The sequence below is a fragment of the Artibeus jamaicensis genome, unplaced genomic scaffold, assembly GCF_021234435.1.
Source record: "Artibeus jamaicensis isolate MK-2021 breed Jamaican fruit bat unplaced genomic scaffold, CSHL_Jam_final contig_76, whole genome shotgun sequence".
NCBI lineage: Eukaryota > Metazoa > Chordata > Mammalia > Chiroptera > Phyllostomidae > Artibeus > Artibeus jamaicensis.
The window spans coordinates 19,154,715-19,226,803 of record NW_026521954.1 but is presented as its reverse complement, the minus strand read 5'-3'; positions in this window follow the sequence as shown (position 1 = coordinate 19,226,803).

Here is a 72,089-nt window from a genome sequence, read left to right as displayed (position 1 = left end):
GTGGCTGCCCTGGAATTGGGCGCTTGAAACCAGACAATACAACTCAAAACCTTCCTCTATGAAGATACCATATTTTTAGTAATTAATTCATATATTGAAGGTTCTGTTACATTTTCTCGTATCTACATCCCAAAGTGCTATAAAATTATTTGAAGACCTCTGCTGTAGCAGGAAATGTAAGGCTTTGTAGCCAGAATGTCCTGGGTTTAAACTGCCTCTTGTGTTCACTGCCCACGTGACCATGAGCAAGGTATACGAATCCTCTCAGCTTCAGTTCCCCCATCCATAAAGCAGGTCCTCCAGAGGTCCCCAAGACCGCCCTCAGGTTTAATGACTCACATGAAGGATTTACAGAACTCAGAAAAGCTGTTACACTCAAGGTTATGGTTTATTACAGGGAAAAGATGCAGATTCAAATCACCAGAGAGAAGGGGTGGCTTGGCCAGGGGTCCAGAAGACACAGTGCCGGGTTTTGGTCGCCCTCTCCCAGTGGACTCATGGACAGCACTGAAATGTCCCAGCAGTGAGGTGTGACAACCAGTACAAACTATCCCAACCAGGGAAGCTCAGCCAGCTCTTGGTGTCCAGGTTTTTTCTTGGGGAATCATTCACTAGATGCCTGTGTGACTGCATATAATCAGTCTTCAGGACCCCCAGAGATCACACTAATACAGGATAGGCCCAGGAGAACAAACCAGGTTTCACCATAAATTGCATAGTTAATATAAGCTATCTATACTAGCCAATATGGCCCCAGGGCCAGGTGCCACAAAAACACTCTTATGGAGAAGGGTATTCCAAGGATTCAGAGATCATTTATCAGGAGCCAGCAGGGGATCAGTCCTTCCTTGGGAAGGTGCAGAATTTGCACACACCGACTCTGCTGAGCTAACCCTTTACCACATACAGGGATAATACCCTTCACCTTGTAAGAGATAGTTTTTTGTATTCTAACACATAACAGGCAATGAATATAAGAAAGCTTTCATTATTCCCTCAATGAAATATGCCCATGTCCACATATTTCTATATGATTCCAAAGCTTCATAAATTTTCCTCTCCTTATGCAAATGCAGCTCTTGCCCATTGGCAATTGCTCTCTTCAAAGCCCTTCTGAGAAACCTTCCTTCCCGACCAATCCCACCATCATCTCCTTTCTTGCTCATTCTGGCAGCCTCTTGCAAACGATCTCTCATGGTGTTACATAACAGAGGTCCAAAGGGGGGGAGCAATACTTGGCCCACCCAGGGATGCCAAAAACTGTTGCAGAACAACAGGGCCCCCCTCCCCGCCAAGGACAGTATACTAATACTGTCCGGGCCACCTACTGGGCTCGACTGTCCACCACCAGAGGAAAGACATCTCTCGGTGCCAGAGATTTGTGAAAAGGAAAGGAAAGGCTTATTTAAAGCCATACAGACTTAAAGTAGTGACCCAATGTCCTCATTAAAATATCAAAGTCCTTTAGGATAACCACAGATGCACACAGCCCTTCCTTCTCCCTGCCCTAATTCAGGGTACAGTAGCTCAGGAAAAGAGCACACATCCATGTTTCAGGCTGCTGGCACCGTCAGCTGTGTCGCTGTCCAGGCAGGATCTCTAATCCAAAGCCATGTGGCACCTTCTCATGACCTACTGGCAAAGAGTTCTTTCACCCTTCTTCCAAGCAAAGTCTCTCCTGCTTCCCAGGCCACATGGCCAAGGGGAGCACCCCAAAGCTGCATGGTCCTCTTCTACCAGAGCTGCAGGGGTCTGCACTCTGGTCAAAACCACATGGTTCTCTCTTCCACCAGAGCTGTGGAGAGGGTAGGGTCGCCACTCCGGCAAAGCCTAGTGGGGATTCTCTGCTAAAACCGAGTGATCATTCTCTCTACCCCCAGCTGCAGGGGTCCCCACTCTGTCCAAAAGCACGTGGCTCTCTCTCTGTACTGCCACGGCCATGTGGTTCACTCTCCTTTAATGTCTGGGTTTAAATCCCTGTGCCAGTTCTCCTTTGCAGCCCCATTTCCAACTCCTCCTACAATTGGGTCCACCTGCCAGCATTCCTGTATTATTCCAAGTTTGAATAATCTGCCATCGCGAGTATGGACAGGTGTGGCTCCATGTTGTGGAGCCAATCAGCTCCAAGCTCTCACACAGGCACTGTAACTCAGGGGACCTGCCCCCCTAGTTACACCTTGGGAAGAGTGACTTCCATTACCCTGGCTCAGAACAGGTCCCCTGCATTAAATAGCTCAGAGCTATTTAACATATCTATGAAGCCAGTTAAAGGTTATAGATATGTTAAATGACCATGCCAGAGGTTAGCTGCAAAGCCTTTGCTGTACCAAACAGCTCTCAATGGCCCTGCTCCATTTGTCCCTTCCCCAACTCACACCTGTGGTGGGGAAGGGGTAAGGACATCTTAATATTTCCTAGATACCTTGAGTTCGGACCCCATTCCAAATCCCTTTTTGGGACCCCCTCTCGGCTGCACCCTGTTAAAATCATTACTTAAAAAAAAGAAACTTGCTATTATTTTTTGTAAAAGTAATATGTGCTTGTGAATTCAAGCAATGCAGAGAACTACAAAAAAATATCACATCAAATCACATAACCCAAAATTAACTATCAATATTTTAGGTGAATATTGTTCCATAGGTTTCCCTATATATAACCATAGAGAGATAATAGATTAATGAATGTTTTTCTAAAAATAAAATGATGCTATAAGCACTATTTTTTATTAGAGCACTATTAAAAGTGCTCAGTGTTATTTGAATTTACCCAAAGAAATTAAAATGAAATAGGAGGAATTGCTAATCTTGAAATGAATCTTTATCATACTAGATTTTTAAAATACTGTGTGTGATGTTGAGAAATAAAATTGTGAAGATCCTAATTAGAAGCATTGGGTGTTTTTAAACTCTTAGTTCCAATTTTAGGCAGCACTGATTGACTCCCCTAAGTGATGAAGCATTAGCACTCACACTTCCTCCCACCATCCCTCCACCACCTCCTGATTTTTGTTAGTTAGAACATCATTTTTATACTGTCAAGGTTTGTAGTATTTGCATTCTGCTTTGTAAGAATCATTCCCAGCATTATTTGATATCGGGTCTATATATAAATTGACTCAATGCTCACTCTTACCACATCCTCCATTGCTGATTTCTGTGCTTTGATTCATCTCTTATATGTCTTGATTTCATTTTCAAGTATTTTCAGTGAGAGCTCAGGGGTGCAATATTTCTTGAGTTATGTGAGTTATTTAAGAATATATGCCTGTTACTCTGTTCTTGAACAACATCTTGGTTATATCTGATATTCTCAAATCACACTTTCCTCCAGAAAATGTAGACATTGGTCTATTACCTTCTTCAACTATTGAATAATGCTGTGGTCAGCCTTCTGTCTCCTTCCTCTGTGACTTACTACTCCTTCCTGGATGCCTGAAAAGCTCTCTTTATCCTTGAACTTCAGCAACTGAACCAGGATGTCTCTGCATTGCATACTTTCTGCTTAGGTGCTCTGCATCAAATTTTCTTCAAGCAGAGCAAGTTCCCCTAGTCTGCAGAGTCATGGATTTTTTATTCCATTATATCCTTGAATAATTTTTCTGTTCTATTTGTTGTGTGCTTCATTCACCTCAAGGACTTTAACTCTGCACTGACAACTCACACACTTATATCTTCAAGCCAGACCTCTTCTTGGAATCCCAGAACTATACCCCCAACCACCTCCTTGTATCATCCCCTCTTGAATTAAGAGACAAATTTAACACGTCCAAAACCAAACTCTGATTCCCACCGCAAATCTGCTTCTCCACAGTCTTCCTAACCTCCTAGATGGGAACTGTATACTTGTAGATGTTCAGACCAAAAAAAAAAAACCTTGGAAATCTCATTGGCTCCTCTCTTGTTTCCATACCCTTTATCTAATCCTTCTATAAATCCTATTATCTCTACCTCTGATATATTCAGAATCTGACCACTTCTTCCAATCACCAACTGTAATCTGGTTTCATCCCACCATCATCTTTTGCTTCAAACACTGCAGTAGCCTGAGCTTGTTTCCCTGATTCTACCCTCACTCTGCAATAGTCTATTGTGAGCAAAGCAGCCAGAATGAATCTGTCCCACCTCTGTTCAAAAAACAATCTACAGAATACATGCCCGAGCGCCTCTGATGGCCTATACAGTAAAGCACATCTGAATTCCCTGGCCTCATCTCCTACCATCCTCCCCACTGATGACTTTTTTTCAGTCCCCCCAGCCCTTTGCTGCTCCCCAAACCTATCAGGCCTGTTCCTACCCCATGGCCTTTACACTGTGTGTCCTCTCCCTGGAAGTCCCATCCTCTAAACATTGTTGGGGCTAGCCTTCACCCTTCATTCAGGTCTCATCCCCAGGGTCACCCTGTCCCAGAGGCTTCTTCTGACCATTCTTTATAAAATATCAACACCTCCAGCACCACACTCACTATCCCTTTACCTCACTTTCTGTGTCTCCTTAGCACCCATCAGCATCTAACCTACTGATTTTTTATTTATTTAATGTCTGTAAGGGCATTGAAGACAGAGACTGCCCACATAAATGTACTCCATAATATTTGTTAAGCAAATATAAGTAAACACTACATTTCTCTTTCTCTGCCCACCCTATCTAGTAGTATCTATCTGATTGCTTTCTTTGCCCTCTGTGATCTGCTTTCATTGTGTTATTTTCAAGTATTTTCACATTTTCAGTAATTGAATTTTCAGCGATGTCTTTTCCCTTCCTTACTTTTTAAAATTTTACTTTTTAGTTCTGTAATGAAAGTATTTTATTCAACCATTTTTCTTCCTTAGGGCTGCAATGTCCCTTTTCATCATGTTCTATAGCTTTATTATCTCATCTTTGAGCACCGGTTTGTATTGAATTCAAACTCTCATTAGGTGGCTCAATAACTAGAAATGTTGTTGGGGAATTGCCGTCTGTTTCTTGGGTTATTTTTTCTTCTAGACTTGGTTCTCTGCCTGTATTTTGTGTGCATTTTTCCTTCTCTTTATTTTTTCTGTAGTTTGTAGATGTCATAATCTTTGGTTTATTTGTTTGTTTGTTCGTGTTCTTCATCTTGCTCTTGATGACTTGCTCTAGACAGAACTTCTCTTAGTCCTGATATTTTACTGGGGACTTTCAATTCTTTTCCTCCGGGGTATCCTCTGAGAATCACTGTTAAACGTTCCTGTTGGTGTATCTTTTCAGGAGCCTGAGGTCTCGATGGTGCTGGGCAGGGATGAAAGTCAGGGTTAGTGAAGGAGGGAGCTAAGCTCACCCACTTGGAAACTTCTGTTAGTCATTTCTAGAATTCCTGGGGGCTGCTCACACTTCTGAGTTTGTGTTAAACATCTTCTTCTTGTGTTTCCTTACTTGAAGGGGAGGACAGGGTAAGCTACCCCAGGGAGGCAGAACATACCTTTGGCTTCACTGATCTGATTCAGCACGGAGCCCTGGAGTTTCACTCCATAAAGCACATTTCTCTCCCTGACTCCTTTATTTCCCATGGCTGACAAGTCCCATCCTACAAGCTATTTTCCACTAAGTTCTAATTAGAAGACAGAAAGTATAAGGTTAAGTTTGCTTCTCCCTAGAATTCATTGGTCTATATAAGACTTCTTGGTTGTGAGGGCTACCATAATAAAATCCCACAGTCTAGGTGACTTAAACAGCAGATATGTATTTTCTTGTGATTCTGGAGGCTAGAAGTCCAAAATCAAGGTGCCTTCAGGGTTGGTGTCTTGTGAGGGCTCTCTCCTTGGCTTGCAGAAAGTTGTCTTTTTGCTCTTCTGTGTGCAGGAGCGTCTCTGAGGCCTCTTCCTCTTCTTTCTAGGACACCAGTCAGATTGAATTAGGGCCCCACCCTAAAGGTGTCCTTTTAACTTAACCACTTCTTTAAAGACCTTACCACCAAGTGAGGTGACATTCTGAGATACTGAGGGTTAGGGTTTCACCATGTAATTAAAGAGCAGAGGTGGGGTACAGCAGGGATACACAGTTCAGCTTGCTACAATTCTCAAGATTCTGTTGACTTGGCCATTACAGGTGTTGTGGTAAAAGCCCAGCTACCTACCTCACCACAATGCTCCCCCAACACGGCTTCCCTCCTGAACTTGTTTCTTTCCTGCGCTCACGTCATTAGGATGCGGTTGAACTACTTTAACAATTTGTTTATTTTGTTAGGAACCCATGATGTGTGCAAAGGAAGATGGGCATTGTGAGTTTTGATTCGAGATTTATTTTCTGTTCCCAATATGCACTGAGCATGCACGAGGAGCAGGTCCTGTGCGGTTTTGCCAGGTGCTGGACCATAGCACGAAGAAGACCAACATGGTGCGACCCTTACCACCCACATTTTTTGCCTGACACCTTTCTCCAATCTGATCATGACCTATTAAATGGAAGTTTTCATAGCTACCTCTTATCCACTTCCACTTCCATGCCTAGCCCAGATCTTTGCTTGAAGTTATGGGTATTCAATAAAAATCATTTAGAAAAAAATGCATGTGAAAACTTTAAAAGGTACTGTCACAATGTCATTTGCTCTTAGACCTAAAGAAAGGGGGAAAAAAGACTTTCCCAATTTTTTTTCTGATTTCGTAGGAGGAATGAAGGGAAAAAAAGACTCACCTCTGGCCAAGTTCTAGCTCTGAACACTTTGCATAATCCGTTAGAAACCCTTTGTTAGTGGGCCAGAGGGCTGCTGCACCCCAAAAGAAAAGAAAATACGTGGGCAAAGGCAGATGAAGGGAGGAGTTAGAAATTCCTCTCTGAAGAGAAAGGACTTCGTCTGGAGCTGCCCTGTAGGTGTGGTTAATAGTGGCCATTGGTTTCCTAGCAACTAAACCCTTTCTCTTTCAGTATTTTTGCACTGTCTTCAAATGTTCTCCATAGACACTGGAGGATACCAGTCAGCACCCACACTGCCTTTCAGAGGGATTGGAAAAGCCCAGACAAATGGGAAGGGGGGGGGGAGATGGGCCTGCCCTCCTACTCTGGTTTACCTGATGCCACTGATGCTGCCACATGTGGGACCAGCCCTCACTCATCAGGTCATGGAGTCTTGCCCTGGATTTCCTCTTGACACATAAAGAGTTTTTAGGGCAAATCAAGGAGACTTCTATACCTATAATCCAGAATATACTCTAATTGCAGTTGTTCAACTTTCAACATTTCTCTCTTGCATTACTACAACCACCTCCTCCCTCATTTCCTGCCTCTAAGTCTTTTCTTCTTCAGTTTATCCTGCTCATTGCAAACAGTCATCTTTGGGAAAAAAAATTCTAGCTGAGTCTGTCCATGTTGACTCATTTCTATCCCATGGGATTTTGTGAGCCGGTTCTTGCTGAACTCAGCAGTCCCTTCCACATGCGGGACACAGATAAGTCTTCCCCCTGCAGTCTTTACTTTGGACGCACCAGCCGATTTTAGTTCCAGGCCACACCAGACTATTTCACACTTCATGCTGTGCCTTAGGACATGTTTTTTCTTCTGCAGATTATCCTCTAACCTCACTTAAAATTGTGCAACGTTGTAATTCCTCTTTGTCCCTCAAGATTCAGCTCATATGTACAGTAAGTCCTCACTTAGCACTGTTGACAGGTTCTTGGAACTTCAGCAAAATAATATATAGCAAAACCAATTTTACCAAAGGCTGACTGATATAGACAAGAGTTAGGTTCCTACAGCATCGCATGTAAGTTATAATGAAATGACGATGAATGCAACGATGTTATTTAAGGACCTGCGGTGGTTTCTTCTGGGAAACTTTCTGTCCCTGTGTCACTTTGTCTGCTTCCCCTGTACACTTTGGGCTTTCAACTGTCTTAACACTACATAAAATATGCCTGAATTGTTGATTTACTTATCTCGGTCCACATCCAGATGTGAAATCTTCAAGGACAAAGCGCTGTGTTTGGCTCCTTCCCATAGTCTCTATACCCACCACAAGACCCGGCACAGAGTAGATACGAAGTAATTGTGCAGTAAATGAATGAGTAAATAGTGAAGCAGACAGTATGACTTGGCACCTGCCTTAGGTTTCCTTTATCTATTTCCAGTTCCTTTCTAGACTGGCATTCCATTTTTATAAGACATCTGCAGAATAGTATGTTAGGGAGTAAATAGAGTGGCTTATAGCTTCAAGTATGTCCACCCAGAGAACTGTACTCTAACTCCCCTGGGTCTTTGGTCTGGAAAGGATTCATCAACAAGAAAATAACTAAAAAATTCTAGAATCTGATTGTTCAAGAAATCTAAGATATCTTACACAGTCTCTCACCTAGAAGGAGAGTGAGTTCTTTATACATGATCCCAAAGGTGAGTTTAAATACCTTCCATATCCATGAGTACAGGACCCATGAAGGAAACACATTTTATCACTGAGCATGCTTAAGTAGGGTCTGACCCAAATAATTTAGATCTTTATTATAAAATCCAATTTATTCATGTGCGTTACCACACTGGCTGCTCTTTGAGGGTAAGCTTCTTCTTCCCTTTGGCTAAAATTCGCTTTGATATGTCTTCCTCATATTGGTTGGAACTGTGTGTTTTGTAGCAGTCCAGGCAAAGGCTGCTCTTTCTTCTATTTTGTTCTTCACCATGTAGAAGACCATTGCATGCGCTCTTGGCTTTTTGTTCTCCAGCCTGGACTCTTTGGGTCCCTTTGATTGCTCTTCATGAGATGTGGTTTTCAGATACTTCATCATCCTGGTCACCATCTTTTATATAGCTAATCATATAGATGCTGCCTAATCAACAAGAATGTACCAAATGCCAATTGTCGAAACTATAAAGATGAGAGATTTTACACTCTTTGCAAGTAAGTAAGTTAGCCTACTATAGTTTCATGGATGCTGGCAAAAGACCTGAAACTTCTGAGTCAGAGACAGGGACAACAATAGCCATGACTACAGTACCAACGTTTTATGTACCAGTTTCCCAAACCCCAGTTTCCCCAGAGAGATACTTCTTGTGCCTCATATTTAACACTGAGCTCCTTGAGGCGAGGAAATCTTGTACTTCATATCCACATTTCCAGTTCTTAACACGGCATGTTCCTCATGGTAGATGCCCAATAATATTCTTGGCAGAATAGATCAATGAATGAATGCATGAATATGTTACATTTGAAGACTCTCTCTATTAGCAGGAAGCATTTGGTTCCTCTCCTCCAGACCTCTGAGCAGCTGCTCTAATCATACTATACTGAGCACACTTACTTTCAAGGTGCTCAGAATGTAATTCAATAAATTCTTTTAAATTTATAATGCATTAATCACCCACATTTCAAAAATTTCCTACTGTTACTAGCCTCTAACAATCTCAGTATCACTGGAAATCATCTTCCTGGCTCTCTTTTTCTAGGAATTAAACCCACTACTGTTATTCCAGGAACGATTGTGTATTTCATGGCCTGAGAACCCCACTTAAGAGAGGTAAGCAAACCCTGAAACCCCTAGAGAAATATAACCCTTCCTTAGGTAGAAATCATTCTTAGGCTACTTTATAGAGAACATAGCTCTTTGATGTTTGTGCTCTCATTTATACGTAGAATATTCTGTTTTAAAAAGCTGAAACCAGTAATAAGAGTAGAATGGTTGTTATCAGAGGCTGGGGCATGAGGGAAAAGGGAGATTTAAAAAAGTAGAATGGGGTTTGCCAGGGATTAGGGGAGAGGACCACGAAAGTTCTTTTTTAATGGGGACAGAGTTTCAGTTGTATAAGAGGAAAAGAGTTCTGGAGACGAATGTGGTGATAGTTGCACAATGTGAATGTATTTTATGCCACTGAACTATTGACTTAAAATGGTTAGGGTAGTACATTTTATGTGATATCTATTTTGTCACAGTGAAACAATACTGGTCAAGGTCCTTGACCAGTATAGCTCACAGTAGAGTGTGTTACAGGGTTACATGGAATAGCCCTGAGTTAACGCTGCTCAAACAATGTGTAATGCTTCTTTTACTTCTGGTAAGTTCAGAAGCAGACCCTGAGACCAGAATTCAAGTGAGGCACTTTGTTTGGGATGTGCTGGGAATCCCAGTAGGGGAGCAGGAAAAATAACACAGGGAAAAGAAGGTGGCTGACAAAGATCGTGCAATGAAGCCAGCTACCCTGGTGGGTGAGTGGAGCATCACCCCATGGGAAACTCTGAGAAATGACTCAGAACATACCTGCCACAAATATTTTCTGCTCAAGAAGTGAGGGAGCTGAGGTATTGATACAGCCACACCCATGATTCATTGATTGAAAGTTGCTCTAGACTGTTAATTTCTGGGCAGTGCACGATTGCCTCTCACTCTGAGTTAAGAGCTGCACCTGGGAGAAGAAAGACAAAGGTCCCAGGCACAGAGAAAGACGCAGACAATGTCAGGCAGGTAGATGGAGAGGGATACAGGCAGGGCATCGACAATGTCTCCTATAGTACTATTATTCAGCACGCATCTTTCCTGACTCTGAACAATACAGGGTTTGTTCTCATCTTCCAGCTCGAGGAGCTCTGGTACTCAACAAGTGAGAATAAGTGCCCGCCTGCTTCTGCCCCACATGGCAGTGAGCTTGGGACCCCGCACTCGGGTTATGAGAGAGGGGGCTGCAACACCAAGCAAGCAAAAAAAAAAAAAAAAAAGCCTTCCCCAGAGTTAATAAGAAAAGCAGGCACCCAGAATTTTTACAGAGCATATCAAAGGCAAGGAAAACTGCAATAAAAATAATTGATAAAGGCTTTGCTTAAAGTGAGCAGTGATTAACCACAGAAGTTATGACTAAGAATAAAATCAGTGGGACAAGGTGGTATAGAGCACACATCTGCAGCAAAACTGGAGGAGAGGAAAAAGCAGAGAAAGGAATCTAGGCCAGGCCTGCATAAGAGATGCTATCTTGGTCCCAATGGATCAGGTTTGCCTGTAGTTCCTTACAGAGGAAGACCTGCATGTTGATATTAGAATATCATTGTACTAATGACTATTGTAATTATTTCTGTCTAACCATCCATACTTGGTTTTCTATCCAGAGTAAAGAATTAGACTCACTCACCAAACCCTTGCATCATCTTTATAAAGTCCCAGCAGAAACAACCTATCCAGGTACTGCTGTATTCAGCTATCAGCCTGGGAGGACCCTGTGTGAGTTCTGCTGGGTCAAGAGTCCAGCACGCAGAAGGTATAAGCCATGAAATCACACTACCCCTACACACACGTGGATCTTTGCCGGCTGTGCTGGGTGCATGTCACAAAATGTCTTCTGAACAGCAGGAATTTCAAATAAACCAAGAGAAATCTAATTTGGCCTAAATTGGCTTGTAATAAAAGGTGTTAAAAGGAAAGGAAATTGTTCTGCAATATGGATGATTGTCGAAGGGACAGGCTCACCCCATTGACGATGGTAATGAAAAGTGATGTTAAAAATATGAAGCCGGCCCTGGCTGGTGTAGCTCAGTGGATTGAGCATGGGTCTGTGAACCAAGGGGTTGCCGGTTCATTTCCCAGTCAGGGCACATGCCTGGGTTGTGGGCCAGGTCCCCGGTTGGGGGCACAAGAGGGGCAACCACACATTGATGTTTCTCTCCCTCTCTTTCTCTTTCTCTTCCCTTCTCTCTAAAATAATTAAATAGATAGATAGATAGATAGATAGATAGATAGATAGATAGATAGATAATATGGAGCCTGCTGAAGAAAGAGGAAAGCATGAAAATGCTCATCTCTGATATTCTGATTATAGAAGGAAATTTACTACAAACATTCACTCCTGAAACTGATTGCATTAAAGGCATAACAAATACTGCAAGTTGATCCCTGATAACCCTGGAAGAAAAGAAGATGAGAGACGAATGTAAACCACTATAACTTGTATAGCCTGGAAGAGAAAGTGCAAGAGTAATCCAGCGTGGAGAGTGAGAATGATAAATACCATCTTCCTTCTTTCATCCAAGCAGTAGAATTTATTAGATGGAGAAGAGAACCTTTGATAACTGGAATGAAAGGATGACCAAGCAGAATTTCAAAGGTCTAGCAAAAGGATAAGAGGATGAGAAATTTGGGTATACCAACAATGGGTTTGCGGTTGTGCACCATGAAATCTAGACTGGACAGGGAAGAAAGGGGAACATTGGGAAAGGGGAAAATGATGCTGTATCAAAGGGAAGTTTGGGAGATAGTGGTTCTAAATAATGCTGTATCAAAGAGAAGTTTGGGGGATAGTGGTCCTGAGGTGTGAAGAATCAGAAGCATTATAAAGAAGAAAGTTAGCTGGAAGGAGTGAAATTTAGGTCATTGTGGGATACAGAAGTTTACATCTTACTGATGGAGGATTCTTGGCAATAACCATGGGAGTGGGTGGTTGAAGGGGAATAAGTGTGATGGGTAGTCACAGAGAAAAGGAATTCCAAGGGCTGTTGGGTGGTTCATCTACATAGATGTTGCCCATGACAATTGGAGGAATTGGGGTGGAGAAGAAAATAGCTCTGCAATTGCCAAAGTCTTCAATGTAGAAGGGAAGAGGTCAGGAGTTAAGTAAATAAAAGCAATGAAAAGTAGTCAGGAGTAGGATGGATGAAAGTATTAGCCTCAAAGGAAGAAGGCTTTTATTACCATGCCGACCAGAAAGCAATGGCATGGAAGCAGCTAAGAGAACTTCCTTCAAGACTGCATCTCCATGAGATGTGAAGTGTGGGAGAAAACATAGCCTCCAGACAAAGGGGAAGTAAGTATCTTCTCAGGTCCAGCTGTTATTTAGGTAAAACCATATCCCCTGCACAACAATAGCTTCCCTAGATGTTCAAGATGCTCAACCAGATAATGCCAAATAAAAGATTTCATAATCAGATAAGTTTGAGATATACTGCATGATATACCCTCCACCAAAAGAATCATGTTAGCACCTTAAAAAAGTGAGGAAATCCTGTGGAGTAGAAATGTGTTTTATCCTAATGTTTTCATAAGTATTTATATGTAGAATATTCTCTTTTAAAAAGTTGAAATCAGTAATAAGGCTGAAACCAGTAATAAGGCTGAAACCAATAATAACCACTGAACGATTGCCCTGAGTGCATTCCTAGTAACATTTCACAAAATAGGTGTTTTATGCAGAGGGGGAATCTGAGTTAAGGAAGAAAGAGGCTTCAGTGGAAAGGTAAAGAGGTTAAACATATAAATATAGAATATGGAATCCGAAGTCAGCCTGCCTGGTTTTGAATCTCAGCTCAGGCATTTCCCAGATCTATTACCTGGGCAAACTACTTGCTGTCTATGCCTCAGTTTCTTTATCTAGAGGAGAAAAAGATGGAGGAAGAGAAGGAGAAAGAGGAGACCTACACTGCAGGGCAGTAGTAATGGTTAAATTAACATAGGAATGCTTAGAGAAATGTCTGGTATGTGGTGTGTACCCTCCAAGTGAGAGCTGTTATTACTGCAGAGTTCATTCACAATGAAAGAAGGGTTCCAAGTGATGAACCAGTTCCAAACAGTGGGAATTAGCAGAGGAGGGTAATCCCAAAAGGAGAAGGTAGGAAGGATACCTCTCAGATGAATCCAAATAAATAGAAATGTGGGTCCCAAGAGCACTTCCCCAGAAACATTCTTGAATATCCTACCTACCTGCACAGCTTAAGAGCTTACAGTATCACTATTTCATGCCCACAGCTGTGTGGACTACTTAAGATAAGATGAACACTTTCTACTGTGTTTGCTACTTAAATTTCCTCTGACATGACTTTTTCATTCATTTCCTTTGCCCATTTACACATCAAGATCTTAAATAATGTTTTTCTCCAAATGTAAACACAGGTAGTCCTCCCCAACTTCCTTCTCTGCCTCTTTCTTTTTGCCTGACTCTCAGAAGAACCCTGAGCTGATTCCATTCCTATTAGGCATGCCAATGACACTTTCATTGAGAATAAGAAAAGGCACAATCAATTCATTTTTAATAAGGAAAATGGGTAAGAAAGGCAATAGTCTTTCTGATCAGAGCCTTTGCAACCATTTTCTTCCATTTTCACTCAATATCTTTTCAAATTGCTAACCCAAGACTTCAGTACTCTCTTTTTAGCTGACAGTTTTGAATCAGGAATATTGAACTGTGTCCACATCTCTGAAATCTAATAAGATAGAACATGTTTTTCCTGCTCTGTGAGTATGCAGGGAGGTGCGTGGAGGAGAATGCTCCAGGCCACCATAAAAAAGCCCAGCCTCCTTCAGACATCCTCCCTGGAGGAGAGGACAAGGATATTAGCTTATTATTCAGGACATAGCCTGAGAAAGCATGGAGAACCATATGGGACCAAAAAAGCAAACTCAAACCGCCAAAAGATTTCTTGCTGGTGCCTCAGACCCATGCAGAACCCTACTGTTTACAAAACCCTGTCATCTTCCCATCAGTGCTCTCAACATTCCTGTCCCCATGGGCAGCTAGCTCTATGTTGATGAGGCAACACCTGGATTTGGTATTTCCAAATATGTGAAAACACCTGAAATGGAATCACATACATCTTGAGAAATATTCTAGGAATGTTACCCTGTGTTGGCCATCTGTCCTTCATCTAAGGTCAGTATGGGAGCCCCTTTAAAATGGGAGTAGGGGGAAACCATAATGAGCAGGAAGGAGGATGCAGAAGAGATTTGGGAGGTGGAGCAGAAGAGAAGGAAGATGTATAGGCCAATTCCTAGACTTCTAGAAATGACATCCCCAGTTTATGCCTCTCCTTCCTACACATAAAGCCAGATCGACTCTTTTAAGCCTATATCTCATCCCCAGGGATATTTTTTTTAAACCAGGACACTCTATCAGTTTTTCTTCTTCTTTACAGATACCTCAATTGTAGACCCTGGACCTTTGTCACATCACACCACACTTGAAGACAAAGGAGAAGGGACAGCCGAGACCCTGTCTCACACTAAAGTGGAAAGTACAGCAGCATTAATGCCAATGTCTTTGCATGGTCTTTTCACCTCCATTTTGCAAACGATTCTCTGTTTTGGAAGTGAGCTTGCGTAAGGTCACCAGAGTTAAAGTGACATGACCAAGATCTTCATCTGCCAAGACTTTGAGAAGTTCCATGCCAGTTCCCCTGCCTCCTGGACAACTGTCACTCAGTGAACAGAGGACAGAGAGATGGAAAGTGAACCCTTCTGGGACCCCTCCCCTATCTCCGGCAGAGAAGCTCAGCTACAACCTATAATATCTACCAGGATTCTATAATATTGTATTGCCAATAGGGTTCCATGGCTGAAATCAAAGTTTGAAAATCATGGCACTAGCTTAGGCTCAGAATACAAAAGCAAAAAATATGCCCCCTCTCTGGAAAGTCACGGTCACGGGAAATCAATTGCCATCACCATTAGAATCAAACTTACCTGAGCTCTTGTTCTTTTAAGACTCCATGGAGACACAATGGCTCCATAACTAAGGAGCTAACAATTTCATTAATATTAAGGAATTTTTTTAAATATTATGGTAATATGTGCACTAAAAATTGGTATATTCCATAAGTGTGATGGCTACACAGAGTTTATTGTGGGGGGAATGTCCTTTTAGAAGGGATGGGATATATAGAAGTTACAATTTAAAAATAGAGGTCCTTTAGGATTTCCAAACTAGACATGGAGTATGATGAGGAATATCTGCAGCTAAACAAACACCATCATTCACACGCAGAAAGAACACAGTGAATCCCTGCCCAATGATCATGCAACAGAAAAGATATTTCAGTAATGGCCACCTTTATGGTGCTAAGCGTTGTATATGAATGGTCTTATTTGATCCTCACTGTAACTCAGTGCTATAGGTATTATCTTCTCATTTTAGATATGAGGAAACTCATGTTTAGGGAGTAAAGTAACAATGCAAGCACTGGCACCTCTCAAATCGCACTGAATCTAAAGAACAGGGGTGAGCCAAGCACGGCTCTGGAGAGAATGTACATGTTTAGGCCAGCCAGAACACAGGATGGACAAACTAGAGAAGCACAAGAGGCAGAGAGTAAAGAGCATGTGCTCTGGAAAGCATAGCCCGCCTGCATCAGTGGTGGGCTGATACCAGCAAGCAAAGGGGAGTGAGGCACCTTGCTTATTCTTTCACTCTCAGCTCCTTAGCCAACAAATTGCTTGGGGACACTTGCACTGAAACAGAAAACTAAGTGGCTGGCATTTGTCCCTTTAATGAGTCTCCATTTAAGAAGGTAAAATCCCCAGCCTTCAAAGCCCAAGGAAAAGGTCAATAGATGAAGATTTTGGAGCACCATGTCAGGTCATCTCACATCTTCCTCGATGGGTAATATCGGCTCTAAGGTGACTCATCAGGAAAGTTCTTAGGGGTTCAGAAGCTGACCCTGAGCTGGTAAGCACAATAACAGCCAGCTGTTGTGGAGCGTGAGTTTTGTGACAGAGCTTCCTGCCAGGTGTTTTTCCCCCATCATTTCATTTTACCTTCTCAGCAGTCCTACAAGTAAACGTTACTGCCATCTCTGCAAGGAAGCAAAGCTTTTAGAGAGATGAAGCAACTTCCTTATTTCATCTATTTTCTTGACTAGAAATGATTGAGGCTAGATTTGCACCTACGGTCATCTAAATCCAAAGCCCATTCTCATGAATACTTCACAGAATAAGGAGTGAAGGGAGGAAGGTCACACAGAATAAGGAGTGACGGGAGGAAGGTCACACCTGAAGAGTGGCACAGCAGCCGGCTTCATCAGAGCAGCCCTTCAGTTTAAGGGTCTTAGAGATGGGACCTCATCCTTCGGTGGCTGAGACGGATTAGGAAACCCAGTGTTAAATGCACAACTGGAGTGGTGATCAGTACTGATCAATGGCTTGAACTAGGAGCCAGATCAAAAAGCGCACATAGTCAGACATCAGTCCAGCCTCGAGATGACTTAAAAGCAGCCTACAGAGTAAGTTAGTCAAGACAGACAGGTTTTGCTGTGGTAATAACCCCCAGATGTGAGTGGCTTAACACTACAAAGTTGCATGTCTCACTGGAGCGAATTCACCTGCTGGCTCCAGTATCTCTCCAGGGCAACCATTCTCCATGGGGTGACCTCAGACTCCAGGATGCTGGAGATGCCACCAGGCTGTGCAGTTGTCTTGGTTGATTCAGCAGGGGAAGCAAGAATAGATAATTACATAGGGTCCTTTTACTGCTTCCACCCAGAAGTGACGTCTTTCATTCCACTCATCCTTCAGTGGCCCAAAATAATCACATGGCCTTGACTACCTGCATGGTTGTTGATGGATGCAGTACTCCCTGAACCAGGAATAGGAAGAGAATAGAATACAAGTAGACACTGGTATGCTTACCATGGGAGCCTCTGCAGAGTTCTCCGTAACATGCCTCTCTGCATAGTGATTTACTAGACAATCCACCATCACCCTTCCCTGTAAACTGCCTCACACCATCCTCTGAACGGTATCAGCTGATACAATTGAATTCAGTACACTCTCCTAAGGTCTCTGACTTTGGGGCATGGGGTCCTAATTTCCCTGATTCTCTCTCAGAATTATAACACAGACGTGGGGTGTTTTTGTATGTATCCTTAAAGTAAATCCCACTTTTCTGTTTAAGTGAGCTTAAGTTTTTTCTGTTTCTTCATGGCCTCTATATTGAAAAATGGAAACAGCTCAGATGGACAAACTGACAGGTGCTGACATTGAGTAAATTAAACAGGGCCTGGTATTTTAAATATTCAGAAAAAAAATTAATAAAGTCAAGATTCACTGTAGACAGATTAGCAACATTCTCCAGGAGCAAATGAGAGGCAAGCTTCTAGACTGTAAAGTCTCCTCCTACATCTCCAAATCAGAAAGAGAGTGAGAATCTCATCAGAACCTGGGGAAGTCCAAATGTATCTCTCTAAAGAGTCAGGTTTATACATATAAGCAAGCAGTCCTGTGTGTAGGCTGGTCTGGATGCGTGCCAGAGAGCCGGTCATCTAGGGCAGATTCAACCCATTAATCTCAATGTTACACCACAGGCACCATGACTGCATGGTGTGGAGCAATGCTACAGGCTCAGGGAAGTAGCCAACGGCCTCTGAAGGGGCCCTGCTCCGCTGGAGTCCCAGCACATCTGAGTCAAGCAGGACTTGCATCCCCACCAACACAGGCACTTGAATTCTACAGAGCAAGAATGGAGTAGAAACCAGGGTTACATTTTAAACTTCAAATTCTTTGCTAAGCAAAATGAGGTCAGGTCCTATGATAATCAAAATGCACAAAGTTCTTTTCCTTTTCTCTCCCCCCCCCTTTAAGAACACTTGTGGTTGAGAACAAAAGAGAAAAGGTCATATCTTAAATCTCTTTGGTGACAATTGCTCACATACCTTCAGAACACACTGAACTCCATCTGTCCTTTCCTATGTCTCCTCAAGAGGAATAATGCTGCTGTAATCATATTTCAATCACATGAGTCAAGCACTATCTTATTGGAATGGGCTGGAAATTAAAGCCTATCACTCAAACAAAAGTTAAACAATTTCTTCTGTCTAAGGACCTGAGCAAAGGAGTACAAAAAGAGAAAGAAATAATCAAAAATGGCAAAGGGTAAAATTTAAACAACTTTGCTTTCTTAAAAGACTCAAAAATCTGGGCTTCAGTGATAGATGTATAATGTACATTTACCAAGGAAAAAATATATTCAAGACATTATTGTTACTTTTTTAATGCTATAACTTGATTTTTTATAATCACATTTGCTCATCACAGAAAATTTTTTAAATGCAGATAAGAGGAGGAAAAATAAAAATCAGTCACAGTCTTGCCATCCCGAGAGCCTCTCTATGGACTCTACATATGCATATATACATCCGCCTATATCTATGGGAACACACACACACAATTTTGCAAATCGTATTGTCATTTTAAACTCATAACACTACATCTGCATGGGAAGCAATACCATTATTCATTTATAGCCAGTCCCCTCTACTCCATGCCCACTGCATGACTGATGTCTCTGTCTTTGAAGATTGGATGTGACCACTGACCTTGGCAAATAAAATGTGAGTTGAAGTGACCTACATCACTTTGGGGTGGAAGCATTCTATCTTTCTCTGCTGTGGCATGGAAGCGTCACAAGATGAACACGTGCTGAAATGCAAAGCCAACACATAGAGTAGAGCTGCCTTCAAGAGTCACCAGTTCTCTCTGAGCCTTTGTGTAAGACAGTGAACACTCCGGGGCTGTTACTGCAGTGCAGTCTAGTTTTCTCTCAGTATGGTTCTGACCTTAAACGTTTTCCTAAAAAATCATTAAAAGCCTGAAGTATGTGTGATCATAATTTATTCGGCCAATCTCCTGTTATGTTTAAATCACTTCCAATTTATAAGCGATAGTGTAAAGAACACACTGTCAGTTAAATTTTTGCTCATATTTATGGTTGTGTCCTCAAGGTAAAACCATAGAAGGAAAAGTCATCTCAAGGGTTATACAATGATATATAAAACCATATGTTTTAAAAAATATAGTGCCCAAAACATTCTACAAAAAGTCTGTTGACAGAATCATCAGTGGCATAAAAGGTAGATAATTTCTCTATTTAATATAAACATTTTATTTATCTTTTAAAGGTGAAAATGGTGCCTCACAGTTTTTAACTGCAATTCTAGAAGTTAAACATTTTTTCATGGTTACATAGGTTATTTGCATTTCTTCTTTTGTGTTATTTTTCATGATATTTTCTTATTGATTTCTCAATGTCCCACTATTTGTTAAATATGTAATAATTGGTATTAATGAAATAATGATAAGTTCATTAAAAATTAACCTTTGTCGGACTTCCAGCCAAGATGGAGGTGTAGGTAGACACACTTTGCCTCCTTGCACAACCAAAATTAAAGACAACAAAAATTTAGACACAAAAAACAACCAGAGCTGATATAAAATTGAACTGTACGGAAGTCCGACAACCATTCATCCAGACCAGTAAGAGGAGTGGAGTTGGCGGCCGGCAGACCCTGGGCATGGGGTAGTAATGGGCAAATCCAGTGAGGCATGCAAGGCAGCTGGCTAACAGCAGTCACACATTTGCACACAGATAAACCAGGTGAAAATGGGCAGTGAGACAGACCTTGCAACCCAGGGCCCCAGCGATAGAAAATAAAGCCTAAAAGCACCAATTGAAAAAAACTTGTGAGGGTTGAGGTGCTGGGACTCTCAGCTCCACAGGAGAATTCATTGGGGAGACCCACAGGTTCCTAGAATGTACACAAGCCCACCCACCCAGGAACCAGCACCAGAAGAGCCCAATTTGCTTGTGGGAAGCAACAGAGGGAACTGAAATCCGAGAGAGAGCAGAACAAACACCATTTCTCCTTCTCTGACCCTGCCCCCAATCACAACCCAGTCACTGGGTTGCCCTGCCCTGGTGAACACCTCAGCCTCTGCCCCTCATACATAACAGGTGCGAACAGACCAAAAAAATGGCTCAAACTGAAGAACAGATCAAAGCCCCAGAGACAATACATCTGAGCAACCAAGAGATAGCCAACCTATCAGAAGCACAGTTGAAAGCACTGTTGATCAGGATGCTCACAGAATTGGTTAATTTTGGTTGCAAATCAGATGAAAAAATGAAGGCTACCACTAAGTGAAATGAAGGAAAATGCAAGGAAACCAATAGTGATAGAAAAAAACTGGGACTCAAATCAATGAAGTGAGCCAGAAGGAAGAAAGAAGCAACCAAACAGAAAAGAATGAAGAAACAAGAATTCAAAACAAATGAGGAGAGGCTTAGGAACCTCCAGGACATCTTTAAATGTTCCAACATCCAAATTATAGGGGAGGGGTACCAGAAGGGGAAGAGGAAGAGCAATAAGTGAAAAACTTATTTGAACAAATAATAAAGGAAAACTTCCCCAATCTGGCAAAGGAAATAGACTTCCAGGAAATCCAGGAAGCTCAGAGAGTCCCAAAGAACTTGGACCCAAGAAGGAACACACCAAGGCACATCATCATTACATTAGCCAAGATAAAAATGAAGGAGAGAATCCTAGAAGCAGCAAGAGAAAATGAGACGGTTAACTACAAAGGAGTTCCCATCAGACTGTCAGGTGATTTCTCAAAAGAGACCCTGCAGGCAAGAAGGGGCTGGAAAGAAGTATTCCAAGTCATGAAAGGCAAGGACCTACATCCAAGATTGCTCTATCCAGCAAAGCTTTCATTCAGAATGGAAGGGCAGATAAAGTGCTTCTCAGATAAGGTCAAGTTCAAGGAGTTCATCATCACCAAGCCCTTATTGTATGAAATGTTAAAGGGACTTATCTAAGAAAAAGAAGATTAAAAATATGAACAATGAGAGGACAGCAAACTCACAGTTATTAACAACCACACCTAAAACAAAGGCAAACTAAGCAAACAACTAGAACAGGAACAGAACCACAGAAATGGAGATCACATGGAGGGTTAGCAACAGGGGAGTGGGAGAAGGAGAAGGGGGGAGAAGGTACAGAGAATAAGTAGCATAGGTGGTAGGGAGAAAATAGACAGGGGGAAGGCAAGAGTAGTGTGGGAAATGTAGAAGCTAAAGAACTTATGACACATGGACATGAACTAAAGGGGGTAAATGTAGGTGGGAGGGGGTGTGCAGGTTGGAGGGGAATGAAGGGAGAGAAACGGGATAACTGTAATAGCATAATCAATAAAATATATTTTTTAAAAACCCTTAAAGCAAAAAAATTAACCCTTGTCATATTCATGGCATATGTTTTTTCCACCCATTAATTTGGTTGGAAGCAATCCACTGTTATTTATATTTTTTAATATACAGGTGAGTTATTTTTTTTGTTTTTCAGGTTATCTAATCTATTAATATTTTTCTTCAAGCTTTTTGCCACTAGGAGCATGTTAGAAATATCTTCTTCATCCCCCAAATATAAATACTCAAATTTTGTTTTTATATTTAAATCTTTGCTCCATATGGCGTGTAAGTTGTATATGACATAAAGTTCATATCTATTTTTCCCCAGATGGCTTGATTTTCCAACACTGCTTATTGAATAATCCTTTTCATGCAAATGTTAAATGCTATGTTTATCTGTACACCAAGTTCTCAAAAATTCTTGAGATAGGACTTCCATTCTGCTTGGCTGGCCAATCTGCCAGTGTCCAAACTAGCATATCAGACTTTTTAAATTATTATATCTTTATACTCTTCAATGCCTTATATCATATATTGCTATTCTCTCTCTTTCTCTCTCTCTCTCTCTCTCTCTCTCTCTTTGGCATTTTTCTTATCTATTTTTAAGTATTTATTTTTCAAGTTGAACTTCAAAAAATTCCCATGGGATTTTTATCTTTCCCATAAACATTCTTTGAGTTTTATTCAATGACCTTTCTTTCCTTCTCTCATCAAATATTAAGCATTCACTGTAAGCCAGGAATCACTCTAGGTATTGGGGACGCACTAGATAATAATGAGAATTCCTTGCCCTCATGGAACCTAGAGTCTAAGGAGAGAAAAGAAATACAATGAAGAAGATTAATAAGCACAACCGAGCTTGTTAAGAAGTAGTAAGAGCTAAACAGATAAAATAAAGCTGGAAAGGGGGGTGTGAAATATCACTGTTGGTGGCTTTCAAATCAGATGCCTCTTGAAGCAACTGCTAAGAGACTCAGGTGTGTGAGAGATTTGTTGGGAAGACAGCAAGTGAAGAGGAATGGAGGAGGAAAAAACTAAAAGCACCGTCAGACACTTAAAAGTCTGACACCCACAAGATGAGAGAAAAAGACGGAGAAATGGACAAGGGGCAGGGAACAAGTAAAAAGAGCTTCTGACTGTGCAGCTTTGAGAATGTGGCTGTGGTGGCAATGCAAGGACTGCACTTGAGAGAGCCGTGGCTCTGTCATGCCTGCTCATTGGCTGGGACCAGGCGTGGAAGTGTGGCTTGTGTGTGGCCACTGCAGGCGTCAGGTTCTAAGTTGCTGAGGAAGAGGTGAGTGGCGAGTCTCTACAGCTGGAAGGTATTAACATTTGCAATAGGTTGGCTTTCAAGTATAGTGCATTTACCCAGTACACTTCTTATTTATCCATAACTATTCTGTAATTCCAGTTGATATGAATTAGGGGTTTATTTTCAGGTTGTTTGAAAATTAACTATTGCTAGCATGCAAAAATCTAATTTTTGGATATTTATTTTTGTAATCTACCACCTTGCTGACTGCCCATTTGATTTGGTTCTTATGCTGAAACACCTACATTGTTCAGAACATCATCACAAAGAGTTTTGTCTCCTCTGAAAATTCTGCTTCATTTCTTCTTATTGCCAAATCAAGTCCTAAATACCATGACAATAATGAATAGATTCATGTTCTTGGGACTGTTTTTAGGCTGTATCCTTAAGGACTGCTCTAGATGATCTATGCCAAGACACATGAAAGAAAATATTTCTGGATCTGTTTTCTAAGAAAATCTAAATTATCAAAATTAACTTAGGAAGTTGATCTAGGCACGTTGTTTTCGCATCTTACAACACAACTGCACATCATGTGCTCTTGCACATTTTCTGCCTCGCACCATCCGTGATTATATCTTTGATCATTCTTAGGATTTGTGGTTATACTTTTATTTTTTCTTTTTTTCCATTGGGCTTCAAGAAGTTTTCTTTTTTCTATGGGTCTTTTCAAATAACCAGCTCTTAAAGTATCTATTCTATCTGCATCTTTTTCTATTATAATTTATTAATTTCTACTTTTATCTTCAGGATTCCTTGATTCATTCCTTGCTTAATTTTATGTGTTGTTCATAGGCTTTTAAAAGAGAAAAAGGTGGTATCTGTTTGCACCTTTTGGTGTGACAACATTAACCATCACAGGCAACATGGGATCGTGACCAAAGATGGAGACTCTGGTCTGGTGCCAACTGTTTGGGCTCGTATCCCAGCTGCACCTTCGCCAGCTGTGTGATACAAACACGCATCCCCACATTTGTAAAATTAGGATTGCAATTACAATAAGATGTACTATACAGGGTTAGTGTGAAGATTACTGGAGCTAATACCTGAAAAGCTGTTGAAACAGGGCTTGGCTCATGGTAACTGCTATGTAATATATGAATAAATTACATTTATGCAATATTTTATCACTTTAAGTATATTTTATTGATCATGCTAGTACAGTTGACCCCTATTTTTCTCCCCTTTATCCTTCTCCACCCTGCACTCCCCTTCCAGGATCCACCCCAGTTCATGTCCATGGGTTGTACATGTAAGTTCTTTGGCTTCACCATTTCCTATACTATTCTTAATCTCCCCCTGTCTATTTTGTACCTACCAGTTATGCTTCTTACTCCCTGTACCTTTACCCCCATTTCCTCTCCCCCTCCCTACTTATAACCCTCCATGTGTTCCCCATACTGTGATTCTGTTCCTGTTTTAGTTGTTTGTTTTTATTTTTGTTTTTTTAGGTTCAGTTGTTCATAGTTGTGAGTTTGTTGTCATTTTACTGTTCATAGTTTTGATCATCTTCTTTTTCTTAGATAAGTCCCTTTAACGTTTCTTTTTATATAATATATTTTATAGATTATGCCATTACAGTTGTCCCATTTTCCCCCTTCACTCCCCTCCAACCTGCACACCCCCTCCTACATTTACCCCCTTTAGTTCATGTCCATGTGTCATAAGTTCTTTAGCTTCTATATTTCCCACACTACTCTTGCCTTCCCCCTGTCTATTTTCTCCCCACTGTCTATGCTACTTATTCTCTGTACTTTCTCCCCCTCTATCCTACTCCCACTCCCCTGTTGCTAACCCTCCATGTGATCTCCATTTCTGTGGTTCTGTTCCTGTTCTAGTTGTTTGCTTAGTTTGCCTTTGTTTTAGGTGTGGTTGTTAATAACTGTGAGTTTGCTGTCCTCTCATTGTTCATATTTTTAATCTTCTTTTTCTTAGATAAGTCCCTTTAACATTTCATACAATAAGGGCTTGGTGATGATGAACTCCTTGAACTTGACCTTATCTGAGAAGCACTTTATCTGCCCTTCCATTCTGAATGAAAGCTTTGCTGGATAGAGCAATCTTGGATGTAGGTCCTTGACTTTCATGATTTTGAATCTTTCTTTCCAGCCCCTTCTTGCCTACAAGGTCTCTTTTGAGAAATTAGTTGATAGTCTTAGAACTCCTTTGAAGGTAACTATCTTCTTTTCTCTTGTTGCTTTTAAAATTCTCTCTTTATCTTTAATCTTGGGTAATTTAATTGTGATGTGCCCGGGTGTGTTTCTCCTTGGATCCAACATCTTTGGGACTCTCTGAACTTCCTGGATTTTCATGTCTAATTCCTTTGGCAGATTGGGGAATTTTTCCTTATTTTTTCAAATAAGATTTCAGTTTCTTGCTCTTTCTCTTCTTCTTCTGGCACCTCTGTGATTTGGTTATTGGAAGATTTAAAGTTGTCCCAGAGGTCCTAAACCTCTCTTCATTTTTTAAATTCTTGTTTCTTTATTCCATTCTGATTGAATGTTTATTTATTCCTTCTGCTCCAAATCATTGATTTGTGTCCTGGTTTCCTTCCCTTCATTGTTGGTTCCCTGTATATTTTCCTTTATTTCAATTCATATAGACTTCACATCTTACTTTATTTTGTTTCCATACTCAATCATCTCTGTGAGCATCTTGATTACCAGTGTTTTAACTATGCATCTGATAGATTGGCTATCTCCTTGTCATTTAGTTCTTTTTCTGGAGTTTTGATTGGTTTTATTATTTTGGGCCATATTTCTCTGTCTCAGTATACCTGTTCCATTGTAAGGGGCGGAGACTTAGGCAGGGTAACCTGCATCTCTACATTGTGGCACTGTATGTAGGAAAGGGGTGCAAGAGGGAACAATGCCACTTGCTCAGCTCTCACCCTGCTTTCAGTCACTTCCTCTGCTACCCACAAGTGAACTGGGCCCTTCCAGTGCTGATTCCCAAGTGGGTGGGCTTGTGTATGTTCTAGGACTCCATGGGTCCTTCCAACAGAGACTGGGAGTTTCTCCCACTGCCACAACCCCCACAGGTTTCTACAGCCAGAGGTTTTGAGGCTTTATTTCCCCGTGCTGGAACCCAGGTTTGTGCAGTCTGTCTCACTCCCCAGTTACTTTTTCAGGTTTATCACATGCAAATGTGGGACTGTTGGGTCTGCCAGCCACTGCCTTACCAAGTGTCCTCTCCACCCCGGCTTCCCATCTCTGCCCCTCCTACCAGTCTGGATATCTATTTCTTCTGTAACTCCTTGGTTGTCAGACTTCCATATAGTTTTATTTTCTGGCAGTTCTGGTTGTTCTGTTTTTAAATTGGTTGTTCTTCTTTTGGTTGTGCAAGGAAGTAAAGTGTATGTACCTGTGCCTCCATCTTGGCTGGAAATATAATTCTCTATCCTTTACAAGCAAAGCATTCTCATGTTAATTTTCTCCCTAAATTATCACAACAATCCTGCAAGAGAAACAATTGTCATCCCTACGTTATATATAATAACACTGTAATGCCAACAAGCTGACTTACAGGAGACAAGTTAGTGAATGAAAGAGCCAGGTCTCATGATCGTGTGATCAGGGTGTGGCTAAAAGCTCAAGTGACCTCTTTTGTTCAGGGATCTTGGGTGGACACAGGCAGAAAAGTCCATGTTTGGTCCAGTTTTAGGGCACTGATAGCATTTGAGACCTTTGACTAGATGGCAAATTTTCCAAGACTGGGACCAGCAGTTCAGTCCATTGTTAAGAAGCACTTTGGGGCTTCCAGCTCCGGGGCTTCCAAGTGCTGCCTCCAGTAGCAGGTAGAAGACAAACAAGACATGGTATAGGTGCAGAATATGTGGCTTCTAGTCCTGATCCTGCCCTGTCTTAGTCATAAGCATAAGCAACATAGTTTGCTCTGCTGTGCCTTGATTTTCTCAAATACTAAGTAGGAGAAAGAGAAAGGAAGGAAGGAAGGAAGGAAGGAAGGAAGGAAGGAAGGAAGGAAGGAAGGAAGGAAGGAAGGAAGGAAGGAAGGAAGGAAGGAAGGAAGGAAGGAAGGAAGGAAGGAAGGAAGGAAGGAAGGAAGGGAGGGAGGGAGGGAGGGAGGGAGGGAGGGAGGGAGGGAGGGAGGGAGGAAAGAAAGAAAGAAAGAAAGAAAGAAAGAAAGAAAGAAAGAAAGAAAGAAAGAAAGAAAGAAAGAAAGAAAGAAAGAAAGAAAGAAGGGAGGGAGGGAGGGAGGGAGGGAGGGAGGGAGGGAGGGAGGGAGGGAGGAAGGAAGGAAGGAAGGAAGAAAGAAAGAAAGAAAGAAAGAAAGAAAGAAAGAAAGAAAGAAAGAAAGAAAGAAAGAAAGAAAGAAAGAAAGAAAGAAAGAGAGAAAGAAAGAAAGAGAGAAAGAAAGAAAGAAAGATTTGTTTATGATAGCCATCCTGACTGGTGTAAAGTGGTACCTCATTGTGGTTTTAATTTGCATCTCTCTGATAGCTAACGATATTGAGCATCTCTTCATGTGTCTCTGAATGTTCTGTATGTCCTCCTTGGAGAAGTGTTTGTTCAAGTCCTTTTCCCATTTTCTAATTGGGTTGGGTGTCTTCTTAGAGTGGAGTCATGTAAGTTCTTTGTATATTTTGGAGATTAAACCTTTGTCTGAGGTATCATTGGCAAATATGTTTCACCTTTAACAGGAAGCTAAACAACAAAACAAATAAGCAAGCAGAAAAAAAAAAAAAAAAAACAAAGACACCGAAATAGAGAACAAGGGGATAGTGACCAGAGGGGAGAAGGAAGGGAAGTTAAGGGGAAAAAGGGGGAGGGATTTGGAGGAACAAATAGGAAGGACACAGGGACGAGAACTGAGGGGGGTAGAAATGGGAGGGAGGTGGGGAGCAAGGGGCGGGGGAGGCTGGGATGGGAAAAATAGACAAAAAACTGTACTTGAAAAATAACTAAATAAAATTAAAAAAGAAAAAGAAAAAAAGAAGGAAGGAAGGAAAGAAGGAAGGACGGAAGGAAGGAAGGAAGGAAGGAAGGAAGGAAGGAAGGAAGGAAGGAAGGAAGGAAGGAAAGAAAGAAAGGAAGAAAGTCTGCCAAGCTTGCTTCCTATGGTCACTGTAGAGTTTCAAAATATGTGCATGGCAGTGAAACATTTTTAAATCTCATGAAGTTTTCCATGCATGCAAGGGTTTGTGCATGTTAAAGGTCTCTACCCCACCATTGTCTTTGCTTTCACCACTGGTAAGTGAAAAGCAGATGTGGAAGCAGCTCCCAGACTTGGAGCCAGCCCCAAGTTCTTAGGCCCAGGAAACACCCTCCCCCTCTTCCTCCACCAAGAACATCATTACTTTTTTGCACTGGACAGGAAGTAAAGTCCATATATATATATATGGACATAAGTCTAATTTCCAAATGTCTTCTTTTGAAGTGATGCTTGGGCAACAGAACACAACAGAATTTTCCACAGGCACTGTTTTCCATGGCACACCCAAAACCAAGCAGAAAGAGAGGGAACCAAAAACTTCCCTTGGCATTTAGCTCTTCCTTCTGCTGTAAGAGTGTGGGCCACCTGGGGAAAATAATCATATGAGGAAGGGAGGAAGCAAATCCAATTCTAGGTCACATTACCAGAACTGTTTCTATAAATATATATTTCTCCAGAATCTAGGAACTGTTCATTGACATCTTTAGACATGTTAATTCGTTGTATTTTGGTTTCATTTTTTTCCAACAAGAACTGAATCTCTTTGTTAACTATGCAGTCTTTTCTCGATGAAAGCTACTTTTGATTTTCCTAAAGCGCACAAGGATGGAAATTGGAAGGAGATGTGTAAATCACAACTACAAGATGGGCAGGTGAATGTGGGAGACTGCAACTCTGCCATGTTCCAAATCGAACCCCTTGAAGCTCACCAGGGAGATGTGAGCAGCTAGATTTTAGAGTCCTTCCTCCTTCTGCAAGTGTGGGAGACAGAAGCTGTTTTCGGTGTCTCATTCCTCCCTTGCTGTGTGTGGGGGGGGGAGGAGAGAGGGGTTAGGAGAGGGAGACACAGAGAAATCAATTTCCAGTGCATGTCCAGAAGAGGACCCAGCTGGACTCAGAGTTTGAGTGCAGGGTAGCAACTGCCTTTGGCTACCCTTGGGTGTCAATGAGGCCCCACTTAAGCTTATGCCTATGCTTAGGCTACTCTTAACCAAGTTTAGTTTATCTTCAGGATTCCTTGATTCATTCCTTGTTTGATTTAATTTTCTTTTTCACAGGTTCCCTAATGAGGAAGGTTATATCATGCCAACTTCTCTGCCCTGATCCGACCACAGTGGAACACACATAGACCTGAGGGCCAGCATGGAGTGAGAGGGAACTAATAATTACTGGGTAGACCTGGCTGGTGTGGCCCAGTGGACTGAGCACTGGCCTGCGAATCAGAGGGTGGCTGGTACAATTTCCAGTCAGAGCACATGCCTGGGTTGCGAGCCAGGTCCCCAGTTAGGGCCGCGCAAGAGGCAACCACACATTCATGTGTCTCTCCCTCTCTTTCTCCCTCCCTCCCCCTCTCTAAAAATAAGTACATAATTTTTTTTAATTTAAAGTATTGGGTGTTACTACATATCAGACACTTATTCGTGGAGATTCACACACAAATCTCATTTAAGTGACTAGAAAGTTCCATGAGAGTGAAGATTTTTGCCTGATTTGTTCAATGTTACATGCCCACTCCCTTGCACATGGCAAGTACACCAGAAAGGGAGGAAGGAATCTTTACAATTTGGTGGGAATGAAATAACGATGAGTTTTGTTTTAAGAAGAGGAAGCTGTGCTTCCAGGATACTAAAGAGCAGAAGAGGTGGGATTCAGACCCAGGTATGCCTGGAGCCCACAGCTGATGTCCTTCAGGACCCCATGTTGCCCTCACATGACGAACCAGAACGTCTACTTGGAAAAGGCAGACAGGGAACCAGAAATCACATTCTACACAGAACCACTGAGGAACAGAAGCACTCATCTGAGCAAAGGCGCACCTCAAGACAACAAGCTACAGGAACCCCCGCCCCTTTCTGGGCTTCTCTTCTTCACCGGCAAGATGAAGGCATTAGATTAGACCAGAGTGCAGGTAACTGGTGCACGTGCCTCTGCCACCCAGCTCATCTCCCGTGACAAACATCATTCACTGATCACAGCATTCTTCCCCACTGACCCTGGCAGGACACGGCTTCCTAAACATTCTCAACACGCAGCCCCGCCCATTCACCGATTGAAGTTGGCGTGCCTGACAAAGGCTCTTTGCCTTCTCTGGTCCACATAATCTCTAACGGCCCTCAGATTTATTTCTGCCCATAAATTCATCGCTGTTTCTACCTTGCTGCATATGTATTTAGCACACCAAGACACCACAGGCGACACAAGCTTCCAATGTGCTCTGAAAGTAGGAGCAGAGAAACCAGGTCGCCTGGCAACTCTGGGCTTATCCTTACGGAGTCCTCTACTGAAAGTGTCTTCCAGATAGAAAAACATGTTTTAACCACAAATTGTCTGAATATTATTGATAAAAGATTCCCCTTCCAAAGACTAAAACAATACTAATCACAAAGACTGCACTTAAGGTGAGAAGCTGGGTCAGGTCTTAGATTTAAAGTATCGCCCTCATCGATTAGCTTCTGGTCAACATTTTCTTGAGTTACACACACAGTGAAGATTGATGTGAAATAAGATGACACATCAAAAATAGCATTATCTGGAAGTAACAAGTCTGGATCCAGCAACTTTAAAGTTGTGTTTTTATGATAGCCTCACAGTGGGGCACCTGGGCTTTTAATGGTTTAGGAAGAGAGAATTCCACATTGATTATTTTTTCAAGTTTACTTTTGCAAATAATGCAAAATCATGCAAATAGCCCTCAGTAGCTCATGAAATATTCCACCGATGCTATAAAAGTATAAAACTTGGATTTGTTGTCTAGAAATTCTAACATCTGTTGTTCTGTCAGAATCATTGATGTCTAACAACAAGAGTCAATGCTGGTTGATGCACACAAAAAGGGAATCTACGGAAAGGTATTGGGTGTTCAAGAATTGCACCTGACGTCTAGAGAACGAGGCTCAGGAAGTGCTAAAGGAGACTTGAGTGTGGCCTAGATCCTGTCCCATCACCACAAGTCACGTGTCCCCCACCCCTGCCACCGTGCTAGGCTCAGTTGCCCTGGGCACCCACTCCTGGACCAGTCAACTCTTGAGTCCAGCATAGCTGCTGTGAATAATGTCTAACTGTTCTGGTCTCTTTTATCATTTTCTCATGAATAAAATTTCTGGGCAAAATCTTCTGATTAGTCACACTCACATTTTGGTCCAGAATCTAGCAATGAGCCAGCAGACACAGAAAACACCTACCCCCCTCTTTGGACTTCTGCTCAAGTAGGAAATTTCCATTCAGGAAATGGGCAACGAGAATGACTAAAGCCCATGACACCTGTTAAAATAAAGTGCCCAGATGACTACAAAGTGATTTTTATATCAGCAAAACACCCCACTAACAAATATCTATAATTTATTGAGCAGCTACTTTCTTCCAGTCAATGCACTGGGTACTACACGGAATCTCTTTCATCTCATTTAATCCTTCGTAACACCCTCAATAAGACAGACATTACTGTCCTCAGGTTAGGGTCAAAGAAAATAACATTTTCCCAGACATCACCAGAGCCAGAATTAAGGAAGGCCTTTCTGAAGACAGCACTTGTGAACCACATTGTTTCTGCACAAGCATTACCACGGCGGCTGGACCAGGGTGGCCCATGCCAGCCATACCATGACAGCCCTTCCTTTCACCAGACAGTCACTCAATGAAGCCACCATCATAGGCATCATGGGCAAATTTCATGTGGTCACAGCACCAGTCAATCTCTAAGCACAGCCTGGAGGATAACAAAATACAAGATAAGTCACACCCTGTAAATCCCTTGAGGAAGAGAACTGTGACTTTCTGACTCACCTCGTATCCGCAGTGCTTCATGGTGCACTCTCAGTAAGTATTTAACAAATGGATGAAACTGACTAATATTTAATCAGCACTTATGTCAAGCTCTCAAGTAATAAGGACCATTATCTCCATTGTGAACACAGTGGCTTTGAGAGGTGTGTTTGCCTCAGATCGTGGGTGAGTAGGGGGCACGGTCAGGATACTAACCCTTGAAGCCTGTACCTGGCTGGGGCTGAGGGTTGCATTTTCAGGTTGACTCTGCTTGAGGGAGCACGCTGACTATTGCAGTTGGGGCTTCCCTTCTGCATCCCACAACGTCCATAGGAAGAGAGGGCACCCCTTTCCATGGCTGTCTTAAGTGAGAAGAAATATCATTTTCAAAATTCCCAGGCAGATCCCCTCACCTCCTTGCATCTAATTGGCAGGCATCCGTCATATGGCATTCCTAAACCGATCCCTTTAGCCAACGCAAAGATGGGGGTTACTGGCTTTGGATAAAGCGGGGAGACCAGGTTCAGGGAAATAACAGAGAATGTGAAGGAAAACCTTAACAGGTCCAAACCTGCATCTGGAGGCAGGTTGAACTGCCCCTGGACCATGTGCACTGTTGGCAGATGGAGGAAAACCTGAAGGTAAGTTGGGGTGTTCTCAGGAGGGGTAAAGGGCATGGTGGGTGCTCCCTGGGCAAGCGGCTGTGTTCACTATAAAATCCCAGAGCTCCCCACAGCTCTCAGAACAAAGTCCAAGTGCTTTGGCAACTGTCTCCACCGCTGGCCTTCAATCTGCCTTTCCAGGCTCACCTCCAGCCACTGCACGTCGTCACATGTCTTTTCTTCCTAGAACTATTCGCTCTTCTCAACAAACATGACTCTGCCCATCCCTCGCCTTTGCCCATGCCATCCTGTGTAGCACAGCTTTCCAACACTCAGTAAGATGACGGCTCTGGTGGGAAGCCTTTTCTGAGCACTGCGTCGGAGAGGGGCTGCTGAAGCTGCAACCCCACAGCATCTCCGTCCCAGGGCGCTGTCTGTACAGGTCCCCTCCTCCCTGTCCTTCACCCCAGGGGCCTGGCCCAGTGCCTGGAAAGCAAGCAGCTCCAGTCTAAAGAAAATAAGGAGTGAACAAATGCTAATGTGATACACTCTTTCAACTTGGTGTCTGTAACCCCATAAAAATATAAGCTGTGGGGGAGCGGGGGGTTTGAGACCATGTCTCTTGTTCACCTTGGCACCTATCATAGTATCAGACACCTTCCAAGGGTTTAATAAATATCTGTTGAGTGCGTGTAACATCCAGGCTTTAAAGCTGCCCCCAAAATCTGCACTCACACTGTTTTTCCCATCATATCTACTCCCTTCGTCAAGGAAATAATATTGCTCATAGGAACACAGAAGAAATCTAGGCTTTATTCCAGACATCTTTTCACAACTTCAGTTGCTGGAAAGAGGCAAAAAAAAAAACAACCCTAAACCGCATGATTTTGTATTTAGAATATTAATTTTCCCTGGGCCATGCAGAAAAGGCAATATTTTCCTTAATAAAATGCTCTTGTGCTAATTTCTATTTGCATGCAAAAGAAGCCATCGGTTTAACACCTTGGAGACACTCTCCTCCCTTGCACACCCACGTCCGCACAGCAGAAGAAGGGGGGTGGCGTCCGATTTATCACACATAAACAAAATGAATAAGATAACATTTTATTAGTTAGAAACCATTATAAAAACAGCCATAAAACGGAGACAGTACAAGCAGAAGACGGCCTTATCAATAAATCTTCAGAAGTTTAGGACCCTGGTGCACGTGGCAATGATAAAAAAGATAATTAAAGGGATAGCGTTGCAGAATTGTCTCATTTTACCGAGCAGCAGCCTTCTAACAATAGAAAACACCAGGGCAGTGATGGTCTATGAATCTCTCTACCCTTTGTAGGAAAGAGAGGTGTTCGAGATTCAAGTTGTTCTAGCTGATGGGAGAAGAATCTTTTTGTAGGTTGTGCTGTATGGAAACAGGGAAATCCAGGCGAGAAATGGCTCTCCTTTAAAATCAGTGTCTAATTTTTAAGTCTTGTTTCTGGCAGTGAGCAGTAAACGGTTCTGTGAAATCAGCCAGGCCCAGTCTATCAATTACAGTTGGTGCTATGACTAATAGCCATAGGTGGCAAAGCCAGTTTCATTGAAGAAAAAGCCAGTTTTCCTTCAAGAGACTCTTGGCGTTTCTCTCCTTGACTGAGAACCTTCATTTCATTTTAGAAAATCCTATGGCACATTGCAAATACTTTTTCGATAAAAGCATCACAGGGAAACACCGAGACTTCAGAGGTTTTTCATTTCCCGGAGAACCACAGTCAGTTTTTAGAAAGTAAATTGTGTCCCTACCCTTCCCCTCCCCCCACATCACCCTTCCCGTCCCCACACATCACCCCCTCCCTGAATCCCGGTCATTTTAATATGAGTCACTGCCTGGGCTTTGTTCTGTGCAATAACATTTTCTCCTGGGAGTCTGATCATGCAAAACACTCCCCGCTGAGGGAGTGGAAATTTACCCTGGAGGAAACCTGATCAGAATGTTTAAAGACTCCACTAGCTCCTTCTCCCTAACTCCTCCCAAATTTCTCAGAGAATCATAAATAAACCACATGTTAAAGGGTGACAACAGACACAATGAGATATGGTCTAATTCAGAAAGAAAACTGAAAATGACTAGCTTCTTTCTGGTATTTCTTCTGCTGCTCTGTCTTCCGCCCAGAGGTCTGCTCTCTCTTCCTGCTTTCTATTCTGGTTTATTGTCACTGCAGTAGCCGGGCTGATCGATGCATCAACTTTTTTTAAAAAGCAACTGCCAGATACTCAATAACTTATGTTAAGCCAAGTAGCTATTATTTTGCAACATTTTTATAAACTCAGAAGTATTTTCTGTAGTGCAAGTGACATCGATTTACCACTAAAATAATACATGTGCTCATAAATGGCATGAATCAGAAGAAAGCTTGGCTGTGATTTCTTTATAAAATGTCCTGAAGGTCTCTGGCCAGTAGGGCTCTATTGGCTGGGGGTTGTCCTGCAAACCAAAAGGTCTCGTTCAATTCCTGGTCACGGTGCACGCCTGGGTTTTGGGTTCGGTCACTGATTGATGTTTCTCTCTCATATCAATGTTTCTCTCCCTCTCTCCCTGCTTTTCCCTCTCTCTGGAATCAATAAAAGCAAAAAACAGTCTTGGAGCAAGACTCTGCAACATATACATACATATATAGAATATAAAGTAAATAATAATGAATATAATGTAGTATTAATACACAGATATGTATACATAAGTGTGCATACTTATATACGTAATATTTTTTGAAAGAGGAAAGCTAATGATCATGGAAGACAGGGGAAGTAGCCCAGCCCAAGAACTTTGCTTCTCCTTGTTAACATTTACCAAACGATGATGCAGAAAGAATATGACATTTCACCCAAGGCAGCTCCCTGCTAAGAGAGGGCCCTGGACAGAGCTGGCAAGCCCTGGCTGACTGAAGCTCCATCTGCTTGACGGCCAAGGAGCAGAGGCCTCATGGCCCCTGGGCTAGACTTTTGTCATCTTCTCCTATTATTGAGAACATTGTTATCTAGGTTTTCAAAAGTACACTTATAATGCACTTTACTAAATAGTGTGTAGAGTTGCACAATGTAGGCCTATATAAAAACCCTGTTAAAAATTTCAAAGTTTGCAAACTGGAAGAATAAGTGAGTGGCTCATTTAATTTATTTTAATCAGTTATATCAGGAAAATGCAATTCTATTGAAGGGAAACCTTTGCGAAAGCAGAGAGCAATTATGTTCTGTGCACAGAGTCCTCTTTTTAAAAGAGACCATGTGTGCAGCATGAAAAAAAGCTCAGCGATGTCAATCATCCCGACTTCAAATTCCTTCGGTGTGGCTTTTAAACAGTGCAAAAATTAGAGAAAGCAAAAGCTATTTCTCTGAAGATTCCACACAGCTGTTCTCTGCACTTCTTGAACATTCTCGATATGAATGTGTTTTCAGAGATGCCTGTTTGTAAAAGTTATAGCAGTCACGCTCTTCACCTTGTTTCACATAGATATCATCACATCATCTCTTAAGAAGGATAACTCACCAGGGGTCCCTGGAGTGAGCTAAACTTGCAGTAAATTTAAGCTGGGAGTTCCCCCTCAATGAGTAACAAACATCACAGTATGCAGAACAGTGGCCTCAGTTTTGGGGAGGTGATGGCAATGGTGCCAGATGGCAGCCTGTTTAAGGGGAATTTATTAAATTCTGAAAGACATTGGTGGGCGGCAGGTAAGAGAATTTTGCAACAGGTACCACAATTCCAGACACACACCTAGGAGCTTGCTGTTGCTCAAGGGAGTAGAGAGCTCTCTGGGGTCCCTGAAGCATTACAATGAAGCCAATGCACCTCACACATACAAAAAAATCATGTTTCCTTTCCACCTAATGAGTAAATCAACTTTGAGCTCAATACGGAGTTGAAGCCTCTTAAGATACAGTGACTTCCAACCTGCCGCGACATGATTAACAAAGACCAGAGATTAAACCTGGGAACGGAAATGGCCCGTGACGGGTAAATCCCTTGAGTTCAGCGGGCAAGTTTGCATTTGTCTCATAGACTCAGGTTTGGGTCATAGTCTGGTCTGTCGCAGGGGAACTTGTGTAGGTTTTATGATTATTAGAAATGCAACCAGCAGGTTGAAACTTTGAACAAATGAATCTCCTGGAAAAAATGAATAACCTAAAAGTACAGTGACGGTTTCATAACAGCAGCAGCCCCCAGCTTAGAAATGGACTGCACTCCAGAAGTTCACTGGGCAGCTGGTGGATTAGCATTTGGAATGCATTTTCTGATAGCAACAGTTTCATGCATTGTGGCTGGCTTCTTAAGTTAGCCGAAAACCCTATTTAACTCATCACAAACCAGAGGTAAGTGTTAATACTAAAGCAGCATTATTTTAAATATATCATCTAACCACTTTCAATTCTGTAACTGAGGGGACAGATACTTTAACGCGGAAGTCAGACTAGTGAGAGCAGATCTCCTGTACAGCTTCCCTAACCAGTGACAAGGTATGGAGCATCCGGAAGGTACAGGAACCTACCTGGATAATAAGAATTTGTTGACGCTTGACAATTCTGCCATTGCAGAAGGACAGGCTTCTTTAAATGTTGTTTACTCCCCATTTATTTTGTATCAGATAATAAATTGATGGTATAGCTCACCACGCAGCAGCTGTGTGACCTTGGATAATTACTTATTCTCTCTGTGCCTTAAAGGTTGTTGTGAAAATAAATGAGCTCCTTTCCCAGAGGAGACATTTGCTCCTGGCCTCATCCATTTCCCACTCCTGCTCTTCAAGCTCGGTCCCTGGTTTTCACTGGAGAATTCCCTCTGCACACAACCTCCATCCAGACGGCAGGAGTTGCGCTTTATCCTCACCCCTGGGCAGAGCATGTGACCTGGGCCTGCCCATCAGTGCTGGCTTCAGCTGTGATGTCACGTGTCTGCTGTACAGGTGAGCCACCTACCTACCTGAGCAGGTCCAATAAGACTTCAGATGTTTTTCCCTGTGAATGTTGAGGCAGAAATACTTTCCTCTGCTGGGTTTGAATCTGGAAAGAGATAGCTTCTGGAGCACCTGGCAGCCGTCTTTGTTTATCCATAGGGGACATTTAACATCTGGAAACACCTTCGGTTGTCACCTCTCTGAGAATGGGGGGGGGGGCTGCTATTCTCAGCTAGAGTGCAGAGGCCAAGGAAGCTGCTAAACAACCACAGTGCGCACGGGACGAGCCCTCCACAACGAAGCATGCTCAGTCCCTTCAGTAGTGCTGAGGTTGAATGCCTGTTCTAACTGCAAGGTTCCACCGAACAACGTCAAAGCAGTGGAGCCGAGAAATGGAGAAAAACAGACTCCTGGGGACACTGTTTGATTCACATTCACTTGATTTTCTGTCGTCCACGCCTAAAAGAGCCTACATTGACAAAATTGGGAAGTCAGTTGGGAGCAAAGCAAATGACGTACAGCAGGCACCCAATAAGAGGAGGGTATTTCATTCACAGTCTCCACTCACAAAGAGCAGGATGGGGGAAATCCAGGGTATCACGTTGTTTATGACCAGCTGCTGTGAAGCAGACGCTATCCACGTAAGAATCGCATTTTAGCTCCTCACTCTTCCAGGTCTGTACTCTGTGCTCAGCGCTTCCACGTTTCTGATTTTACTCAGAAGAAAATGTACATCCAAGAGATAATGCCGTTTTTGTCCAGAATTTGCAGTTTTCTCTGGTTTAAAGTTCACATTTTCTAGAAGCTCATACATCTGCTAAGAGCCTGAGAAATGAAAAGAGTGAAAGGCTTCTACAGCCATTGTTTCCTTTTAAAAGTAACGACAGTCTGTCCAGTGTAAACCAGGATGGCACTTTAAAAACTGCTTCACAAAGTAACATTCAGAAGCAAAAGAGTTCTTTATATTTTATATTTTTTTCAGTTCTTGAGCTTTTAGAATGTATTATGGAAGTAGACTGGGTGGTTTCGTAGCTTAAACTGTTGAGAAGAAAAGTTGAAGATCTTTTTTAAAGTATTTGATGTTGCCCCTTTCTCCAAGGGCAGTTGAAATGTGTATGTGTGTGGATTGGGGGGGGTGGGGAATATATATATATATATATATATATATATATATATATATATATACCACTTGATGAACTAAAAATAATGATCACATTTCTTGTTTCACAATTCTACAGCTTTTGGGGCATAAGTTTCACAGTATTTTTGCTTTATTAACAGTTTTGTGCATTTTCATTCCTCTGTAAGAAATGAATATATTATACTAAGAGAGATGATATAAATGAGACCATTATTTAAAATGAGAAACTTCTCTACCAACGGCATCACTATTTGTAGCGTGTAAGACTAAATAAATGTCTCCCATGAGTGACTAAATGCAAAATAAAAAGTAACCACTCAACTTAATAGTTTAAGAAATGCTATTAAACATAATGGCTTCTTGACATTCAAGTAGCACTATGTTTTAAGTGATCTTCATTTTTTAAGAACTACTTTATTTTCATTTTAAATATTGATGACAAATCAAGCTCTCCAGAGTGAGGAACCAGAGGGAAAAGATTTACTGAGAAAATAAATTCCCATGGACTCCGGAGTTCTGAGGTGCAATTTTTTTTATTTTGTTTCTGTTTGGTTTTGTGTTCTCCCGAGGCTATGCAATAACATCATATAAATGAACAACCGGAAAAACTGACGGGGCAATCTCTTTTCTCAAGATGTTCTCCAATCCCTGACCAGATCCCTGCCTTCTGTTGGGAACCGTACACCTGGCTTCTAGCTAAAAACACTGCGTTGATTACAGGAACCTGTGCGCTCCACAAGCCAATCAGCTACAGGCACATGAAGTGTCCACGAGTACCAGTTGCACCCAAGTAACCAATAAGCGGGCCCTTCTTTGTCTCAAGCTAGCCAATAGCAAGCAACCTAATCTCTCCCTCCTCATATATATATATACATATATATATATGTATATATATATATACCCAGTATATATATATACTGGGTATATATATATATATACCCAGTTCGGAAAAATAAAGTTTGCAGCTTGATCAGAATCTTTTGTCTTGCTGCCATTCTTCGCGCCTCTTGTCCCCCCAACCCATTTGTTCTAGGTAGGTGGTCGAGCTCCAGTTGACTGCTCCAGGGCCGGAGCAGCCTTCCTCACTTTCACCTTAAGGGGGAGCTCTAATCTCCCTCTATCAAGGACACAGGAAGAATGACATGGCCCTGTGGAGTCACCATATAGAATGACACCCACAGGAAGGAGATGAGACAGGCAGAGGAGAGAGAGAGGGAGAGTGAAGTCTTCAATGGAAGTAGTGACCCCTTTCTTTTCTTATTCCTCTGCAGACCAGCACTAGAATCAAGCCCTAACTTGAGAGCAACTAGGAAGCAGTGAGCATTCCCAAACCTGATGTTAGCCTAAAATTATGTGAAGGGCACTTTCGAGATCTGGCTCTTATCTCACTCCACTTCTTCAGGTTAAAAGAAGAAGACCCTAGCGAGGAATCATGCACAGGGGGCTGGCCTTCCTTGTGCTTGTGCTGTGTTGCAAGAGCTCGGTGGTACCTGACCAGGTAAGGATATGGAATAAGGAAATATAGGAGCATTGCTCCGAAATAAGTAACACATTCAGTTGATTATAAAATGACGCCAGAGCAAAGATACGAATTTCCACCTGCTGGCTCTCTATGCAGGGCCTCGGTCTTCCTTGTTGTTCATGGTGTTGCCAGTCTCTACAATAGGGTTTGGTACATAGCAGAGGCACAATCCACTGACCACTCAGACAGGAAAGCAGCATGAAATGAAAATGAAAGAGTTTTAGAAACCCAGCTAGTCTCCCTGGATTTTAGTTTTCTTACAGCCAAAAATGTAAGAGACAAAGTAAATGATTTATCTGGTCTCTTATGTAGAGATTTAAGCATACCAATCACACAATTTACAGATGTATGTTCAGAGATATGACAGCCAGCTATACTTCATACATGTCTCTTGAAGTCATAGTTGAGAAAAATAAAAGACGCGACGTTATTTATCAGGTTAAGTAGTCCTGTCTTATTCGAGGCAATACCAAACCCTGCCTCACACCACCCCTAAAGAGATCTCTATTCTGGCAACCATCTACCAGGGGATATTTTATCTTGTGGTCCACACCATGATTTGTAAGAATTCTCGAAGCTTTCATTCTTGGCTCACTGAACAGCCATATTCCATACTGTACAACAGGAAAAAAATTGCCAAGCCATAAAAGTCCCACCGAGAAAAAGTCCCCCTTGAGTGGCATGGCAATGAGACCTGTACAGGTTTAGGAGGCAGATCTATGAGACTGTGAATTCCAGTCAGATATGTGAGTTCTCTGAACCCTCGTCTCCTCCTCTATGATATGGCTAATGGTATCTGCATTGGGAAGATGAAATGCAATGATGTATGTGAAATGTATGCCCATAGTTAACACTCAATGAATAATAGCCATTGTTATTCTTTAAGGCCCCTTTGCTTTCTGAAACATCAAGAAAGAAGTGAGTTAAAGCATTAAAAGTGGGGGATGAGCTCTCTTTGGAAGATGGGAGATTAAAATAACTGAGAAAGAGACTAATTTAGAATCAGAAAATCTGGAACACCTCTCCTACCCACAGGATGTATGATCTTGGACAAGTCACTGTCTCAAACCCAGCTTCCTCTTCTGTAAAACAAGATTAATTGTGGGCCCCTAGAAAGCACTCTGCAAACTCTAAAGTGCCATTTAAATGTTCAGTGTTAATATCATGCTTCCAGTAGATAAAGTGGTTCAAGGACACAGTAATAACACAGGTATACAAAGCTGTGACATATCCATAGATAGATGGAAGGCATTCGTTAACTAAGCATTTGCCATGTTCACAACATTCTGGAACTGGAGAAAGAGTGATGTTTTTCTAGAAAGTATTTTGGGGGGACAATCAGGAAGCAAAGAGAGTCGAATTAGACTGCATCCAGTTGCCGCTTGTTGCACAGTAGCGGTGGCCTCACTAAGAGTGGGGAGAGGAGGAGAAACACGCTTGGATTGTGCTGTATTCGGAATGTTCCCTTTAGCTGCAGCCATATTATAATCTTTGACTTCAAAAGAAGCTCCTTTTATAATTCCAAAGCATTTTATGTCCATACACATATTTAAGTAAGAAAGTCACATAGCAGAAGAGAAGCAAACACATTTCAGCAGCAGAGAAATTCATCAAAGCCCCTTTAAACCATCACACAAACTTGGAGGGAAGCTTCTTCCTCTGTACACACTGAGTGCATCAGAGTTTGCCTCTGAGGTTGGATAGAAACCTGTCCTCATCAGAGATGTCAATATTGTCACCAGGGTCTCAAGAATCCACAAATCGCTATTCACAAACCCGCCCTCACTATCTGACAAATGCCGACATCCCTTAGCAAACCTGGATGAGACAAGGAGCACTTTTCAGGGGATGAATGACAAGTAGGGAGGAGCCAATAGTCCAGTGGAGGGGCAGTCGAGGGCCATTAAGCCTAGCCAGTCATTAATCTCCAGGAAATGCTCAGAGCCAAGGTCGTTATTGCTATTATAAACTAAAAATAAAAAGAAAAAAAGATGGCACGTATTCTTTTTTTATGGGTGATACATTTTCAATTGGCACTATTGAGCATTTCTAGAGATTTAATTAAGCAATCAGATTGCTTGAGTGGTCTCAATATTCCATGCCATTTATAGAGTTCTTTAATGACTATGCATAGAATTATTCTGGATACTTTATGGACCATAGCAAGTGAAGTTTTATGTCTTCCTAAGAATACAGCGAACCTTTCCACTATCTTTCTAGATTAAACAAAGTTGTCTGTGGTCATTGTTACTGTTGTTTTGGGCTGGGATCTTAGGTTTCTGTCTAGAAAAGTATAGCCAAAAAGATTAGAGTGAGGATAATTTACTAAAACCAAAAAGCATTTGACTTTGCTTCTTCACAATTCATTCCAGTGAATGAAACAGCAGTGAAATGTAGCACCAGGGTCTGGTGAAACAAAGAGAGACAGCACACTTACTACTGTATTCATTCATTCGCTTTTTAGGGCACAGGGAAATAAACAGTGTTTGGGGAATGGAAGAGATAGCCATGAATAGAGTTTGTAAGATCCATGGAGCAGCACAGAATAATGGTTAAAGGGACTGACTTTGGAACTGACTGCCAGGATTCGAACCTTCACATATTCACTTACCAGCTGTGAGATCTTGGGTAAATTTCTAAACCTCTCTGTGCCTCAAATCTCTTCATCTTTAAAACAAGGTTAACATCAGTTATTTCTCTTTGACTCTCATAAAGACTGAGTGGGTAGTACTCATGAAAGCACTTAAACACAGGTAATAGGAGCTATATAGACATTAACCATCATTATCACATTCTTGTGCACAGACACAAATCAATATGGAAGGGAACAAATTAATAAATGAGGTGTTTGTAATAGTGATAAATGGCATCTGAAAATAAAATGATGCAATGTGATTGGAGTGGGGATGAATTTACTGGGAAATTTTTCTCTGAGAAGTGACATACATGCTTAGCCCTGAATTATTAAGGTCCCAGTATTGTCAGGGAGAACCATTCCCCACGGAAGAAGTGCCAAGGGCAGAACGCCAGGAAACAGGACTGTTTGTTGCACTTGAGATATAAGAAGAACAGGGTGGCTGGAACGTGGTGAGAAAGTGGGGAGTGGCCCACATGAACTTGAAGGAGTGTCAGCAACCATAGAGGGCTGCATGGACCAAACTAAGGAAATCTAGTTACATATAAATTGTCTGTAATTTCTATAATACCTTTGACTGGTCACGTATGTCCAATTATTGGACTGGCAAAAGCATACATAGGAACATTCTGAACTCAGTCAGGGTTTAGAATTTATGTTAAATAGAGTAAAAACCATTATAGTAGAAGAGAAAATGTGTCTCATAATCAAATTTTGTGTGTTTGAAAGCTAACTCCAGGGGCCTATGAAGAAAATAGGGAGGGAGTATCATGTATTGGTTTGTTATGATTTCAAAGCTAGTTGTTCAAGGCTTAAGTGAAGCTGTTTTGATCCAAGGATGAATTTGTTACATTGTCGAGGCTGTGTCAGGCTTATCAAAATTGTGCTTATCAATAGGAACATCTGTAGTAGTCACTATGATGTAATGGACATTTTCAGTTTAAACACAAGAATTGGAGAGGACTTGCGCAGAGCATTTGATCTGGGCAAGGCCACTCTTTGCTGACCTGAGTTGTTCTCCAGAGATCATGCTGGACTGAGGTTTCTCTTTGGCAGCAGCGGCGAAGACCGCGCAGCAGGCCCGTGGAGGAGCCATGATGTCCACCAACACCAGGCCCTGCTTGCACCAGCCTCACGCTCTAGCAAACAAGGGTTTTGTTTTGCACTGACAGTTGAACATCAGCTCTTGGCTGGCTAAGCCAAGTCTTCAGAGAACTTGGTCCTAGAAAGCCATACCTCAACTAAATTTGGACTTTGTTTCTCTCATCTCTCCTTTGCCTGGAACAATAGTCTGATTAAACTAGCATTGTTTTGTAGGACATTATTTTTTCATTGGCTTATTAAGAGACATCCTGCATATTATTGGCTTGTTATTACCATAAATTATAATTCCCAATGTTGAACCTGTTCAACATGTTCTATTAGTTATTGGCAAAGACAGTCTCAGGCTCTGAGCATAATTTGCTGTCATTAAAGCAGGAGGGTGTAGAAGGAGGGAAGGGGGATATTGGTATGAACGATTCAAACTCGTGGATTATGTGATAGTGACCAATTCGATCCATTTCTCCTCATTTGGCTTAACTCACGATTGCTGAATGCCTGTTATCCTTTGCCAGGTGGGTGAAATACAAAGTTAAATAAAATGGGCCCTGCACTGGAAGAGCCAAGCTTCAGTTGGGAGACTGACAGTAAGAGTAATAGTTCTATAAATTCTGGTGATATGTTCTCTCTACAAAAAAAGAAGTTAGATCTCCTTGAGCGAAGGAGGTCAAGAAAGGCTTCAGAAAGGGAACCACAGTAGGTAAGAACCTTGGTGTACAAAGAGGAGGAAATGGTCGTTCTCATCAGAGGCTGCAAAACTGCAGAGTGAATAGGGAAATGGAGGTGTGAGCGCACCGGCTGAGCTGGAAACGCAGGTTGATGAGTGCAGGTGGGACTTGGGCTACTCAGTGCAAACGAGGGGTCAGCTGGAGAGGTGGGCATGGGTCAGATCCTGGAGTCTCCAGTAGGGGGTGTGTTCCCCATCCTATTGGGCTCACCATGTACCCTGGGTAGTTATTAAAAGGAACCTGGTTTAGAAGATTATTCTTGGCAACCTGCATGATGGGTTAGAATGGGAAGATTGGCAGAGGGTCTAAAGGGAATACTTAGTGAAGGTAAAAACTTGAGCAGCAGTGGTGAGGGAAAAAGAAATGGAGAAAATCCTTTTTAAGGGAAGAGAATCAAGTGTACCTAATTTGCATCTGGATCTCCAAAGACTCTCATTGGCTCTGCATGTAAATATTCTTTGAATGAATGAAACTCTGAGTGAGTGAGTAATTATCTCCAAGTTTCATCACTTGGATGGCTGGATAAGTGATCTTGCCAATTATCAAGTCTTGTGAAAATCAAGGAAAAGTGGGCGACATGTAAATCCTGCCTCCACGGCTGCTTATCGACTTCTGAGGTTCCAAGGGGAATCCATGATTATAACAGAAGCACTGATGTCAAGACCTCAAGTAGAACCATTAGCTCTAGAAGTGTATACAGATGGTGCAGACTCAAGAAATCTTCAGCCTAGACAAGACATAGACAAGAGGCCTCTTTCCCTAAACTTCCTTCTAATTTCTTCTTGTATTTTTATCATTTAGGGAAGGGAGATCCTATGAGAGCATCACTTCCCATGTAAGAAGAGGCTCCAGGCAACAAAAGACAGATACCACATGATCTCACCTATAAGTGGAACCCAATGAACAAAACAAACAAATGAGCAAAACAGAACCAGAGGCATGGAAACAAGTAACAGACTGTCAGGGACCATAGGGAAGGAAGGAGGAAACTAAGGGTGGAAAGAAGGGGAAGGGCCTAATTAAAGAACAACTATAAATGACCCATGGATATGGATAACGAGGTGGGGACTGACCGTGGGAGCAGGGGAATGAGTGGCGCAGGGGGAGCAATGTGGGAAAATTGGGACAACTGTAATAGGACAGTTTTAAAAAAGAAGAAAAGGCTCTAGCCACTACCATATTGCCTCCCCAGATTCTTGGAAGATGCTGTGCATTGAATTGTGTCTCTCCAAAATTTGTATGCAGAAGTCTTAACTTCCAGTACCTCAAAATATAACCTCATTTGGAAATATGGTCATTGTAGATATAATTAGTTAAGGCAAGGTCATACTGAAGCATTGTGGCCCCCTACTTCCAGTATGACTAGTGTCCTTGTAAAAGGGGGCAGTGGAGACAACATATTGGGGAAATGATGTGAAGAGGCACAGACAGAAGACGGCCCTAGACAAGCCAAAAAGAGAAGTCTAGAACAGATCCTTCTTCCCCGTTGATTTTGGATGTCTACCTTCCAGAACTGTGAGATGATAACTTTTGGTTTAGCCACCCAGCTTGTGGTAATTTGCTATGGCAGCCCTAGCAAACTAATACTAATAGAAGGATCAGCTAAAAACCCATACCTCGATGTAGGGAAGGAGAGCCAAGTACAGAGACGTGGCCAGGCTCCTCTATGAAGGAGTAGACCCAGTTCTTTCTCTTGGTTCCAGGTAGGAAGAGCTTCCAAAATAAAGGCCATCCCAATGAGGAGCTAGGGCACATTAAAATGCCTTTGAACCTGACCTACCTGTAATAAGATTACGAACAGTATCACTTATTACTAATATTACAGAATACTACTATTCTAGGGCATTTTCTGGAGTAGCAGAGGGTGAGAAAGAGGGCTAGTCGAAATGGCTGAGGGAAATCCACAAGTTTTCATTAGTTAATAACAATAAGTTGGGCAAGTTTGGAAGGAAATATACCCTCTCATTCTCAGTTTCCTCCTCTGTGAAGTGAAGAGTTGTTTTACATGATTTCTACATTTCTGGGACTCTAACTCTTCATGATTCATATTTTACTAGAAGCAAAATTCACAACATTCCCAGAAAATCTGTTCACATACAAAATTTCATCTGTGATTTCTATTCGACAAGAGCCTTTATGACTATATCTGGCCACATATGTACAGCTATGTGACCATCAAGTTTAGATTTAAATACTCCTAATTTATAAAGACTGCCCCTGGCATGTAGAAAAAGGATAAGTATATTTACAGACTCATGTGTAATTATAAAGTGCTCAGTCCTCTAAGTGAAGTGAGAAACCACATCCTGGATGAACAGGAGTTCGCTGGGCATGTCCTGTGGGATGCACTCAGCTCAGTGTCCTGCGTGAGCAGGCACTGAGCACGCATGTGTTTGTGTTGATAAGAATTAACTGTTCCTTCTTCTGTGCTTCTGCAGAGTTTTGCTTGAATCTCTCTTAAAGGCTCATTCCATTTTGCCTGGTAATAAAATGAGTTGTCTTCCTGTGTCTAGTAGAGTGTAAGATTAAGGAGCAAGGTTATGCAGAAAAATATCTTTGCTCCTTCACAGCACCTTGCAGCACAACTGGGAAAGTCTGTCTTTAAAACAACAGAAGCAGGCTCAGTGGGGTTATCCCTAGAACAATGTGGGGCCACAGGCCCCGGGAGAGAGATCAGAGTCTGCACCCATCACCCCAGCCCTCTGTTGGCTGTTTTCCTGTGCCTGAGAACCCTTGCTCTTTGGGTCCGTGGTCTCAGAAGGAGACTAAAGCTTGGGGTTGCTATTGACTAAGTCTCTGTATTTGCTATTCTCCGAGAGAAGAGGGGAAGGGAGGGTCAGTATTGTTGCCATTACCCCCAGGTATCTTTCTCCAGATCAAAGGCAGCCATTGTTTAATGAGAGGTTTCAGGTTTCTGCCTGACTATGAAGATTCAGTAGAGTCTAGAGACAACCTGACACAGCACTAGGAATCAAAAGAGTCTCTTTCAGTCCCCACCAGACCATTAAGTGACCTTGGAAAAGTCATTTCCCCTCCTAGGGCCTTGTTTTGTACTTCTCTAAAATGAGGAAGGCGAATCAATCAGAGGTTTTCAGTTTCTCCTTGAGCCGTAAGATCTTCAACACATACCATTGACACAAATGGGGTCTCTCAGGTTGAATTGGTGAACCCCAAATCCACCCCTCCATAGACCACCTCCTCACCCCCAAAACAACCAGGGTCCAAGGAAGGGTGCTTGCATCTCTGACTTATGGCATTTCCAAGGTGCCTTCGGGCACATTGATGACAACAAGCCCCTTGTTCTTGTAACTGCACATGATTTGCAAAGTGCTTCCACAAACCCGTTTCATTTTATCTAGCATTCAGTCATCGTAAGAGATCCGAAGTGAGAAGCAGTCCTATTTCCAGCTTTTAATGCCTCAGAGTGTGGACAGCCCAGCCAGTTTGGCAGCCAACATGTTTTGAAAAGGCAAGAAGAGTGTATTAGGATCCTCAAGCCAGTCTGGGTGCCAGTACTTTATAAATGTTTAAACAAACCCGCTGGTCTGCTCTCGTTTCTTACCAGTGTAAGAATAAATGCTAATTTTTAACATTACCATACAAATTGGATCAGAGATCAATATGCTAGATAAATATGGTAGTAGCAGCTAATATACGTAGTCTAGAAAAAGTTAAATCTAGGAGACCACATTTTTCATATTTTAAGATGACTTTCTTTTATCATGTAAGTAATAAATGTTCATATGGTCATAATAGAAAGACCAAAGATAAAAATTAGCAAAAAATTTACTAATATGCCCCAAATGGAGATAATTACTGTATGAGTAATTATCTGTATGAGTACATACTTTTCTGTCTTTTTGCAAAATATAAATGCTTTAATTATAATTGAATAATACTGGACATATACTTTTTAATCTGCTTTTTTTAATCTAACAATAGATGACTGTCACTCCAGGTCAAGGAGTACATTTCCAAAATACCACTCTTTTTTAATAGGAATATTGTTTTATATTACACAGATAGCCACCATGTATTTAAATATTCACTCACTATGGGAAATAGCAGTTATTTCCAGGGTTTGTTTTTTTTTTTTTCATTGTAATGCTTGTAGCTAAATCTTTGCTTTACTTAAGGAATTTCTGGATCAAAGATTGCATAAATTTTCTTAAAACTTTGATACATAGAGCCCAAAATATTGCACTAAATTCACACTCACCACCTGTGAAATGTCACCTGACTGGCCAAGGGGGACCCAGATTAAACACTGTTTCTGAGTGTGTCTGTGAGGGTGTTTGCAGGTGAGATGTTTGAGTCAGTGACTCAGTAAAGTCGATGGCCCTGCCTAACGTAGGTGGGCAGCGGGCACTCTGTGGAGGGCCCGAATGGAACAAAATGTAAACAGAGGAGGAATTCACTCTTTTCTTCCTTCCTTGCTGCTTGAACCGGGACATCTCATCTCATCGTCCCCAGCAATTTGCACCCCCAGCTCCCTGGGCATTGTGTACATTAGTGTGTGAGTGTGTGAGCGTTCTGCAGAACTCTGACACACCCTCCTATTCGGGAGTGCACATTTCCCTCTGTACCTTTCAAAACTGGGTAGTATCACTTCCTGTGTTTTTTAAACTAGATTTTAATGCAATGGGAAGGAAAATTTTCTCCTGTTTTGAAGTCTTCCAAACTCCATAGCAGACTTCCTTACTTCTCATGTCTTTCCTCTGGATTCTATCTTCTGAGCCAATTCTTCTTTGAGGAAGCCAAATGGAGCTTCCTGGAGCATGAAGTGACTGAGCCATGAGACTAAGCTTTTATGTTAGACCCAAGTTCTCCTAATGTCTCCTTGAGCTCATTCCCTGGTGAGATAGTGTCTGTTTTCAGATCTGTGGGCCTTGAATAGTAGTTCCCCAAAAGATATGTTTACAATGAAGCTGTGAATGTGAATTTATTTGAAAAGGGGTCTTTCCAGAGGTGATTAAGTTAAGGATTTGGACGTGAAGCCATCCTGGATTACCTAAATCCAATGGCAAATGTTCCTCTAAGAGAAAGGAAGGGGAGAAAACCCAGACGGGCGAGGAGAACACGCAGAGAAGACTGCCATGCGGAGACAGAGGCAGAGACTGGAACGGGACGGCCATGAGCCAGGGAACACCTACATCTGCCAGCAGCTGGAAGGGGAAAGGAAGGGTTAGTTTCTGACAATACATTTCTGTCGTTTTAAGCCTCTCAGTTTATGGTGATTTGTTATACCAGCAATAGGAAACTAATATAGGACCCTATGAAGGAATCCTACTCAGAGCCACTTTCTCTCAGTCACTGAGACACACTCTTTATAGGCGAGTGTCATAGGAGCTGATGGACCACCTGCTTAAGATCCTAGTCCACTCATTAGATGAACATTCAGGGGGCACCCACAGTAGAGCAGGCCTTCTCCTAGGTGCCAAGTGAAAACAAAAGTGAAGACGGCCCAGTTCTTGCCTTTGAGAGGCAAACATTAGGTGAATACCTACTGTGCTATTTGACAGGGCTGCTGTGGGCAAAGAGAGTGGGTTGCAACCCTATTAAAGTGCCTCACTGATTAAGTTAGAAGTTTGAACTTTATTCAGTAGGTGATGAAGCTCTTAGAGAGTCATGGGTAACTACTACCCATACCCCAAGGCTTCTCTGATACTGGACTTCCCTGACATCTACTCTAGAGCTAATCTGCCTTTGTCCTGCTGTGGGTCTGCCTGGTCCTAGATGCCCTGGCTGTCTTCATGACCCGTGCTTAAGTTCCTTCTATTGTCTGTGCTCTAGGTCTCCATAGTCATGGCCACTGCCCCAGAGTCGACAGCTTGTCTTAGCTCCTGGACTCATCTGAGCTTTCAGTTGGAACCTGGTGCACTACATTAATTGATATATCCATTCACTCATTCAAGAATTACTTATTCAGCATCTATTATTTTCCAGTTCCTGGTTGTACAAAAATGAGTAAAATACAGTCTTTGTCCCTAAGATGTTTACCATCTGTATTTGTCTATTTGTGCTGCCATAACAAAAAACCACAGATTGGCCAGCTTAAATAACAGAAATTTATTTTCTCACAGTTAGAAACTAGAAGTCCAAGACCAAGGTGCCAGCATGACTGGTATCTGGCAAGGCTTCTCTCCCTTGACTGGGGATGGCCACCTTCTTGCTATGTCCTCACATGGCCTTTTCTGAGTACATGCATCCTGCTGGTGTGTCTTTCTCTTCTTATAAGGACACCAGTCCTGTTGCATTCAGGCGTGACCCTTATGATCTCATTTAAACTTAATGATCACCTTAAAGGCTCTATTTCTAAATATAGTTACACTGGAAGTTAGGACTTCCACATATAAAGTGTGGGAGAACACAATTCTGGAAAAGGCAATACACCTTACCTTATGGTGGACCAAGTACTATAAAGGTATTGCATATTTCTAGGCATGGATTTTCTAACCTAAGTGGAGTGGGTGTTAAGAGACAGAGTTATTCAGGTGAACTAGATGAAGCTGAGCAGAGAGAAGAGTTTTTGTAAAACACAAACATGGAATGGCATAGCCTTGGTGGGTGGATGGCAAGTCATTGAGGATGACTGAGGTAGGAGAGACAGGTTGAGGTATCATGGAAGTGAGACCCAAAATTCACACTCTAACCCGATGGGAGCCCTCTCCCTCGTCGTTCCCTCGGTCATGGTCATGTTTGCCGTGCTCTAGTCACTGCAGCCTCCCTCCTCACTCAAAGCAAACTATTGCTGTGCCAGGTCTCAATCTGAGAAACATTTAAAATAATAGCCCCCTCCTCTTTTGTATAGCACTTTAGAGTTTATAAAACACCTCTCCCACATCACTTGGCCCTTAAAACTTCCCAGTGGAAAACAGATGTTATTGGATCTATGTAGATGGTGAAACCAAGATTCAAATAATCACAGTAATAGTAACACTCAACAACTTGCTCAAGGTCAGAGGCTGTAGTAGAGTTAGTTTAGGGTGAATCCAGGCTGTGAGCGTCTGGTCTAGTTTCTCTCTGATTTACACTGTCCTCATTTTTCTCTGCTCTTTGCCTCACGTGTCATATTCTCCCAGTAATGCACCTACGCTTTGACAGAGCTTTCTGGAAATAATGTGTTAACCAATAGAAAAAAACCTCCAAGTGGGGATGTTGGGCCTGCCAAGATGTTTTTTTGGCCAGGCAGGCCTGTCAAAGCCGATCGAATCACACATCGGCCTCACAGAGGGCCAACCCGAAGCAAAGCCCACAGCGGTACTTCACCGAAAGGAGTGAATTAAAGCACTTCCAAGTCAGGAAATGCCAAGACGGGCTTTTCTGTGGTGTTAACTTACTGGTCCAAAGTAGACCAAATAGCAATTTACCTACAGCCTAGCCTGTTACCCAGAATCCTTCACTGGACCTTTGTCAGTGTTTCCAAGGCAACAAGAACTCTCACCACTCTGGTAATTTTTCGTTTCAATCACAAACTTCACATTGACTTGGCTGGAAATCTGTTTGATGCAGCAAAACTTAGACTCACTGGAAGGCACAAGGAATAGTTCTCCCAGTTTTTCCGTTTAGTCTTTTTAAAATGTCCATCATTTTGAATGAAAATATCTCTACAATTCTTTTCTGGGTCTATGTCTTCCTGACATAATCAGTGGAGCATAATTTAATTAAAGCATCTCTGGGGTGACTCACTTGCGACAGTGGACTTCCCAAAACACACATCTGACTCCAAGATGAACTCTTCAAGTCTGGGGAAGTGCCCTGTGTCCCCCTCACACACCCCTGCCGACCCCTCATGCTTTCCACCTCTTCACACCCTTTACATCTGGGGAACGTGGGAGTCACCATTGTTTTTGGAGCATTGATAGAACACCATGTTCTTTTTGAAAAAAATCACTGAGTATTTATACACAAGGTGGCCCTTCTGAGTCCTTCATTCTGTTTCCTGCTCAGAAAACTCTTACTCAACCTTGACTATCAAGCTAGACCACCACCTCCTACGTGAAACCTACTCCCAATGTTTTCAAAATCTCCTCCCCACCACAATCCCAGAGCACTCCGTATGGACCCCTGTACTCCACCCATTTATATACCCGACTCCCTCACTTCATCTTTGTTCTCAAATGTCTAGTTAGCACAGCCTTAGCTCAGGGAGGTGCTAAATACCTAATTATCATTATGACCAAATAAACAACTACTAAAGCCATTCATAAATACCATTTACTTGGTGTTTACTACGTGCCAGACATTGTAATAGGGACCTTCCATGTATTTCTCATTTAATTCTAATAATGACCCAGTAAGTCCAGAGCTCAAAATCAGACTCAGCCCTCCGGTCTCCAGAGCCCAGGTCTTTTCTCTTTACTGTATGGCACACCGATCAAATCAACACATGAGGCTACAGGCAGAGGGGTTGTTGTAAACTGGAGAGTGATTTGTGGCGCCGATGTCAATGCTGCAGCTGGACGGCTGAGAGGCAGGGCAGGCTCTGCAGTGGACCAGGACCGAGGACTTGGACTGGGAGGAGGGTGGGGCCAGGAATCAGAGGTCAGAAAGGTGATGCAGAGGATGAAAAGGAGGGAGCCACAGCTGGACATGGCAAACAGGTCTTAAAATTTAGAGTCTACAGAAAACAGGCTGGTGGTTGCCAGAGGGGAGCGGATTTGGGGGAGTGGGTGAAAAAGGGTGAAGGGATTAAGAGATACAGATTGGTGGTTACAAAACAGTCATGGGGATGTAAAGTACAGCACAGGGCATATAGTCAATAACGCTGTGATAACTATGCGTGGTGCCAGGTGGGTACTGGAAATATTAGGGGGAACGCTTTATAAAGTACATGATTGTCTAACACCCATATGCACACCTGAAACTAAAATAATATAACATTGATTGTAAGCTGTAATTTAAAGTAAATTTTTAAAAATCTAGAGTTTACAGTAGGAGTCACATATTCAGTTGTTTACAGGGCCAGGAGAGCAACATGGAGAATTAAAGCAAGAAAAACCACTTCCAGTAAGACATCTTCTCTTTGACTACTTTTGTTAGCAAGACACAGACACACCTCACTTTACTGCACTTCACTTAACTGTGCGTCCCAGATCCTGCATTTTCCTCAATGTCACAACACGCTGAAGTCTCAGATAATGGTTAACAATCAAATATATCTTTAGCAATAAAGTATGTTTAATTAAGAAATGTGCTTTGTTTTTTAGACATAATGCTATTTCACAGTTAATAGACCACATTATAGTGTCAACACAGCTTTTGTAGGCACTGGGACACCAGAAGTTCACGTGACTCTATTGCGCTTTACCGTGGTGGCCTGGAACCACTACCGCTCTGAGGTCTGCACATAGTACGGGAAGTGTTTTATCTGCACTTGACCTCCACTACAGTAAAACAATAATGCATTGCATGGTGAACAATGGCAGCCGACACGGACCTGCGTACAGACACTACCATGGAGCAGGCCCACTGGAGATATTGTCAGGCTGGGTGCCAGGACAAAGCCGAAGCCCCGTATTTCTAGATGATATAGCTCTTCAAGGGAAGCTGGAGAGTTGTGTTATTCTCCATTGTTTGTTATTATTACAAACTGTCCATTATTCATGTGTCACTATAAATGGAAATCATCTTACATTCCCTGTAGTGCTTGTCTTAAGGAATGGGCTTCAAAATAAGGCAGGGGCTGCACATCAGACTTTCAGGGAAGGTCTTACACCCTAGCCTGAGAATGGGTGTAGAATTCAAAAAGCCAAAACATGAATGTAGAATTTCTTGGAAAGCAGAGCACCACAAACACAATTAGGAAGCAGGATAGAGAAGAAGAAAACTAAGGGTCTGACCTAATTTGGCCTAAAGAAATAAAGTCCAAATAGTAACACTAACAATTTTCAAGCACAGGAGAAGAATTTGGGAGAAGGTGGTGTTCTCAGTTGATGTGAATTATTTTTAAAAATTGAGATTATTAACATTCCTTCGAATTCAATCCTATAAAGAACCAAAGCAGCCCTGACTAGGTTGGCTCAGTTGGTTGGGCATTGTACTGAAAAGCAAAAGATCACCAGTTCGATTCCCAGTCAGGGCACAAGCCTATGTTACAGGTTTGGTCCTTGGTCGGGGCACATATGGGACAACCAATCAATATGTCTCTCTCCTGTCATTGTTTCTCTTCCTCTCTTTCTCCCTTCCTTTCCCTTTTTCTAAAAACAAATAAAATTAAATCTTTTTTAAAAAAAGAACCAAAGCGGCTGCTCTCTGTTTTCACTAAGGCTTGGCTACCATAACCTGAGCGTCCAAAACAGGAAAAGCAGGAAAAAAAAAACCCTCCCATACCTGACAGCTGTATAAGACAGACGTTGATTTCCATGGGCCCTGCTGGACTCCTACCACAGGACCTTTAAAATCAGGTAAATGACAGGCTCTGAGCCCACCCAGGGGCCCTCTCCCTGCTGTGAGCATCTCCCACAGCACAGGGCTCAGGCCCTGCAGGTAGAGATGTTCGGGTGGGGCGGAGGCGCAGAACTGAGGGACTCTGGGTCACCGAGGGAAAACGTATTCCCTTTTCAATTCTCTTGCTTTACGTGGTGGTGTCGAGGAGAACATCTCCCTAAGGTGCTGCCTTCCCATCTCCAGACACTTGTCCGTCTCCCTTTTTAACAGAGAGTGAGCTTCCCTGGCAGGGCATCGAGCAGGAAACAACAGGATGTGTGAGGATGGATTGTCATTGTCCTACTTCCTTATTTAACTTTTCTGCTTCCCCTGGGGACAGGGGTGCTGGTTTTTTATTGAAGATAGTCATAAGAACTTTCCTTTTAAATAAAATCCCTTTAGGAAGACCAAGTCCACTGGATTGTAGAGAAATATCAAGCCAAGGATACTCATGGCTGATGTTCATGGCCGAACGGTACAGAGAGCACCTGAAGGGTGATGTTTGGAAACAGTGATCATGTCTAAGCCTCTCCTTTATGAACAAGAAAACTGAAGCTCAGGAAATGAAAGAACATTCTCAACTTTATGAAGAATTCAGGTGGAGCTGGGACTCGAGGTAGGCCTGATCGGAAATAAGGAATGGGAGGTTAGGGTGACATCACCCGTGTCTAAGGCACCCCGCATCTGGCACCATCCACCCAAGTTTGCAGCACACATAGCTCTGGAGGAAATGGACCATTGTCACCTTGGCCCCATGGCCATCCCTCTGTGGAACTTTTCCAGTGAGAGCTTCTCTGTCGCTGTGTATAAAGTGAACACCGAATTCCGGACATCACTGAGCACAGATGAAGTACATGCTACGCAGAAACATACCTCATTAAACTCAGAAGTCTCAAAATGTAAAGATGAAAACCCATATCCTAGTGCTACTTCTTACACTCTCCTGATTCAGTATTTTAGGGGTTGAAAAGCAATATCAATTTTTTCATTGACCTTATACTAATTCGAATAAAAAGAAGATAATTAAACACAGCTTGCATGCATTTTATTATTTTTCCTGACTTGATCCTCACACATAAACTATTGTTCAGCAGTGAGCTAAGTTTTATAATATTTTAACAGAAATTCATACTTATCTCTTTCAAGCATATCAGGTTTTCCTCATTAAAAAGGCAAGAGTGCTTCATAATTAGCACACCCAAACACCAGCCTAGGTGAAGGTGCCCTTTGATTATGTCGTTTGGAGGCAAACAGGTGTTTCAAAGGACTTAAGAGCTGACTATGTTCTTTAGGAGGTGTACATCCTCCTGGAAATTGGGTTCAATCTACTCATGATTGAGCAATCCCTCTTCCCTGTATCACTAACGGATGAACTTCGACTCAGGCCTCATCCAAATACCCACAGATCCCTAATGAATATGGCCAAATTCACAAGATTTTGCTATAAATATATTCATGGATATTCAGTTGATGTAAATGCAGTATTTTTAAAGATTGAGATTATTAACAAACCTTCAAGTTCAATTTAATAAAGAGCCAAAAAAAATGCATTTGCAATCAGCCTGCCAGAGATATTACAGAAGTGAGTGATTTCTAACCTCTGAAAACTCAAACCTGTAACACTCATCGCATTGCACAAATAGATCATTCGGAAAGGTAAAGGTTACTTCCAGAAATAATAGTTGCATAAAGGTGCTCCATTCCCCAGTAAATTAAAGACACAGCCTCCCTCCTACTTCCCTCCTCCCCAGAACAGAACACTGGAGGAACCTATTAATAGCATCGTTAGTTTCAAGGAGGCAGCTTACTTGGAATTTGGATCTTAATGCACAGAAATAGACACTCATCTACTCTCCCAGCAATGCAACAATCTTAATGGGATAATCTTTTCAAAATGGAAACTCTGCCCTAATGAAAGTCTCCTTTTTCACTGAAATAGGAAAAGTGTGGTAACAAAGGCGAGTCTCCACATTTACATGAATGATCTCACAGCCTCCCCAGAAATGCATATTTAAGCCTGGGGATAATTTGTTGGAAATTTTAATGTTAAACTACCTGCAGAATACATTTAGCTGTGGGTAATGCCACCCAGTAGACATTAAAAAAAATTATTTCTGAAAATGAAACTTATAAATATTTATTTTAAAGGATCAACAGGGTAAGTTTTCTGTTGCCTAAGCAAGTTTAATACCACTGTGTAAAAGAGCTCAAGTTAGAGAGAATCCATATATTTAAGATTGTAGTATGTTAAGATGGTTAGCTGAATGTTAGGGTAGCAGAGTTTATTTTCACGGCCCAGAGTTTATGTTATAGTAGACTACACTGCCCTTGAGGGTGCGTGTGTGTGTGTGTGTGTGTGTGTGTGTGTGTGTGTACACAGCTCTCATCAGGTATCTGAAGGTCATCTTAAGAAAGAATTATGGGATTTCAGTATTTGTCCCTTGTGGAGCAAAATTGCAGCGTGAATCCTGCCCCTTGGAACTGTGTACTTGAGAGCCCGTGCGACTGCAGGAGGGAACACTGGTCCACCGTGGGAACCAAGCCTCCCTGCTTCCCCAGAGGGAAACTGACCACTCCTGCCCGTGTCTACGAACCTTTGCAACGAGACTCTGCAGATTTCTCCACGGAGAGGAGGGGTCTATTTTCCCGACCCTTGAATCTGGGCTGACCTCACAGTTTGCCTTCACAGATAGACTGTCTCCCAGTGATATTAGGCAAACTCCAAGCCTAGGCCTCAAAAGCCCTTGCACACTTCCCCTCTTTCTCTAAAACCCTGTCCCTATGGCAGGGACGAGCTCAAACAGCCTGCTCGAGGATGAGGGAACACAGCCAACTCATTCCCACAGAGGCCATCCTGGACCAGCCAGACCCCAGCTGACCTTCCAGAGGACCACAGGTACATGAGCAAGCCCAGCCAAGATCAGCCTCTCTAGACCTGGAGCAGCAGAACCACCCACCTGATTGTTCAATGAGTAGTGACTACCAGTCGCTGTTGTAAGCCAATAACACTCAGGGTGGTTGTTGATGCAGCAAAAATCTGTTACTGCCATGATGACTTCTGAGCTATAGAGAATATGGCTCTTTACATTTTACATTAAGCAGATGGATAGATTTGAAGGCACAGAAGTTCGGAAAAGACAGGTATATGTCTGAAAAGATAAAGAGTAGCTGTACGTTGAGATGCTCTCTTTCAGAAGAAAACAGGGCTTGTGCTGGTAGCTGGGCCAGTGAGATGCATGCAGGCCAGCCGTGCCCTACGTGAAAGAGATGCTGATCCAGGGCGGTCCAGCAGTCTCACTCGGACAGGGAGGGGCCTGTCCTTATTGCACAGCAGTGTGAGTAACTGCAGAGGATGGACACCGGGCCACTTCCTCCTGCTCTGGAATCAAAGTGGGAGGGACATGCCTTGGAGGCTGTCCGTCTCCCAACAATCCGGGAAGAGGAGTGAAGGTGTCCAATTCCCCAGGGAAGCCCACTGGTCTTACTGCCGATCAGAGGGTGGGATTAAAGCAACTATCAATTAGGATTAATAAAAATGCTCGCACTCTGAATATTGTGGAGCATTCTTGTCAGCTACACTAAAATAAAGGATTCCTCTGCATCCCATTTAATGCTGTTGGTCTTGAATCCTTTTTGAGTGGTATCGATATTGTTCTTTCTTTGTTTCTTTGTCTCTCTCTGCCCCCCTCTTGCTCTCCCTCCCTTCTTTCTTTTTTTTCACCTGATACAAATATGTTATCCTTGTTTTTAAAAGCATGTAAGGTAATGTGTATTTAAAAGTACATGATAAGCACACGCCATGGGCAGTGATGTCTAGGGTGGAGCCTGAATGTTAGCGCTAAATGTACCACATAATGTTAATGTACATCCTGGGTTGAGAACTGCTCATTTAGGGTTCTCCTCTATCCTACCCACTGGGCAAAAAATTTAGCATAGATTTATTTCTCCTCTGTACCCACGTTTTGTTGAAAACACATGGCATTTCACTTATTTCAGATTTGTGCTTTCTTTTTAACATTATGCTTCATGTTCTGGGAATCCTTTCCATTTAATTTCAGCCTCATTAATAACAATTACTTAGGCATAATTATGAGTTCGGCTGATTCCTCTGCTCATCAGTGTGTCTTGTAGTCAACCTCCCCTCTATGGCATTTAGGTGCCAATCAAGATGTTTTCAGCCACAAGGAACAGACCTCCTTCCCCAGCAGCAGTTCGCAGAGTGGGGACATTTTGTGTCTCTTAATTAGAGACCAGGACACAGGCCCTTCCGGGGCTGGTTCATGCAGCAGTAGCCTGATGCCCTCCATCATTTTGTTCCACCAGGCTCAGCAACCAATGAATCCTGCTCTGGTTTTGAAATGGTGATAGCATTTCTTCACGTCACTCACAGATAAACAGCATCTGGTACAGGAAAGACATCTCTTCCCATAGGACTCAAGGAAAACTTTCCCAGAAGCACCCAGCATGCATGAAGTGACCCCTGTCACTTCAAGGGGACTGAAGAGAGGAAACTGAGAAAGAGTGAGGTGAAACACTGGCTGTAGTTGCTTGACCCGGGGGATGTGAGTTTGACAGTTACTTACACTGCTTTGTGAACTTCACACATGCCCGAAGTTCCCTTTGTTGTTGTCTTTAAATAATAAGTCTGACTCCAGGCAGAGTCCAGTTTCCTGGCAAGCAACGTAATGTTTAATTTTATGTGTCAAATTTCTAGGCCAAGGTGCACTTGGTCAAACATTATTCTGGATGTTTCTGTTAAGGTGTGTTTTTTGAGTGACATTAACATTTAAATTGGACTCTGGGTAAAGCGAATTACCCTCCCTAATGTGAGTGGGCCTCGTTCAATCAGTTGAAGGGCTGACTAGAACAAAGACTGACCCGCCTGGAACGAGAAGGAATCCTGCCATCAGACAGCATTTGGACTCAGACTGCCACTCGTCCCTGCGTCTCCAGCTGGCCAGATTTTGGGCCTGCAAAATTTTTTACATAAATAAATCAGATAGGAAGAAAGACAGAAACACAGAAAGACAGACAGATAGATAGATAGACAGCCATGATGAAATGAATGAACAAACACATCTGTCCTGTTGGTCCTATTTCTTTGGAGATGCATGACTCATGCAGCAACCTTTTTATTTGTTTTGGGGTTTTTTTGGTTTTTTTTCCAGGAAATTTATAATCCCTTCTCCTCCTGCTTGGCATTCCCAAATTTCCCCAGATGTCGTCTATGGCAGGCAACTTTTTCAAAGGAGGTCTTTTCTATCGAAAACCAGGAGACTTCCCTCTGTGAGAGCCTTGCTCTGCCTTCTGATTCTCTCAGGATGAGTCGCTCTTGGCTGTGTTGACTCTGTTTCCTGTCTTTCACTTCAATCTTAAATTTTTTATATCTCTGTTCTTCTCCATTCATTCTGGAAGACTTCCCTCACTCAGTCTTTCATGGTCTTCAGCCATGCATGTGACCATGATATAATTAGGCCCATCTATGGAGTCTTTTATTTCAGCCACCCTATTCTGAAAATCTAAAATCTATGCAAAGTCAGTCTCTGCTACTTGTAACCTCTTGGGCAAGTTATACAACCGCTCTGTGCCTTAGTTTTCTTTTTTATTTTATTACATTTTTTCTCATGCTAAAGACCATCTAGGTTGATTCCAGTTTGTGGTTTTTATGAAAAAACTACTATAAAAATTTATGTACAAGTGTGTTTTTTGTTTGTTTGTCTTAACTTTTGGCCCCTTCACCAATTTCTTCCACCCGCCACCACCCCCTTAGTTTCCTTTGTAAAATGGGACTCATAACTGTACCTACTCTATAGAATTTTTGAAGGATTAAATAAGGTAAGGCATGAAGAAGGCAGTACATGGGAAAGAGTTAAAATAAAACACTCAATAATTATTAGCTTTCAAAGAATTCTCTTTTTATTTTTTAATATGTGAAATGCTCTCAAATCACTTAGAAAATATAACAAAAACTGTCAAATGTTTATCTTTTCTCCATTAAATATATTCCCTTGAAATTTTCTCTCTCCCTTTTCAGACTGGTTTTCCTTTTTAATTTTATTTGTTTTCTTCAAATATTTGATGATTCTTGACTTCCTGCTTATACTTAGAAAGAGGACCTATAACAATTAATACTGTTGGTGAGCGCCTTATAACTTTCATGAGCCCTTTCCTGTTTAAAAAAGTATTTAAAATTATATTGTATGACTATATCAGAATAAATCAAATATAATCCTGGTTGGATTATACTCATGATTAGAATTCTGATTTTAAAGGAAATCAGAACCTTTTGGGGGGCTTCTATCAATGTCGCAGGGCCTAGGCACCAGGCCAATCCCACCGAGTAGGCGTGTTGGGCCCCAGTGGGGGGAGGAGGTTGCTCTCAGCCATGTGGCCGTGGACCATAATGACAGGGGCCAGTCAGAGGACTAATCTTCTTTTCAGACGTGTGCCTTTAGGATGTGGGGACTCTTGGCCACCTGGCAGCAGGTGACCGACCTCATGCCAGGCACAATCCTACTCTTTCCTCCAATGCTGAGGCACAGGTAAGAAAATTCAGACAAATCAACCATTTTATAGGTGGTGGTTCTCATGGATTAATTTGAAGGGCAAATCCTAAAGCTCATCGCTGTGAAGGCATCAGACTGGCTCAGCTATGGGGCAGCCTTTTAATTAGTAATCCTACCAGTTCTCTAAAGGCCTCCTCCCCTTTGCCAGCCTTTGCCAGATACTGTGGTTTCCCACCCGCTCCCGGGGTCCTTTGGGGAAACTTGACTCTTGCGGAGGTCTCCTTCTTTAACCTGCATGGGGTGATGGGTTGCCCTACAAATGTGTCATCACAGATTTGATCTCATTTTCTCTGTGTCTCCAGGAAATCCCTTGGTGCGGCTGATCTGCTGAAGTCATTCCTCCTGGCTTTCCAATATTGTTTTGCAATTCTTCTTATTTTTATATTTCTTCTAATATATTTTCACTAAAATTGGGAGATGGAGAAAAGTTGCTAACAGCTCTTAATAACCATTTACATTGATGTTTGTTTTAGATAATATTTTAACGATAAAGAAATATGACTTGGCCATAAAAATGAAGGAAATCTTACTTTTTGTGGCAGCATGGATGGACCTGGAGAACATTATATGAAGTGAAATAAGCCAGTCAGAAAAAGACAAGTGCCATACGATTTCACTCATATGTGAAATCTAATGAACAAAATGAAATAATAAGCAAACTAGAAACAGACTCATAGATAGGGAACAGACTGACAGCTGTCAGAGGGGAGGGTGGGGTTGCAGGGCTGGGTGGAAAACGAGAAGGAATAAAGAAAAAATTCAAAGATACCAACAACAGCATGGTGTCTACCAGAGGCAGGGATGAGGGATGGAGATAGAAGAGGGGAGAGGGCGTGGTAAATGGTGATGGAAGGAGACCTGACATAGAGTGGTGAACACACAGTACAATATACAGATGATATATTAGAGAATTATACACTTGAAACATATAAGCTTATTAACTGAAGTCACCCCAATAAATTAAATAAAAATATGTAAATTAAATAGGTTAAATATGTGAAAGAAGAAAGAGAGAAAAGAGGAAAGAAAAGAGAAAAGAAACAAGAAGAAAAGAAAAATAGGATAGTAACCCATAGTGGCCAACTGGGTGTCCCCCCGTCTTATAACTCACTGAGATCTCCCTCTACCAAGACATATTATTTTAATTGTTCAAATATGAATGGGAGGTTTGTGTTTTAGTTCATAGCCTCTTTAACTTTGGTTTCCTATTTCTTTAGACTTTTTAACCTGTTTTGCACCTCACCTCTTACTAATGCTTATTTCTCTCCCCCATAACACCCAGGAATTAAAATACCTTTACAGTACTTCTTAAAATGTTTTTAAAAATTGTTTTGGCTCTAAATCACCTATCTTTTCATATAACTTTTAAAATCAGTATGTCTATGAAAAAGTCTGTTTGGTACAGCTATAACAATTTTATCAATCTTTTCAAAGAGCCATTCTGGTACAATCAATTTTTTCTACTGTTCTCTTTTTTATTTTAATGATTTCTGCTCTTCTCTTTATAATTTCCTTTCTTCTGCTTAGGTTTTTTGTGGGGTTTTTTTTGCTTTTTTTTTCTAGTTTCTAAGGTGGAGCTTAGATTATTGACATAAGACTTTTCTAATATGAACATCAAATGCTATGAAGTTTTCTCTCAGCATCGCTTATAAGCAACCCAGAAATTTTGATATGTTGGGTTATCATTTTCATTTAGTTCAACATATTTTCTAATTTGTTTTCAAACTTTCTCTTTGACTTACGATGTTCGGAGATTTTCCTGTCACCTTTCTGTTACTTATTCCTATTTTAATTTTATCGCAGTCTAAAAACACACCCTGTATGATTTAAGTCCTTTTAAATACCTTGAGGAATATTCCCCATGCATTTGGAAAGGATGGTGTACGCCTGCTGCTATTGGGTGAAGTGTTTATAAACGTCAGTTAGACCCAATTAGATGATGGCATTGTTTAATCCTATTGGACAATTTGAAAATTTTCTCTTATTCTATCAATTACAGAGAGAGGAGTTTTTAAGTCTCCAGCTAGAATTGTAGGAGCACCTTCTTTTCTTCTCAGTTCTGATGGCTATTGTTTTAGAGACTGTGAATCTTTTTCCTTTGGTGCACATATATTTAGGATTTTTATGCCTCCTTCTGGTCAAGTTGATACTTTTATCATGGCATAAGGTCCTTTATCCCTTGTAATTTTCTTTGTTCTGAAGTCTACTTTGTGGGACATTAATTTGGCCACTCCAGCTTCCTTTTGCCTAGTGCTTGCATGGTCTGTCTTTTGCCGTCTTATACTCTTAGCATAGCTACCTCATTAGATTTCAGATGAGTTTCTTGTAAATAGCATATACTGTGTCTTGCTTTTTAATGAGTTCTAACCATCTCTGCTTTTTAGTTGGTATATTTAGACCATCTACATGTAATACAAGTTTGGATTTAATGTTTGAATTGACTGATATTATCATTTTACTGTTTGCTTTGTTTCCTCAGTTTTCTTTGTATTTCTCACATTGTGCTTTGTTTTAGATTATATGAACGTTTTTTCATATTCTATTTTTATTTATCTATTGTCTTTCAAATATCTCTTTGAATATTTTAATGGTTTCTCTAGGGAATACAATATACGTACTTAACTTTAAACAATTTATTTAAACATTTTATCCTTTCCTGTGGAATATAGAAACTTTATCATCAACTAAATCTCTTTACGCTCCCCTGTTTATGATGCTGTTAGCTTATGCATTATATCTGCTTAACACAGACTACCCCATCAGCTAGTGTTATCGTTTTGCTTTAAACCAGCAAATATTGTAAACAACCCAAGAGAAGAACAGTCTATAAAATTTACCCAGATATTTCCATTTTCTGTGGTACTTCCTTTCTTCCTGGTGTTCCTGATTTCCTTATACCATTTCCTTCTATCTCAAGAAATCCCCTCAGACAAAGGAAAAATGGTAACATAGTCAGTTACATCATTCTCAAATATCAAAGTGTACGAGTTCTTTATTAAAGGAGTTCAATTCTTTCACAACACTAAATGTTAACTGAGTAATAGGGAGTTCTAAGCACTGCACTGAATAAAATTTCTCTCATCAATATTTCTACAGGAAATACAACTATAAGATCCTAATGGCTTTTTTTTTATAATGTGTTTCAGTGTACACTAAGATAACTAAAAATGATAAGTAAAAATAATTCAATGAAGGAGACTCTTTTAGGGGCCAAGTGATGTATTGCAAGCATGTAACTGTCCTCTGATTTAATATGATCTTAAGTAAAAAGTGTTAAATATCTTGATAAATGCTTAAACTGTAAATCCTTCAAATAATCTGTTTATTTCTTCACTCTGGCTTTTGATAGTGTGTCACGGTCTTTCATTCAATCCTTTCAACACCCTGAGATAATATTCGTATTCCTACTAAATGACATTGGAGAAAGCAGAATCTCAGAAGAGTGGAGTGCTTTGTTGAAGGTCAGGTAGTGAAATACTTGGAAGGCACTCACACGGGGTGTCCACATTCCAGATAAACAAAGGGCCTTTGTTAAGCGCCTATTGTGAACTAGGCAGCACTGAGGGCCTGGGGTGGATGGTAGAATAAACTGAAATCCCTGCTCTTGAAGAGCTGGTGGAAAAAAACGTACATAAAGACATGATCTTCTCTAACTTAGCCAACACTCTGCTTGCACTCTTCTGGACTAGATTGTTGGGAAATATAAGACTATCGGGTAGGAATAAATACTTCTGGACTCTCTTGCAGATCGGGCTCTATATTAGATGATGCACATTTTAGATTAAAATGCTGCAAGCGTTGAGAGAAACACAAATAAAAACGACTGGGGGGGGGAATTATCATTTCATGGAGTTGCTGAGGTTCTTTTGGAAAAATCAGAAGGAGGAGGAAAAGACATGCCATTCATTTCCAGGATTAAAACAAGAACCATTACTGGCCCTACATTAACCGAACACGGGCCTGAGGAGGAAGTGTCCAAAGGCAGTGGAAACATCATGATCCACGTATTTCGAATCCTGAGAATTAACCATTTAGCTGGTAGAGGAGGGGCTGGGGGTGGCCTTATGCAAAATGACAATGCCATGAGTGCCCTACGCTGGAAGCCGTTCTGTAGAAGCTGGCTGACTGCCCCTGAGGAAGCCCGGGAAGGCTGACACATCAGTCTTTTTCACCCAGGGTTTATAGATAACAAAATTATTTTTCAAATCAACTTTTACATGAAACTGAATATATAAAACAGATCCAAAGGGAAGTGCTCTTGTCCACTGAAACCCGGGAGGGGTACAGGAGGGAGGCCCGTGTACACTCTGCCCTCTGCCCCATCTGCCCCCACACCACACCTCCAAGTGGTGGCAGAACCACTGTTTGAAACCTGGTCCTGCCGACCCAGAAGGCCAGTGCTTGGAGGGACCTACAAAATAAGAGGTCATGGCTGCTTTCTCTCCAATGGCTACTAAAGGGCATGCTCTCGGCAGCCCTTAGGGACGTACCAATAATTTACAATTTTTTTTGTTCTCTTCTAATTGGTCATTTCGGTGGTTCAAATGCAGACAGAGCAAACAGACTCTGAGAGCTACGATTAAAAGGAAAATTAAAAAAAAAAAAAAAACACCTCGCACAGTAATGACCCCTCCCAAGAAAAGGCCCAGCAATCTTCAGCTACAGTAGCTGTAATCCCGACCCCACTACAGCATCTAATTGAAATATTGATTCTTCGGTTGGGTCTCTAACTTAAAATTCCAGAGCAGAGAGCTCCCCACCACACAGACACCCCCTCCACAGAATCACATCGCAGAGTACATAGTGTTTCCTTAACATTAAGCTTCCCCGGGCTTTCATTTCAATTAGTCATAAAAAAAAAATCAAGAAGAAAAGTATTGTCGGAAAGATTCCAGTCAGTGTTTTATTGCCTGAAACAGTTCTCAGGATTAACTCTTTCAGGGCAGAAAGGAAGTTTGGCACGAAGCTTTTGTCTTACAGAGCGGAAGCTATAGCTAAAGGTAGAAAAACAACATTGCTTCTTCTAAGTGATTTATTTATCCAGCATGTTTGCGTTAAACTATCTCATTTGTGGCATTAAAATTTTTTTCTGAACAAGCACACAGCTTATGCCAAGAAATGATCACAACTCCAACTTTTGCGTTTCTTACATTTTCATTTAGGTTCTAAGAGCAACGAAATCCCTTGACATTATTATCTCCTCTGAATACTAATTGTGTCACTACAACCGTGTGTCTGCTAATCTTCCAGAAATAATGTGCGAATTACTGGAATGTGATAGGAACAGAATGGAATTAGAAACATATTTTGTGAATTTGTCAAAACTACCAGCTTTCTAGGAGTGGCAAAAGTGCAAAGCCCCCCCAGAAAACTCTTTCACAAAGGGACAAATTACCACAGGGAAGATAAAGGATGATTCTTAATTCCACACTCTGAGCACAGACTCAGCACCGAGAGCAAGGCCGGCAATCCGTGGCTTCTTTTATCCTCGCAGAAAACATAACCCACAGCACCTAGATTTTCATCTCAGAACCCAGCGCCTGCCCCAGATAAGGCCTGTTTTTAATCACACTTAATGGGCCCGGTTCCGAGAAGAATGGGAACCGGGGTGCAACTCTCTGCAGCAGCGAGGAGCATGAGCAGGGCTGGGGACAGGAAGCCAGCACCTGTCGGAAGCAAGGGAAACGCGTTCCTTGCAGCACACCGCCATCTTGTCCTTGTCCAATAGTTTCTGAATGTATGAATGGCAATGTCATTATGCTCTGCTCACCCTGAGCTCCGACGAATGAATCACGAACTGTTGTTCATGAACTGAAGGAAGCTTTGCTATCATCTCCTTCCCTGGCTCCACCCTGCCGATGTGGAAAGCGAGGCCCTCCCAGGTGAAGGGGCTTATCAAAGGCACACGCATAGGGCGTAGGTATCCGTGTTTATTTCCCAGCACTTGATCAAGGCTCATCTTTGTACTGCAGATAAAAAAAAAATCCTATATCATCTTCAAAATGAAGTCTTAGAGATGTCTCCAAGGCCTCCCCCTCCCCAACCCAGGGCTCACTGCAGGGGTGCAGGCACTCACCACCTTTTTTCTGGAGGCTGGGGCCTCCGGGATTCCAGTGTGGCTCACTCACAGGTCTCCACACTCCTCTCAGCTTTTCCAACCATGCTCCAAAGGCCTTTACTCCATCCCTGCACTGGCTCCCTCCCTCCCTGCTCAACGGCTCATAGTGCAAGGGTATGTGCACATGCACATGCACACACGCATACACAGGCACACATGTGCACACACCCCATGTCTCTTCACTGGTGTGCGACTTCATTTGTCCGGTCTGCCTCAGCGGGACTCTCCATCCATGTGGCTGGTTCCATTCCACGCCATCGTCACCTCTGTGGCTGCTCTCCTGCCTTGTGCACCCCACCCCGAGCCTGGCTTAGGGACCTCTACTTTCTGATCTCATGTTCCCGGGTATCTATCATCTCTGCACTAACTTTTCCCAGTCATTTAGCCAACGAGCTTGCAGGTGTCACATGAAGAGCACATCTGTTACATAGGTAGCAGGTGGTCAGGGAGTGTTTAGACAACCTTTGTGCACAGAGGCATCTGTTAGTCCAACTCTTTGGTAACTTAGCGAAGTATTTTGAAGACGGTATTCCTGTGCCCATTCTGATAGTCTCACAAAAGCAGAAGACAAACTTTTGACATAATGTTGCTCCCACCTTTTAAGACTAATAATTAGTTATGGACAAGTGTGTGTTTTTCTTTAAAGAGTTCTATCGCTGGGTTCAAAAATTGTTGCATAAAGGGGGAGGGATTTTGAGGAACAAGTATGAAAGACACAGAGATGAGGACTGGGGAGGGGGCGGGGAATGGGAGGGAGGGGGGAGACCAGGCAGGGGGGTGGGGTGGGATGGGAGAAATAGATTAAAAAAAAAATGTACTTGAAAAGTAACTAAATAAAATTTAATATTAAAAAAAATTGTTGCATTTTGGAGGGATGATACTCTTAATTGTGCTTATGATAAATACATGAATAAATAAATAGAACACATTAACATTATAAATATAGTTATGCTTTTCTTCTAGAATGGTGTGAGCTATGTCAAGTGCAGCTGATAGTACTATAACTGTCTTTCTATATGTTTCCCATACTTGATTCCAGGCTAATGGCTTGATTCGGATTACATGGACAGAGCCCAGCATGGTAGCTGGCACATGATAAAAACTCAGGATTTTTTGAATGAAATGTTTATGTAGTCCTAGACTCTCTGGGATGACTTGTCTAGGTGGATATTTCCCCCACGAACCACTTTTCTTGATATCCCTTAACAAAAGTCAGTCTGCACTTAAATTCAAGCCATATTACATTATCCCAAAAAGTTTGTCTCCTATAACTTGCTCTCGTTGCCTACATCCCTCCTCTAATGCCAAAACAGAATAGCCCTGACCTCTCTTCCTGCTATTTAGAACCATGGTTACTTCTCTGCCAAACCTGTGTGGTTCCAGGCTAATGTCTCCCTACCCCTCAGTCATTCCCAAGTGCTACGATCAGGACCCACCTCTTCTCAGCACATGGTCCAGGTGCTCAGTCACCCACTTTTAACTTTACCCACCGAGGACTGCACACAGCACTTCCTGGAACATCTTCCCAGTGTGGGGAGGGGGGGTGTCACCTCCTTCGAGACCGATGCCATGCCTCTGTTAATGAGACCCAAATGCATCAGCTTTTCTAATAACTATGAAACTATAATCAAAATGTGTCCACAGCCATTCCTTCCCTCTTCTCTGTCTCATAAAGACCCATCCCTCCCCTTGAATCCCTAACCCCACTCCATTCTGCCTTCCCAAGGATTTTACCTACTACACCATTGCCTGTATTCCTTCTTACTCTCTAAGCAACAATTTTCTGTCTAAAGTCTCTTATCTTCATCCTCATCACTTTTCACAAATTCTCTTACCAAGATCATGAATGACTTCCGTTTTACCAAATCCAAAGGACAATTATTGTAGCTTTCAGCTTTGACTACTTTGTTCCACTTGACACTGTTGACAACTCATCCTTCTTAAAACACTATTCCCCTGGTTTGCATGACATCTGTCTTTCTGCTTCTACCTACATCTCTGGCCGTACCTTCCCATTCCCCTCTGTGGTTTTCCTCTTTCTCAGCTCACCCTTCAAATGTCTGTATCTTCAGCCCCTTCTCACTTCTCCCTGGGTGATCTACAGCACAGGAGCGACTCAGATATTGTCTTCTTTTCGTTTACTTTGTCCCCTACCCCCCACCCCCATGGCTTCTGTGTTTCACTCCCTTCACCTGGGAGAAGTGCCTTTAAGTCACCAGTGTCTCTGGGTCATTAACTACAGTCCCCGGGCCTTACTTTCTCCACAAAAAGTGAGACAGTTGCAGGAAATGACCTCTCGGGGCCCTTCCAGATCTAATATGGCAAGATTCTACGGCTTCTCTTTCTGTGACACAAACACCAGCTTGTTTGACCACCTTGCCTTGTTCATCTTTGAACTCCTAAATGTCTTCTTCACCTGCAAGTTCATAAAATACTGTGGACCCATTAGGTGTGCTTCTAATGAAAAGGAAGACAAGGAGAGGCCCTGGCGTGAGCCCAGGGATCTCCAAACAGTAGCATCAGCCAACTGCCTTGTTAACACGCTCGCCTTCACACCATTTCTACGGCCACTGCAGCATTTTTCACTCTGTAGCATGAGTGGATCACATATATTTTTCTCAAATCATGTTCACACTTCAAGGAGGTCAGTTTATGGCTTTATGATGTCCTTGGCAGTCATTGCTTCATTTACCCCTGAAGTTGTGGCCCACATGCTCATCGAAACATTCTCTACTCAGATTTCTTGAGTGTCATGGAATAATTTGGCTGTTCTGACTCTGTCCTCTCGTCTGCTAACAAATTTATACTATGGGACCGTGAACGTGAGAGTGATGTCATTGCTCACAGTCTTGTCAGCAGCTGCGTGATTCCCTGTGAAGCTCTCGGTATCTGAGTGTTTGCTCTAATACCTTAAATCACAACCTCCTGTGTGCACACATATTTCACTCGTGATGACAGCAATCACAAATTACAAATGCGTGTGTGCATCTGTACGAGAAAAACTTAGGTTTAATGCAATGTTAACAAATAACGTGTGTACACAGTGTAAAAGGACAGCAATGGCCCCCTACTCCACCCTTCTATAAATTCAAGAGTACCTCCGGTGCCAACATAGTTCAAGTCTTTGAGCTGCTTCTGGCATTTGATCTAATGTTCCAAATTTTGAAACATCCTTATAGCAATCACTCTTCATTGTTCAACTTCAGACATTATCTTTCAGTTTCTGAATTAGGATCTAGGTTTGGATACTGTGACACAGACTAAAAAGGCAGCATCTTAAAATAGAAGCTTATTTTTCTCTTATAAATGGCAGAGCATCAAGTTAAGAAGATGCTTATTGACCGGATGCAAGACGGCTTGTCACCATGACCACACAGCATCCAATGGGACCGGGGACAATTGAATGCAAAGAACATGTTCCTCTCCCACAAGGAAACAACCCAGAAAATGTACATCTCCCTTCTGTTTATCTCCCACTGTCCAGAGCTTAGTGTCATGGCTCCCACAAGGGAGGCTGGAGATTTTAGTTTTCATTCCAGCCATACTGTCAGCTAAAATTTCTCACTATGGGAGAAAAGGACATACATTAATGGACAACTGTCAGTTTTTCCACAGTTTCCTATTTTGCAAGAAGGGTATTTTACCCATGTAAATCACATACACACACATCAATGCCATATTCTACCCCCAGCCCCCATGATAGCTATTATATCACAGTTTTGGTGAAGTCAATACTTGATGTTTGCATTATGAAACATCATTCACAACTGAATCATATGCTGTACTTCCCCTCTTGCACATCAGAAAATGCATGGTATCTTAGCAATATCTCCACTTGCTTGGTCAGCCACTTCCTCAGTAAGGCTCATGATAAAAGGTTATCAGGAATCACATGAGCCTGCAGGTTCAATCATACCAGAGAGGGGGAAAGACCCCTCAGCAAGGGAATGCACACAACGCCACGCTAGTCTCACTCAACTGAATATCACATAGCAGTGAACAGGGGTGAAGCGCAGCCACCTGAAATAATGCATTTTCTCGGAAAAATAAAGTTGAGTTAAGGCAAATGCAAGTCCCGTAAGAGAGCATAACATTCTGAAACTTGTTTCAAAAGTGCTTTATTGTCGCTGCAATTAAACATACCATTTAAAAAATGATGAATAGTAACCCCATTGCAGAATAGTGGTTCCCTCTGAAGAGGAAATAAAAGGGAGGAGATACAGGGGAAGCATGTGGTTTATAGGTAATGCTTGAACCCTGCACTTGGTAGTGTGGTCACCGTGTCCTTATATTATTCTCTATAACTTGAATATGTGCTAACTACTTAAGATAGATTATCGAAAGAAAAAAGCTAGACTGAAATAAAAATCCTAGAAATAATAGGAAGTAAAGTCAGAGGCAGGTCATCAGAATTAAGGGATCCAAAAAAA